This window comes from Felis catus, chromosome E3 (genome assembly GCF_018350175.1).
Source record: "Felis catus isolate Fca126 chromosome E3, F.catus_Fca126_mat1.0, whole genome shotgun sequence".
Taxonomy (NCBI): domain Eukaryota; kingdom Metazoa; phylum Chordata; class Mammalia; order Carnivora; family Felidae; genus Felis; species Felis catus.
This window is the reverse complement of record NC_058383.1, coordinates 20,068,388-20,140,476: the sequence shown is the minus strand read 5'-3', so window position 1 is coordinate 20,140,476 and position 72,089 is coordinate 20,068,388.

The following is a 72,089-nucleotide window of genomic DNA, read 5'->3' as shown; positions in this document are numbered from 1 at the left end:
CCTCTGATTTTATTCAGCCTCCACACCTCCTGAAATGACACCACCATCTTTCTGGGCTTCTTAAACCCAAAACTTTAGAATCTCCTTCAACTCTCTGCTTCTCTTACTCTCCACATGCATCAACATTTCCCTCTTACAATCCCTCCAAAAATATACCCCAATATCGCCCGATGTTCTTGGTCTCTACTGCCCACACCCAGTCCAAACCACTCTCACACCTGGAACGCTGTGATAGCCTCCTGTCTTAGCCCTCCACTTTCCTCTGTGGTACAACCTGAAATCTATCCTCCATACAGCCACCACACACCCTCACCTCACCCATAAAGGTCCTCAATGGCTCCCTAGTGACCCAGAACACCTGCAGACTCCTTACCATGGTCCGAAAAGCCCTGTAGGACCAGGTCCCTGCCTATCTCCCAACCTAAATCCAAGCACATCCCCTCAGCTATGATCCTGACCCACAGGAGTTCTGAGTTCTGTTCCTTGGGGTCTCTGAACTCCTTCCAACCTTAAGAATTTACATATGCTGTTCTCTCAGCCACCCGCAGATCTCTGCTTAGCATTGTTTCTTCTTCTTATTTGGGTCTTAGCTCACCACCATCCCTCCAGAATGCTTTCTCCATTTGATCCAGTGTTAACCTTCCCCCTTCACGATGACCTGTCCTGTGTTTTCCTTTAGAGAACCGATCACTATCTCAAAATGAGCCAATTAAAAAAAAATGAGCCTACTTCAGTTTTAACCTGCTGGCGTGTTGTCAGTCCGCCCCACGTGAACGTGAGCCGTTTTGTTCGGTGTAGCCCTCTCAGTTCTTAATCAGTGTTTGGCCCGTGCGAGGCGTGGTATAAACGCCTGCCTAGTCAATCAGTGAATTTTCTTTACATTGTGGTGCATTGGGTACATATTCAAGATCTCTCCAAATCATGTGGTTGATGAAGAGGTTCTGCTGGGAAATGAACGTTCAAGTGATAGGAGCACGTTCCATACGGCACTCTTTGCGCCTCTTCAACTAAAGAGATCCTAGATTTTCATGAGGAATACCGCTAGAGGAGAGAATTGGCTCCTCAGAAACCTCTTACTTGCACTTTTTCTTTTGAGATAATCCGAGATACATGCAGTTGTCAGACGTAATACAGAGATCGTGCGCCCTTTCCGCTGATGTTAACTCATTGCAAAACTACAGCCCGGTGTCACCACTGTGGTCTTGGCATTGACACGGTCCAGGCCCCTAACTGAGTTAGAAATACAGAATGGTTCTCTATTCCTGCTTCCATTGCAATGTTCCTCTTGTAAGGCCTCACTCTGAGCTCACAAGCAATTGTGACCAAGGCATGGGGGCATTATACTTTTCGATAAAAATTGCATGTGCAGAGGGATTATTGGGGGCCAAAACACAATTCGCCATATGAAAAGGTGCACAAATGCACTGTTACACAGAGAAATGCATAGCAAAGCAACCGTGAGATTCCACTCCCATCAGTCAGATTAATAAAAGTAAGAAAAGACTGATGATACCCCGCGCCAGGCTGTGTCTCGGGAAGCAAGCATCCCAATATTCCTGTATCTGAGAGCCTTCATTGCTCTTTGGGAACTAATCTGGCAATAGCTATCATAATAAGAATGCATAACCCTTTTTTTTTTTTTTTGAGTGAGCGAAAGAGAGGGTGAACAGGGGAGAGGGGCAGAGAGAGAGAGAGAGAATTCATGCTAAGCGTGGAGCCTGACACACAGCTTGATCTCACAACCCTGGAATCATGACCTGAGCCAAAAGCAAGAGTTGGACCCTCGACTGACTGAGCCCCCCCACGGCCCCTCCCGTTTTTGTTTGTTTGTTCTTGTGTTTAGGATGCATAAACTTTCTGACGTAGAAACCTCCACTTAGGGTGATCTATTTTACAGAAATGAAAGTACGTACAGAAACACGAGCGTGTGTGTTGTGGGAAATGTCAAGCATGCACCCGCAAATACCCTGAACACAGTCTGGGTATCAGTCAGCAGGAGAATGGTGGAATTCATGATGTCAATCCCAACTGTGAAATATTATACAGCTATTTAAAAAGATGAGCCGATCTAACCATGTATCTGCAGGAATTTCTGGTGTGATAGGGGAAAAAAAAAAAAAAAAAAAAAAACAAGCTGTAAGGGTAGTGTGCTCAATGCGATCCAAGTCCAGAAAAAAAAAAAAAAATTCTGCAAACATGTCTGAGCATTTGTACATGGCTTTTGAGCTTTTAAAATCAGACATAAGACAGAGAGCCACTGCTGTTTTTCCCAGGGGTTGGAGGCAAAGTTAGAAGGAGGAAGGGCAGAGATTATTGACTTCTTTAAATGCCTTTGAATTGTTTGTCTAGCGAAAGCAGGCATGCACGCTTCTTTGAGATTTACAAGCCATCTAGCAAGCAGTAGAAAAGCAAAAGAAGATCAAAGATGGGCTTTAAGCCCAAAGGAATGGATGGCGACGGCGGAATTTTCGACGCTGACAAGAGTCTCCGTACGTGGGCAGGGGCTGGGGGGAGGGAAGGGGAGACGCCGTCCTTCGGCCTGTGGGTCTGGGAACTGGCCTTCGCCTCCCCAAATCCAGCTCCGTGGGCCCAGGGAGACCAACAAGACCAACCGCATGTCGATCAGAATTGGTATGAGACGCAAACAGCTCATTAAATGGGCCCTGGAGGCAAGCAGCTCATTAAACGGGCCCCGGTAATTGATTTCCAAGGAAGCAGATACCACGTTCTTGCAGGCAGGTGCGCGGGCTGCCTGGGAGCGTGGGCACTGCCTTTGCAAGGAGCTCTTTGATGCCCGGCTTTCTCTCGGACCAGGAGGGAGGCCGCGGGCAGAGGGCTTGGCTCCATTCCCCCCGCTGACTCTCCGTCCTGCCGAGCAGCAGGGATGTACTCCTCTGGGCTGGGCCACCCCCTCTGAGCCACATCATATCCTCAGGAGTATCAGGGCGGGACGTTCCAAGCAGTGCCTGGCGTAGGAATTGAGGCAGAAGGGCAGAAAATCTCACGTGACCCCTGAGGTGACAAGATCCTAAGGCAAATGCAGCCCGGAAGGTCACCAGCCGTATAAGCATGAGGGCACAGAATAATTGAATCTCTTCAAAAAAGCCACGCCCCAGGATTTGAGAAGCTGAGAGCCTAGGTGAAAATGCCTGCCTGTCCAAGAGGCAATTAAATTGGATTTATTTCACACCGCAGATCTGCTCCCAAGAGCTGTGTTTCCACCCAGTCTTGCTAAGTCAAATGACATTCTCTCTGGGGAGAGGTTCTTTCGCCACCCATATGGCTCCTACAGTCGGGTTGTCCCCAAAGAAAGGGGTTACGTAATCGCTACATGCCTCAGTTTGCTCATCTATATAATGGGAATGATAATGGCCCCTACCTCATGAGATTCTTGTAAGAATAAAACGGGTTAAGAGGCACCTGGGTGGCTCAGTTGGTTAAGCGTCCGACTCTTGGTTTCTGCTCAGGTCACCATCTTGCAGTGTCATGGGTTTGAGCCCCGCACCGGGCTCTGGGCTGACAGTGCAGAGCCTGCTGGGGATTCTCTCTCTCTCTCCCTCTCTCTGCTCCTTCCCCTCTCACTGTCTCTATCTCTCAATAATAATAATAATAAAATTTTTAAAAAACAAAAAAATAAATAAAATGGGTTAATATTTGGATAGCACTTAGAACTGGGTCTAGCATACAGTAAGCACTCTATAAATGCATGTTATTACTATATTATTATTATAAAGTTGTGACTGCTAATTTCCCTTACGGAGCGGTTTGTTTAAAGTGAGACACATGGGGCACCTGGGTGGTTCGATGGGTTGAGTGTCAGACTCTTGATTTCAGCTCAGGTCATGATCTCAGGGTCGTGGGATCAAGCCCCGCATCAGGCTCTGTGCTGAGCGTAGAGCCTGCGTAAGATTCTCTCTCTGTGTTTTACGTACATTACCTGTTCTCATCCTCGTGCTCCCCTGGAGGTAAGGACTGTGCTCATCTTCCTTTCTCTCCTGAGCCTCGAAGAATTTAAGTCTTACCCAAGGCTCCCCAGCCAGTGAGAAGCAAAGCCAACATTCTCACCCCAATCTTGCCAACTCCAGGTGCTCAGCCCCTACCCATCATGCACTGCTTGGAGCAGGAGTTCTGCAGCCCACAGACAGAGGTTCTCACACCTGGCCTCACCGAGGTACTTTTTTTTTAAGTCACCTTACTTTATTTAAAAATTTTTAAAATATTTTATTTTATTTTTGAGAGAGCGCAAGCAGGTGGGGGACAGTGGATCCTAACTGGTCTCTGCACCAACCGCAGTGAACCTGACATGGGGCTCGAACTCGTGAGCCATGAGATCATGACTCGAGCCAAAGTCTGACACTCAACCGACTGAGCCACCCAGGTGCCCCACCAGGGTACTTTTTCAAAAACAGATTCCTGCATCCAACCCCATATAAATGTTGAACCAAAATCTTAGAGCTGAGCCCAGAAATATGTATTTTTAAAAAAATTTTGTTTAACATTTATTTATTTTTGAGACAGAGAGAGACAGAGCATGAACGGGGGAGGGTCAGAGAGAGAGGGAGACACAGAATCCAAAACAGGCTCCAGGCTCTGAGCGGTCAGCACAGAGCCCTATGCGGGGCTCGAACTCACGGACCGCGAGATCGTGACCTGAGCTGAAGTCGGACGCTTAACCGACTGAGCCACCCAGGCGCCCCCAGAAATATGTATTTTTGACAAGCTCCTTGAGTAACTCCTATGTAGTGGTTACATAGGAGTTGGTTGAATTTAAGAGCTATTCCCGAACAGTGCTGGGGTTTCTCCTTAACCCACTGGTTGATCCCTATAATGAAAAGAATCCCCTTACTTAGACCAGACTGTTTCATCTGACTTTGGCTATTCCAAGCTGAGTTTAAAGCTCTATAACAAAAAACTTCCTTGAATTCTATGTCTTAACTTTTAATTAAACTTTGTGAGCCCGAACCTTCCAGATACCTGGAAAACACTTCACATCCTCTCTCTTCCCACACCAGCCTCAGCTATGAAATGACCTGAAGTTACAAACAATGGAAAGATAAATCTGTTTCATTCAATGGAAACATTTACCCAATGAGTCTGAGTCATCAAAGCCTCAGAAATTTTGACACATTCATTAATTTTGTTCAACTTTATTTGTTAACCATAAAAACCAGGGACGATACAAGCTCTGAAGGCTTTGCCTTTCACAGGAAGATGTATTTGTTGGAAAGGAGTTCTGAAATGAGCATTTCCTTCCACGCAGGGATTCTTAATATAATTACACCAAGTAGAGTAAAAGAAGAGCCTGGGTATATATCGCTCCATTAAAGCCGTATTTATTGAGCACCTGCCATTTGAAAGGCACTCCCCAGGGTCAAGCAGAAGACGCTGAAACAGATGTGGGTTCTGGCCTGGAGAAGCATTTACCCGGGAGGGGAGATAAGCAGAAATGACTATGATACAAGGTGCGATGTGAAATGCGTCACGAGATGGTGAAATGCGCACAGGTTGTTTTCGCCCTTCTAGAATCTATTTCCCCACCTTTGGGTAACAGCACCTGTTTTGCTTTGCAGAACCACACCTGACCCGCTATAACTTCATATGGGGTCATTGACCCCGCTGTCCAGCTTCAGGGCGACAGCCCATCATAGGTTGGCCAGTCAGAGTGTTCCATTCCTCTGGCCACAGTGATTGGTGGAGGAATGGGCACATGACTCGAATCGGTCCAGTGAGCTTCAATCCTGGGACCTCCTCCGAATAAGCTCTGAATAGCAGCTTTCTCCCAAAGTTGCTGAGCCTGGAGAGATATCAACTTGAAGCTGCCCACCCCACCCATAGAGGAGGGCTCTTCTGAAAGTGAAGGCAGCAGAATACAAAAGCCAGAGCCCAGTGGCATTGTTTGAGCTCCTGGATCCAACTGTGCCTGAAGGATGACAATGCGGTATGTGAAGAATTTTGTGCCTCGGTTGCTTGGAGTTGAGTTTCTGTCGCTTACAGCTGAGAACCAAATACAGTTCGAGTGTGGCCCGTGCTCGGTGGCTGCGTCCAGGTGAGGGAATCGGAGAAACCAGTGCCCCCTGAGGCGGTGGCTCCAGGGCAGGGACAGGATGGGATGGAGGAGGTTTTGTGGCGGTGACGGGCGGAGCATGACCACCACTCCGTATACCTTTCAGAGGAGATACTGAGCCCCTGGCCTTCTCCATGCACCGCATCCCAGAGTCATTTTTGCCCGGTGACCGCACACCTTCCAGAAACATCTTCGGCAACGGGAATCACATCTTCTAGATGTCCTCCCTTTTCATCGGGCAGCTATGCACACAGTGGGTGCCTAATGAGGGCTTCCTTGGTTATGTATCATGTTCTTGAGAAGCTTATCAGAAGATAAGCACCAGAATAAAAAACGACAGATTAAAAACTCGGACTCTCCAATTTGATCTAGGACGAATCAGCTATGTTTCTTATTCCTCTAAAAATGTGTGCTTCAAGGTCCCCAAACGGGGGTGCCCGTAACTCTCCCGGACTTTAGTTCTGGTGAGAAGTCTTTTTTCCCCACAACCTCCCATCACTATCATCCCTACCAGTGGGAGGCACGTTCAAAGGCTCCCCAGTTCCCTCTGTGCTGTGAAGCCATCCTGAATGGTGCAGTCTGGTAAGTCTACACATCTGCATGTGTTCCAAATTAATTTACCGTCACTCCCTCTGAGCGTAAACTGCCCGTCAACTTGCACAGAAGAGTCTAGCAGAAGCTGGAGCACCATAAATGGAAACCGGGCAGCGAGGCTGATAAAAGTCCAATCCTGGGACCACTGAACACTTAAAACAGGCACGTCAGTGTGGGGGACGGCCACCACCATCAGATCCTGGGCTCACCAAGCAATAAGATACACCTGCCACCCTGGTTGGCATGGGCTCCTGAGAGCCGCTTTACGGGCAAGGATTTGCAGACCCGGACAGGATGAGGAAACGGGAAGGGTAGGAGTTTGGGGTCTTAACCAAACTTGTTTTCTTCTGAGAGAAGCAACTCTTTTTTCACTGGGGAAGGTCCAATGGCTATGCCCCTGCTCGTTTGTAGCTAGTGTCCTTGAAATGGATTCCCGGGACACCTACCACCATCACCACCGCCAGCTTCCCACAGAGCTTGCTCTCATTTGCCTTAGTTTCGTATGCAGAATTATCTGGTTTAATTATTTGCGTCTTGGATGTTGCCAGGGTACAGGAAACTTGCCTGTCCTGTTCATCTCTACACCCGAAGCACCTAGGATTGAGGTATGAGATTTGGATGCAGGACAGAGTAGGTGCCCAATAAATGTGCGTCAAATGGTTGCATAAACGAATTACACTATGGGAAGAAAACCGCACTGGGAGTTGCAGTTAAGCTAGGTCCTGATGGTGACGTTAATCCCCAGGAGACTTTGGTGGAAGTAAATTCGTACCTCCAGGACAATTTCATTACCCATGAAATGAGATGGTTAGACCATATGTGGATATCAGAGCGTGTTTCATTTTATAGCAGTTTACCTTTCTTGATCAACTAAAATATCATGCAGAATTTGCATGTTTATGACAGACAAAAGGGGGCCGCTCTACTTGAAGTCCGGGAGTGAGAGGCAAACAGGACCCCCCCTTAGCTGTTAGCCACTCTGTAAAACTAGAAGGTACCCCAGAATGCCGCTTTTAAACTCCTGGGCAAGATGTGAGCATCGTGAAATAATAGGTCATTCTTCTTGCCTAATGCTTTGACAATGGTCACGGTGATGTCAATGAATGGGACAGAGATGGGAGTAGGAGCAAGTGAGAGACACAGTAGGACTCAGTCCAGGCTCTTCTGACTCAAAATCCCATGTGTTTTCCATCCATCAGCCCACCCAACCCATGCATCCACTCATCTTCCTCTCTATCCATTCATTCATCCATTCATCTTCTCACCAGTCGTCTATCTGTCCTCCCATGTATCCATCCTTCCATCCAACCATCCATCCATCCATCCATCCATCCACCTGTTCATCCATCCATTTCTCCATCCATAGATAGACAGATAGATAGATAATACAATAGATAGCTGATAGATAATGGATAGGTAAATAATTGATCAGTAGATAAAATGTCGGCTGTTATGCAGTACTGTGACGAAAAACAAATCAGGGTAAGGGGCAAGGAGTAACAGGGGTGCTATGTTAGAAAAAGAGTTCAGGGAGGGCTTCTCAGAGGTGACTTCTGAGTAGAAATCTGAACGAATTGAGAGTATATCCTGTCAATATCTGTAAGAAAAGCATTCTAGGTAGAAGGAACTGCAAAGGCCACGAGGCAGTGTGGGGGGACAGGGGTAGGTTCCCTGACACCTACCTGCCCCTTCAGAGAACAGAGCTTGATAATTTGAAGGACGCTGAGAGCTCGTCCGTGAAAAACTTTAAGAACTCTTATCTCACCAGGGTATCCTGAGACTAAAATGGTTTCGATGCGTGCGTGTGTGTGCGTGTGTGCGTGTGTGTCACATATGAAGCGCTCAAAGAACATTTGCTGAATGAGGGAAGGTGGGTTTGATTTGGGTTTTCCCGATTCTTTAATCAACAAGTAGCTGCTGGGCACCCGTTAGGCGGAGCCCCCTTGGTCGGTCTTCCACATCATTCTCTCTTTAACCGTCCCAATTACTCTGAGCCCTGTTGTCGTGAAGTCCATTTGGCCAATCGGGAAACTGAGGTAGGAAAAAGTCAAGTAATCTGATGCCAGAGCCCGTGAGCTCCACCACTGGACCATCCTGCCTCCCCCGTCCCTGAGCCCAGAATTCTTAGCTTGGAACCACTGCTCCCGAAGAACAAATTCTGCAAGACGAGGAAGTGGAGCAATGGAAGGGCAACTGGTCAACCGCCTTTCCCAGAAGGGGACGTCTCTCGTGACGCCATATGAAGGAACCGCTCTTTCTCTCGGCAGCCTCCGGGTGATTTCTTTTCAATATATGAGTCACAATGTTTGAAGCGTCAAGACCCTTCACATGAGAGATGTCAAGTGGGGAAGCCCAGAAAAAAAATGCCATGCCAGTCACCCCTGTAGGTGCCACACCACTGCTTCCCATCAGAGTCCCAGAAGTTCAGACCCCGGCTTACATGTCATTTCTTTTGGGACACTTACCCTGACCACCACCCTCACCACACACACACACACACACACACACACATACACACACCCCAACTGGAAAAGTACCCATCTTCTATGCTCCCACAGCACCGCCCCCCCCCATATGTCTTCTCTCTCAGTCTCTATCACATAATACTCGATTGTTCCTTTACTGGTCTGCCCCAGCAGCCTAAAGTCACTGGAGTTTTATTCAATGCTTTAGGTGGGGCAGAACTAGGTTCAAGTTCCACGTCTACCATTATTCGCTGGGTAACCTGAAGCAACTAATCTATCCCATGTTTCCCTAATCTGTAGAGTATGAATAATAGTTGATATTCTGTAGACGGATTACAAGAATAAAATATAAAAGGGCTAATGTTGGTAAAGCACTAAACATAGTCTTGGAATACAATTAGCATCCAAGAGTGACACTTGCATTGTCATCAATATTTCCAAAAGTTCAGAGATCCTGGCTCACTTGTTCCCTACTGCATTTCTAGCACTGAGCACAGTAAACTCCCAATTATTATTTATTTGAGTGACTGAATGAGTAAATGAAAGTCGAAAAGGAAAGGGTAGGGGTGCCCGGGTGGCTCAGTCGGTTAAGCGTATGACCCTCAGTTTCAGCTCAGGTCATGATCTCGTGGTTTTGTGGGTTCAACCCCCACATCGGGCTATGCACTGACAGTGCAGAGCCTGCTTGAGATTCTCTCTCCCTGGCTCACTGTCCTTCCCCTACTCATGCTGTCTCTGTCTCTCTCAAAATAAATAAACTTAAAAATTTTTTTAATCTTAAAATAAAAAAGAAGAAAAGGAAAGGGTGAAGAAGGAAAGGTGGGGACACTCACAGCACTCTGAGCAGGGTTGTTTAGCTAGTTCTCACAGCAGCCCCATGAGTTGGGCTCATTGTTTTCCATTTTACAAGAGATGTGAAGTGACGGGCTGAAATCACTCAGCTAAATGAGAATGGGGCAATCACAGAATGACAGTCACAGAAGGCTGGCCAAAGTTCTTGGTAGGAAGTCTATCCCAGCAAAGTATTGTCATTGTGGGAGGCAGGCCAGCCAGCGTAGAAGATGGAATCTGGGAGCCTGTTGAAATTTGGCCAATGGATGAGATCACTTGGCTTTCTCAGCATTTCAAAACAAAATGTTAGGCTGACCTTTACAAAGGCAGAGATTTCTCATAAAATCGAGAGTACTGGCTTCTACTGGAAACCCAGAAGCTCTCGGAACTCTGGGCCTATATTCCTGCGTGGAAGCAATGATCTGGAGTGGATACAGGGCTGGTCACATTCTCCCGTGTGCCACAGCCCCCTTCTCCAGCAGCTCGTGCAACATTTGCCCACACAACCAGCCTGCTTCGTTGCTCTACGTTATCTTTCTGCCCCCCATTGGCATCTAAATTGGCTATCGTGATGCAATTCAACAACTTCAATCTAGAGATGGGACACGGAAGGCCGGAGAGAAGTGGCTTTGCCGGAGGCCACATCCTCAGTAGACTCTAGAATTGTAAGGCCCCTTCTCCCACGTCCTTTTCATTAACTCCGTGATGAGCTTGTGCAGGCAGCGCACCTAGTTCAATATTGCATGCTTGCAATTGCCCACAAATTTTATTGCTACAGGATCTGTTTCCAAAAGGAATAGTTGATATCTCCTCTTAAGGGTGCAAGGTAAAAGACGGAAGAGTCGGGGAAACCACAGGTTGTAGCAGCTGAGAAATGATACCCACAGAATCAGTGTGTGCCTCATAATCACTCCCAATTGGCTCTAGATCACTCAGGCTGCCAGTAGGGTGCCTGGCTTGGTGTTGGACCATCAGTGACCCTTCTGCTGTTCTAGATTTGGGACACCGTTGGCCAACAGTATTTAATTTCCCTCTAAAAGCCTCAAAGTACAACAGCTTCTGTGAGATTGGGACCGCCGGGACGTTGGGGGCTGCCTCTTGGTGACAGTGAGTCAAGAGGCCGAAGACTTTGCCCTCCGTGGCTCTGTCCCATGTCTGATATGTTGTGCTGGTAGACTCTTCAAAACCCAGCATCCTGGAGTTTAGGAACTCTGAGAATTCTAGAATCGCCATTTTGGAAACTCAGAATTCCAACCACCAGGGACTATGTGGCATTTCAGAGTCTTTCTGGGTTATTCTTCCAACAGGTGCAGGCATCCAGTACCATCCAGTACCAGAAAATCCCAGCTTATGAGTGAGCTTTGTAGACAAAAACAGCTGACCTCATAAAGGAAACGAGAGAGATTCATTAAAAGAGAAGGAAGGCTTTGAGAAGTGTGGAAGCCCTAGTTTTTTACATGGTCTCTGATGTCGCCCTCCTGGGTACACTCTCTACAAGGGCCGCAATAGAAGGGTGAACTGGCAAGAAGCATCATGTATTGGCAACCCTTGCAGGAGGTGTGTGTGTGTGTGTGTGTGTGTGTGTGTGTGTGTGTGTGTAAGAGAGAGAGAGAGAGAGACAGAGACAGAGAGAGAATTCCAAAGCACAGTGTGACCTCTTGGGTACAATTGATCCTCATACAGCTACCCAATAATGCTCCTCTCTGTGAAGGGCCAATCTAATGGGGAAGTGATTTGCTTATTCTGCTTAGAGTGAGTGGAAAACACTATATATTGTTGTCTTAGAGAAAAGGGAACAACAAATAGGATTTGTGAATTGAAAATCAGTGATTACATTGGCAATGCCCATAGCACAATAAGACCAAACCTGATTATCTCCAGGGACTCATTTTCCTGGTGGTGTGTTTATACTGAAGCTGATATTGTGAGTGGAGAGAGGGAGCCCCCGCTCCATATTATTTCTGCTTCCAGGGCTATTTGCTCAGGCTGTATGTGGGTCTGTGGATGAGGTCCAAGCTCTCCACCCTGGTCTGGCTCATGCTTTCTTCTCTGGCCGCATCCAAAAGCCACTGCTCCTTCCTGAACCTCCCAGTAACCCCTACCATGTCCTCACAGAGCCCTGGCTGCTCCGTGCTCTCTGGACTTCAGCCTATGCTGCTTCCTCTGGCCGAAATGACCCCACTTAACCATTCGTGCTTACACAGGATTTACGCTTAAGTCCAGGTCAGTGGACCCATAATCCCATCCCCAAACTACTAGACAGAACTAACCAGTATTCTTCTTCCTTCCTAATGTATTTGGGGTACCTCCTTCCTAAAACTTACCCCGGCTTATTGAAATACTCTGTTTAGGTGTCTATCACCTACTCTCAGCTCTAAGCATCTCTAGGCTGGGAATAACTTTTGCATTTCTATATTCCTACCATCAAGGACAGAGTCCAGGTACACCCATAAGTGTTCAATACATGCCTGCGAAATCAATGAATTAATAAAGAAGTTAATAACATCTCAGACCCTATTCTGTTGAGGAAAGGTTCTAATGACAATGTCAAAATGGCTTAAAGTGCCCCTTCTAAGAATCACAAGCCCCTTCTTTTATAAAGCAGGAACCACTCAGAGAAGCAGTCCACAGATAGAGGTGGAGTGGTAAAGGGCTAACATTTTAGAAGGTGATTGTAGAGGGTGCCATCTGGATCATCCCAGAATCAGAAGAACTAGAGGGACACCTGAGTGGTTCAGTCAGTTAAGTGTCTGACACTTGACCTCAGCTCAGATCTTAATCTCAAGATCATGAGTTCAAGCCCCATGTTGGGCTCCACACTGGGTGTGAAGCCTACTTGAAAATAAATAAAATAAAGTAAAATAAAATAAAATAATAAAATAAAGTAAATAAAATAAAATAATAAATAAAATAAAATAATAAAATAAAATAAATTAAATAAATTAAAAAAATAAATAAAATAAAGTAAATAAAATAAAACAATAAAATAAAATAATAAAATAAAGTAAAATAAAATAAAATAATAAAATAAAATAAAATAAATAAAATACAATAATAAATAAAATAAAATAAAACAATAAAATAAATAAAATAATAAAATAAAGTAAAATAAATAAAATAATAAAATTAAATTAAAATAGGGGCGTCTGGGTGGCGCAGTCAGTTAAGCGTCCGACTTCAGCCAGGTCACAATCTCATGGTCCGTGAGTTCGAGCCCGCGTTGGGCTCTGGGCTGATGGCTCAGAGCCTGGAGCCTGTTTCTGATTCTGTGTCTCCCTCTCTCTCTGCCCCTCCCCCATTCATGCTCTGTCTCTCTCTGTCCCAAAAATAAATAAACGTTGAAAAAAAAATTAAAAAAATTAAATTAAAATAAATAAAATAAAGGGGCGCCTGGGTGGTGCAGTCGGTTAAGTGTCCGACTTCAACCAGGTCACGATCTCGCGGTCCGTGAGTTCGAGCCCCGAGTCAGGCTCTGGGTTGATGGCTCAGAGCCTGGAGCCTGTTTCCGATTCTGTGTCTCCCTCTCTCTCTGCCCCTCCCCTGTTCATGCTCTGTCTCTCTCTGTCCCAAAAATAAATAAACGTCGAAAAAAAAATGAAAAAAAAAATAAAATAAATAAAATAAAATTAATTAATTAATAAAATAAAATAAATAAAATTAAATAGTAAAATTAAATTAAAATAAATAAAATAAAATAAATTAAATTAATTAAAAAATAAATAAAATAAAATAAAGTAAAATAAAGTAAATAAAATAAAACAATAAAATAAATAAAATAAAATAATAAAATAAAGTAAAATAAAATAAAATAAAATAATAAAATAAAATAAAATAAAGTAAAATAAATAAAATAAAATAATAAAATAAAGTAAAATAAAATAAAATAAAATAATAAAATAAAATAAAGTAAAATAAATAAAATAAAATAATAAAATAAAATTAAAATAAATAAAATTAAATAAAATTAATTAATTAAAAAATAAATAAAATAAGATAAAATAAAATAAAATAAAAAAGAACCAGAGCCTACACTCCCACAGGCCATGTAAACAGCAAGACGGTGGTGGGCACTGCTGTGCGCTGTTACCAAATCTGCCCAGTGCCCCATCAGGGCTCCGTCTCCTAAGACCAAGCAGTAATGTAGTTATTTCTTCCCGAATTCTGCTGGGAATCTGAACAGGAGGTGATGAACGAGAAGGAACAATCAGGAAAAAAGCACAGAGGTGATTACAGAAACAAAACTTCTGAGACCGCCCAGGAGGAACAAGGCAGGGGGATGGGGTTATCGGCGCAAGACTAGCGAACACGAACATCAGTTAGGAATGTGTTCAGCTCCAAGCAAAGGAAGACCTAACACACAGTGGCTTGAACAAGTTAGGGCTTGAGTTGCCTTAAAAGGCAAGAAGCCCAGTGAGCACTCAAGAGCTGGTGCTCGATGACACCGAGGACCCAGCCCTTCTGTCTTGGCTGCTCTGCTGTCCTTGGCACTGGGCTCCTATCATGTACCCGCAGGCTGGCTGTTGTACCTCTCAGCAGCACATCTGCAGCACAGTCAGGAAGAAGGACACAAAGTCAAGGATGCATGGTCAAGTCTGTTTCTTTTCTTCAAGAAAGCAAATGCTTCTTCAGAAGCCCTGCTCAGTCGAATTCCACTTAGGTACTATCGACCAACACCATTTATATGGCCATCCCTAAGTGGAGAGTGACCAGGCAGATCAAGAATTGGGCTTATCAACCTTTTTCATCGAGGAAGGCATGTGAGAAGGGGTTGGAAGTGGGTAGAGGAATGAGTCAATCTATAATGTGTGCACACCAATTATCTCTAAGTTTGGGGGGGCTGAGTCTCTCCATACCCATTATGTCCCCCTCAATACTGAACTTACAGCCAAGTCAAAATCCCTGGGCATGGGGTTTGGTAAGTTCCTACTATGCCCCAGTAATCATGCTAAGCGTTGAGGATGCAGTGATGGAAATCCTTGCCGCCACGGTCCGATGGTTCCAGTGCAGGAATCAGCAAACTAGAACCTATGTCAATAACTGTTTCCATAAATAAAGTTTTATTGGGACACAGCCAAGCCCAATCATTTACATATTGTCTATGGTTCTTCTTCTGCTCCGACAGCAGAGTAAATAATTACAATGACATGGTGTGATCCATAAAAAACAGAAATAATCACTTATCTGGCCCTTTCCAGAAAAAGAGTCCTGGCACCTAGTCTAGTGGAAGATACGGTCAATGGATGATGAAACGCATTAATTCATTCCTGAGTGTGAAGTTCTATAAAGGAGATATAACGCGCGGTAATGGAGGGCAGAAGCAGGAGCAGCTGCCTCAGGAGGGGCAGGAGAGTGTCTCTTAGAAAGTGATATTATGATTGGTGATATAAGGAGATGGACGGGGAAGGGTGCTCTGTGGAAAGGAAACAGCAAAAGGGTGCGGAGAAAAGGGAACCCTTGTGCATTGTTGGCGGGAATATAAATGGGCGCAGCTATTATGGAAAACAGTATGGGGGGGGGTCTTCAAAAAATTAAACATAGAGGGGCACCTGGATGGCTCAGTCTGTTAGCATCCGACTTCAGCCAGGTCACGATCTCGGGGTCCGTGAGTTCGAGCCCCGCGTCGGGCTCTGGGCTGATGGCTCAGAGCCTGGAGCCTGTTTCCGATTCTGTGTCTCCCTCTCTCTCTGCCCCTCCCCCGTTCATGCTCTGTCTCTCTCTGTCCCAAAAATAAATAAAAAACGTTGAAAAAAAAATTAAAAAAAAAAGTTTCCTCAGACAGGAAAGAGTCCTGCGTGGAGGAGGGAAGAAGAAAGCACGAGACGGGGTCGACCATGAAAGCAGACTTCTGGCCGCTCAGGGTTTTGGGGGGCGTGGGAGGGGGGCTGGTTTCTTTTTATTGCAGCGGGAAATCCTTACAGTTGAGAACTGCAGTGATGGCTATGGTTTCGCTACACAGGATGGATTGTCTGGGGCAAAAATGCAAATAATGTGATCAAGGGATTATGTTAAGCTCAGGTATGGCAGAGATCGGCTATTCATTTGCGAAAACGACTACCTCTTTTGGTGAGGATTGTGGGGAGGGGGAGAGAATACAAGGACACAATATTCCCAAGCCTTCTGACAGTTAGGGGTGGCTAGGTGGCTGAGTTTTGATCAATGAACGTGAGCCTAAGTAAGGCAGCCCCAACCGAGCCGGACACATAAACCCTCCCGCGCATTTTCCTCCAGGAAGATGTGAACTTCGGAGGCCCCGCTCCAAAGAAATGGTGAGGCCGCAGCTTGTTCAAGAAGAGTTGAACTGGAGGAGAGTTGCCCACCCCTCGGAAGCACCCATTTTGGACTTTACACGGGGAAGAAATGAATGAGCCATGATACTTGTTTGGGTTTGTGGGTTTGTGGGTTTGTTCTAGCATTATCTTGACCGGAGTAGCCATTTGTTTAGATGAGGGGGGACCTTTGGACACTCGATTGCCCAGCAGCTGTGGGTATGGTAGAGTCCTGGGTGACAGTGAGCATCTCTCTCATTCTTTGCAAATTTACTCAGGAGCTAACCACTGATCGGCCGCTCACTGGCTCTTTCTTGGCTCAGCCAATCCTCCCGGATACCTGCTGACCCCCAGCGCTTCTGGCATGGTGCTCCCCAGAACCACCCTGCTCCCCGGGGACTGCCTGCTTGATCCCCGTTGCCTGGGCAGCTCTAACTTTTGCATAATGATGTTCCGCACCCCATGTTTTATTTCTGGGGTTTTCAATCCTTTCATAAAAAATGCATGCTGGATGAAAGGTTTTACATACCAAACAGGCCAGAGATTTAGGGCGGCCAGCTTAGTGGTTCAAAAATGTTCCTTTGCTTTATTTTTTTTTATTTTTATTACAATTGCTCTGAAAGAAATCCCTAGCGCTTGATATTAACAAATGTAGCCACCGAAGCAGATGCACATACCCCAAAACACCAGGAGAATTAATTACCTGCAGTTAGATGCCTTTCATCCGTTTTTTTTTTTTCCCAAGCCAAGCCCGCAAAGATGAGAGCTTTTCTGCAGTCAGTTGCTGAGGCTCTAGCCTTCTATTTTTGCAAGAGGACCCAGCAGGTAATGGAGATGATAAGAAACCTTCGCCAGGGAGACCCCCGGGCATACTCCTCTGGACAGATATGTCCTGGAGTGATAGTTATCATCTCACTTAACTAGGATGTAAATCTGAAGGAAATCCCAGAGGCATGAGCTATAAGTAGTAAAAAGAATAAGCATGTGGGCAAAGATCTTCATTTACAAAAGAGCTCACCTCTCGGTTAGCTCCAATGGCTTCTGCGAGAGAGTGAAGAAGGCGTTACTGGAATTGTTGCCAGAGGAACGCTGGTGTTAGAGCATGGTGACAGAGGTGGGCTGGGAAGAGCGGGACATGGGACTGGTACCTCGGTTTCAGGATTAGCTGTCATTTTCGTGCACGTACCGTGTGCCAAGAACTGTTTTTACCACTGTGCACGTTAAGCCATTTAAGGCTCTTAACATCCCAGTGGTCTTGTGATCTTTATATTACAGAGGAAGGGGCTTCGAAGAATAGAGAGAGAAGTAATACTTATCCAAGGAAATCGATCTAGTCGTGGTGGAGCTGGGATATGAATCCAGGAAGTCTAGAGTCAGAGCCCAGGGTCTTAAACACTATACTTTCAGGAAAAAAAACAAAAACAAAAACAAAAACAAAACATTGCTGGATTTGGGGTTAGGATATGCAGATGCTATGCTAGCCGCAATTCTGCCATGAATAAATTGCCTTAACCTGGGGAATACAGTTCTGCCCCTCTTAAAAATAGCATCCTGCTGTTAATGAATAGCGTGTGGATTATATCCAAGCCCTTGGGCTGTCCTCTCTCACACTGGCGCTGAGTTTGGTCACGTGAGCTGCTCTGGCCAATAGGACCGGCGCAAGGGTGATGCCGTCACAAACTTGCACCCTGGGAATTGCAGTCTTCTTCTGTTCTTGGGAACCCCAAGACCCTTATATAAACGGGTCTAGACTAGACTGCGGGATGATGAGGCACGCCTGTGTCGCCCCAGCTCACATGGAGACAACCCCTAGACCCGTGAATGGTATCATGCTAAGTCATCCTAGGTGAGCCAGAGATCAGCCATGCCAATCCAGACCAGAAAAACCACCAAGGCAACAGACACGACTGCAAGAAAAAAAATACCCACATGTTTCTTGTTTCAAGCCACTAAGTGCGGAGGTGGGTTGTTAGGCAGCAAAAACACTGCCTGATATAATCAGTTAGGATTAGTTTCTGCTACGAATGACAGATAATCCAAAATGGCAACGATTAAAAAAAAAAAAACAACAACAACAGAAGTTTCACTCTCAAGCAAGTTAAGGTCAAGATCAGGTAAGAAAGAAGGAGGACCAACAGCAACCAGGCCCCTTTGCTTTTCTGCTTTATCATTCTCCACCCACACCTGTGTCTTCATCCAGTTTGGCTGCTGGGGCTCCAGCCGTCACTTCTACATTCCAATGCTCAGGGAGGAGGCGAGTAAAGGCACCCCTTCCCATCTTAAAATTTTTTTTTTCAACGTTTATTTATTTTTGGGACAGAGCGAGACAGAGCATGAACGGGGGAGGGGCAGAGAGAGAGGGAGACACAGAATCGGAAACAGGCTCCAGGCTCTGAGCCACCAGCCCAGAGCCCGACGCGGGGCTTGAACTCACGGACCGCGAGATCGTGACCTGGCTGAAGCCGGACGCTTAACCGACTGCGCCACCCAGGCGCCCCAGCCATCTTAAAGATGCATCATAGCAGTCATATTCTTTAGTAATAAGAATTCTTTGACTTGTTTGCTATTGCCCAAAACTTGGTCACAAGACAACACATAGTTGTAGAGGGAACTGGCAATTGTCTAGTAAGACAATTACTTCCTGTCTAGTAAGACAAATACTTCCTAGAAGTATCTAGGAAGCCATGTGTGCCGGGGGGGGGGGGGGGGGGGGGGGGGGGGGGGGAAAGGAGGGTCTATTAGTAAGGGTTTGTAATGACTGTTAGGAGACCACCCACAGTGCCAGCTATATTCCTGCACCTCTCCATGGTTGGGAGGAAATACTTTCCTCTAGTAATAGAAATGAACTCAGCCAAGTGGGAGGGGAGATGTCATCAGTGATGGCTGGAGACCAGAAAGATCCTGTGAATGTAGAATCTGCATAGGAAAGACACATAGACCAACATCTGGACAGGATGGACAGATAGACAGGATTCCGGTAAAAATGATCAGACAGTGGCATGATCTGGTTTGGGCAGCTGGCCAGACAAAAGCATTGCCTTCCAGCCTTACCTCTAGCCAAGAGCACCCTCACCTCTAGCCTTCTACAGCATTCACTGGGCCCAGACTTGCCAGACACAGTGGAGAACCACGATCCAGAATGTCAGAAACCCGCCATGTTCAGGATTCACGATATTTCTGCAGTGTAGATACTTTAGCTCTCAAATCGTTCTAGGGTTGAAAGAATATATTTTATCATAGAAAGCAAATACTTGCACACTTTGCGAGGCACTAAGAACGGTCAAAAACCCTGAACTCACCAGGGTGAGCACCACGACGGAAATTCATTGTGATCATTTATTCCGATGTGTGTGGCCCCCGGGCTCTGGGGTGAGGACCGGCTCCCCACAGCATCACCCAATGAGCGCGGATCGCTGTGGAGTTCACACCACCGCATACGCCGTATGGCAATGAACTTCTTGTGGGTTAAAACCACTGTGTATGCTCGTGCATATGCACACACGTGTTTAGTGGACGACCACCTTTTAGAATCCTTTGGGATTTCTTTTGTTCTTTAGATGCTTCGTATATTTAGATTCCAGGGTGGATGCCCTACTAATACAGATTTAAGCCTGAATGCCGTCTCTCTACCTGGGATGTTGTACTCCTTACTTGAATCTTAAACACCTACTTGTTCCTCAAGATTCCCTTGAAGCTCCCTCTGAAACCTTCCTCATCACCACACCTCACCCCCACTTCCGGATGCCTTCAGTCTTTCGTAAACCTCTCTTCAATCTCATTTCCCACATGGTATGGGAACATAGCATGTGTCAAGTCAATTAAAAATAGATGAGTCTGGGGAAAAGGTTACTTCCAGACACAGGGTAGTTTAGTGGTAAAGAGGAGGCGAAATTCTTGTTTCCACGGATTACTACCTGTGCAACCCAACCCTGAGCTTGTAACTGAACTCTGAGACTCAGTTTCCACATTTGCAAAATAGGAGTAATGAATACACCACATTTTAAACAAGCTGTACCTAAAAGCTCTTGTGTTTTTTTTTAATTTTTTTTTCAAAGTTTTTTATTTATTTTTGGGACAGAGAGAGACAGCGCATGAACGGGGGAGGGGCAGAGAGAGAGGGAGACACAGAATCGGAAACAGGCTCCAGGCTCCGAGCCATCAGCCCAGAGCCCGACGCGGGGCTCGAACTCACGGACCGCGAGATCGTGACCTGGCTGAAGTTGGACGCTTAACCGACTGCGCCACCCAGGCGCCCCGAAAAGCTCTTGTGTTTTAACAATAGTGTTGGGACTTTGTTAAATTCACACTTGTTAAGTAGAGCCCTGGAGGGTTGGACGGTGACCCGCCTTTCAACAAAACACCGCAAGGAATGGTGAAAAAAAGAAGCTTATTATTCATGGATCCTTGGAGGATGTGCACAGCATGCCTCAAAAGACTGTGCAGGGAAATTAAGGCAGGGTGCAGGCAAAGAGAGCATGGCAATACACTCAGGGCACATGCCTTCATTAGGTCCACAGATGGAGTGCTTTGGTGTTCCCAGACTAAGGGCAGAGTGGTCAATTTCAACCAAAACAAGTGACGTTTTGGTAAGCTTTGAAGGAGTCTCCACCTAAACAATACATACGGGAAAAGGGCCTTGGGAGGAGGAGAAGAGTGCTTATCACAAGGGCGGTTGGGAGAGTCATACCAAGACTTGTAAGTCTAAGGGCTACTATCTACGGCACTTGCTCAAGGGAAAGGCTAATGTTGGTCCCAGGTCCCTACAGGCCACTTGCCCTTACAAAATGGATGTCAAGGCAGCAACATTAAGGGGTACTTTAGCTGAACTCTCAACAAATAGCCTCAAGCTTAGTCATTAATGACCTTGAACAAGGTTAATATATTTTTTTTCCCTGCAGACAGCAGAGTAAGGTTCATTAGAAGAGGAGATAGGAGTGAGTATGATATGCTCAAACCTGTGTCTTAGAAAAATCATTCATGGACTTTACGAGCACTATGTAAGCATAGATGGATATGCAAATTGATGGATGGATGGGTGTGTGCGTGGGTGAAAGGATGGATGGGTGGATTAATCGATGGAATTAATATGGAGGAAAGATGGAAAAGAAGCTCAAGCAAAGATACCAATGTTAAGGCCGTTGCATTGGTTGCAGTGGTTGCCGTGGTGAGAATCACTTATGAGATATTAAGAGGCACTAATAACTAAACTTGGTAACCAATTGAGTTTGGAGGGAAAGAGGGAGTCAAGGAAATGACTCCTAAATTCTGGCTCAGGTGATGGAAATTTGTGGAGCCACTCAGAGAGAAAAGGAACCAGGGTAAGGAGCATGCTTTCTTCACACCTCCATTCACACAAACCATCTCTTTGAGCTCAGTGCCATGACTTGTACTTTGTGCAGGAATCTACCCAACTTTCAGGGTTCCTCCCTACTCCTATCCTTCCCGGATTTGCCTTAGCACCCACCCGACTGCTAGGAATCAAAGGAGTTCTAGAGAATTCCTACTAAATAATACCTCACGAGTAAGTGTGTGGGGACAAGGTGTCACAACAAAAGGGATAGAACCCTCTTTGCTAAGTCAGGACGGCCCCCAGAGGCAAAAATGACCAACTCATCCACTGCCCAGCTACAACCAGGCCCACATGGCCCAGGGCTCTTCTTCACAACTCAGAGCCCACTCTGAACAAAGAGATACCAAGTCCTCTAGGCCATGATCATCAATCTTACATCAGGCCCTTCAGAGAGAGGCAATCCATTCCATGATTCTGAGAGAGAAAAAATACATAGACCACTGTGAAAACATTTCTGCTAGTCCTTAATAAATGTTTTTAAAAATCAAGACCATGCAGGCACTATTTTTATAAAGTTAGATTTCTTAAAAACTCAAAGGAATGACCTTTACTCTGAGAAGATGCCCTTCCCTTCTTCCATGTCTTATGTGAAGGTGTCTTTTCCAAATGCATTGATGGTAATAAGTGATATTTCTTCTATCTTTTTAAGAACATATTCAGAAAAATCAAAACATGATAATTTAATTAACGTGACTAGTTTTATTTTTTGATTATGTGCAATCACAGTGGATAGTGATCACTAACCAGATACTGCCCTAAGCACTCAACATGGAATAACTAATTGAAACCTCAAAACAGCCTTATAAAGTGAGTACTATTATTATTCCTACCTTGAGTTTAGCAAACAGACCCAGCGGTGGTAGGTGATTTGTCCAGGGTCGTAAGGATCTGGGTTACAGACTTGAAGGTACCTGCTAAGATTTAGCAAGCCTGCTCTAGTTTATTCATCCATTTCCTCATGTATCCATTCAACTAGTGTTTACCAAACCTACAATGTGCCTGATACTGCGCTAGGCATAGCAGAGAAGACAGACAAGGTCCCTATTTTCCTTAGTGGTGTTTCCCAGGAAAGACACAAACTGACCACTTTGGCTTGGGGCTCCAGTGGGGGCCCAAGTCTACTGGGCCCTGGTAATATAAGATAGACCTTCTAGTGGAAGGATCCAGTAGGTTAAAAGTTCTTCCATTTAGAGGCTCACTTTACAAATACTTTCTTTTTCCTGTCCAGAAGTTCTCCCTTTGTCTTATTGGAATTGGCTTTCTGTGAATCTGGGATTTGTGGAGGACCACCCCACACCGGCTCAACAAAAAATTGGTCAGACCAGGGAAAGGGGCAGGGACGGGCTGCTAAGGCTTCCTCTAACCTAGGTAAAAAGAGTCCTCAAAGATCACACATGAATAAGGTGGAGGTGCTTTCATTTTTCTCTCTACCTACTGCCTCATACCAGTTGGATTGAGTCCAATCCCAGGGCATTGAATGGACTGTACAATAGGGAGCTAGATCACAGAGTTCTCAAACTTCAATTGTTCTCAGACGTCACTACGTATCAGAATCACTGGAGCAGGTGGATTAAAAAATACAGATTTTGACTGAGTAGTTCTAAACTGTCTCTCGGGCGTCTGTGTTTTCAACACTGTCCCAAGGCAATTCTCATGCACATCAAAGTTTGAAAGCTAGTGATGTATGTGTTCTCTCCTACTTTTGTGCCTTCATGCTGTGGGCTTTCTCTTTCTCTCCACCTTCACCCATGATCATGCTATGGTGCTTTCACTTCAAGCTTGGGGGCCAGCTGGTTTGGGGTTAGGAGGCAGTAGAAGGGCTTATAGTTCCTGAGAATGTGCTATATTCTTTATTATTCCAGCTCTTCCTAGATCTTTCCATTGGGTATTGGCCGTTGGGTACCATTGGGGCCCTGAAGATCAAAATGATGCCTTGTTTGGTATTGATATTGCTCTTGGTGTAATGACTTCTCCAGAGTCCTATGAGGGGACAATGGAGTTGTCAGAGCAAGTGCCAGACAGCTGCGCCCTAGCTGAATTCCATCAGAGCCTCCTATTACGTCTAACAGCCCTGTCCAGCCCAGTTTGCCAGATGGCCAACACTTGGGCTCTGTGAAATACAGACAATGGTCCTCAGGGAATTAGGAAGGGGGTTATCATCCTGCAAACTAGGACTGTCAATTTTGGATCTCTGTCAAGATCCCTATCATGCTAACACTTGGCATAGTTCAGCACCAGGGAGGGTTAGATTCGGTCTCACAGCTCTGTTCTGGGCAAAGTCCTTTGAAGAAAAAGCCTAGATCCCAATTAGTAGAAGATCTTGCCTGTTGCCTGTATTGTGATAATCTGCATTCCTTTCTAAGGGCAGGACAGGTTCATTTTAATCCAGCCAGGATTATGGATTGGAGCCAGAGATTTGGAGTACAACATGAAATTCCTTACCTCAAGTTCTGTTCCTTTTCCTTTTTTGCTTTTATTCACATATGAGGAGCTAACATACCTCTAAGCCCGTTTAGGTTGGTGGAGTTGGGTGACCCAGAGGGTAGGTTTGAGCACATAAGGTAAAAGATTTTATAAATAGACTGACAAATAGGAATGAGGGTATCATTGTAGAAAGAACATTTTGTTCCGTTCGTTTGCACCTCAGTGTTCACATCTGTAAAGCGGGGCCAGCACTACCTAGCACAAAGTGCTTAACTCAGCGTTTGGCTCATGACAAGCAACAGATGGCACCCTGATATCATGGTTGGGGGTTGTTGTTAAAGTTCCAGCAGATTTATCTCAAACCCAAGAGGTGAAACAAATATAACAAGGCAAGTTCTTGTACCACTGTGGCTCTGGGAGACAGGTTTTCCCGGGAACCTGTAGAAGCATAGCTAGCAGGGAGGAAGGCTTCTGTGTTGGTAGGCAAACAGAAAACTATGGTTCAGATTTTTAAAAGGAGAACATCTACTGAAAGGAATAGATTTAAAAAACACACACACAAGATTTTATCTTGTAGTCAGAACAGAAACAGTAGGAAAGGGAAACAGAAGAAAATAAAAGGGAAAGCAGATGAGGCAGATCCTATTAGGCTCCGGAAAACAGCCTTAGCCCTGCATGTGGGAGAAGAAGTACAGGGGGAATTTGAGAGGCAGACTTTAGTTCTGAAATCCTGGCAGGATCCACATGAAAGAAACAGAGGAATGCCAGAGGGATGTTGAAACGGGACGTCAGAGGAAAGTAAAGACCGTGCTGCAGCAGCGAAAGTGATGGCCAGGAGAGATGTTTACACTCACGTCTAAGTAAGGGAAGTTACCCAAGGCCTGAGAAATTCATAAGCTAAAAAAGGCAAAGTTGTAAGGATAAGCACGCAACAGAGAAAACAGGGTTTTAGGAAATCCAAGGAGATAGGTAGTTGAGAATTATCACCCACAGTACCCCATTCCTGAAATCTGAGGACTTGGAGGTCAGGACCCTGGACAGAGCTCATGTAGATGTTGGCGTTGGAATGCCGTGAATTCAGGGGACAGAGGGAAATAGGGCTTTTATTTGGGTTTTTTTTATGTTTTTTTTTTTTTCTTTTAGAGAGAGACGAAGAGTACAAATGGGGGAGAGGGGCGGGAGGGAGGGAGACTGAGACACACACACACACACACACACGCACACACACTCAAGCAGGCTCCATGCTCAGTGTGGAGCCTGATGTGGGGCTTGATCCCAAGACCCCAGGATCATGGTCTGAGCCAAAATCAAGAGTCGGACAATCAACTGACTGAGCCACCCAGGCGCTCCTGGCATTTTAAATATGTAAACATTCATTATGAGAAATAGTTACCAAAAGAAAGATGTCAAATTAGAGGCATCCCTATTGCACATTTCCAAACTTGGCTAGAAAAATAACTAACTATGATTAATGTTTACTGGGCACTAACTAGGTCCCAGGTGCTCTTGTAAATCCTTACATGGATTATTTAATTTCATATTTAGAGGTATGCATTTCACACATTTCAGTAGAAAAGGCAGAGGGGTGGTAAAATTTTTCTCCGGGATTTGAGAAGCATGATGTCACAATCAATTTTTTGATTGGAGATGTTTACTTGGGTTTTAAGTTCATAAGACTCCAATGACTCTGAACAATTGACCCAAATGTAGTGAAACTGAAATATCATTTTCTTTTATTTGCTCTGCTTTCCCTACCTGCTTGCTGCCCTTAAATAAAAATGAGATTTTTTTATAGTCTATGGCTGTTAACAGCAATCAGATGGAAATTGTAAGAAGCATTTGTAGCATGTCTGGAAATCTCTCTTATTTTTTTGGAGGAGGAGAAGGAGGAGGGGTAAGATGCTATTGCACAAGGAAATGTGTGTTCGCCATATGATCCTGGTAGTTCCAAAACTTTGTAAAGATGGGATATATGAGAGAAATGGGTTTTGAAGTATCTAACTTTAAGAGGCTAGAGGAATAATATTAGTTCAAAGGGGAAGTAGTAAGATTCCAATGGCCTAATATGGCAATCAGAATCTTACAAGATACCAGAGTGAGGCATCTAGCCCTGACGAAGCAGAATAAGTTTATGTGGTAGGAGAATTGACTTTGTATATTATTTGCATCTCTGGTGCTTCTCTGGAAATGCAACTGTTTGGAAAAAGGAAGACATATATGGTATAGTGTCAGCTTTAATGAAGGAATATTGAATGTATTTTACATTGCTAAGATCCTATTGTATTTGGTCCATCCTATTGTTTCAAAAACATTGTATAACCCTCTCTTGGAGAACTTGTGTGGATACGTTACTGAGCGTAATTTGTACAAACGTATGAGACCATTAGCATTACCTCGAGATGTGGAGTAGAACCATCTGGAAAACTTTTCCAGAACTCCAAAGAAGGAGTTAAAATCAGAATAAGTTCTAGGGCTCCTTATGGCTCCATCTTGACATGAGATCACATTTAGGTAATAATGTGTTTCCATTGTTTTGTATGCATACATTAGGCAAGGCAGTATTCAGCTTTTATTCCTACATTACCTCACTTAAGCCTTACAGCAACCCTCTGAGATAGGTTTTGTTGTTAAATCTGGTCCGAGCCACCTTTCATCTCCCCAATTTCACTCATGCCCTCCTAACTTTCTGACAATGCATCTCTCAGAGGGATCCATTTAGAATGCAAGTTATAGCATGTCCCGTCTGTGTTCAAACTCTTCCAAGAGCTCCTTGATTGTGATCAGCACAAAAGCCAAATTCTCTACTCTGGTCTACAAGTTCCCATATGATCAAATTCTTTAAAACCTTTCCAACCTCACCTTTTAATGTCCCCCTTCGGCCACACTGGCTTCTTCATTGTTTCCTGAATGTGCTCCCATCCTAGGGCTATCTGGCTTTCTGGATGACATCCCCATCCAGATAACTGCATGGCTAATTCACTTCCCCTTCCAATTTATTTGCTCAGGTGTCATCTTCTAAAGGAGGCCTATTCCAATCACTCTCGTTTTTTTTAAACGTATTTAATTAAATATTCTGATATTTAAAAATTCAATCCCCCCCACACACACCAATCTTCCTCATATCCTTTACTTTGCTCTACTTTGTCATAGCACTTAATTCACATATTTATTGTATTTGTTATTCATTATCTATTTCCCTATACCTGTATGTCATTTACAAGAGAATAGACATTTGGTTTTGCTTTATTCGGTGATGTATCCTAAGCACCTAAAACGGTGTCTGGCACATAAAGATATTCAATAATCATTTGTGGAAAGAATAAATAGGTTCCACATTTACAATGAACAAACCATAAAACTATGACATTGAGTGATTCAAGAACTTGTCCAAGGTCAAAACCCAGTATGACCCGTAGAACCAGTGTACTTATCCCCTCAAAGAAACACAACCCTTCACCAAAATGTGAGATAAAGATGATTTCTATCAAAAAAAATCCCTTTAATTCCAGGGGCTCCTGGGTGGCTCAGTCAGTTAACCATTTGACTTCAGCTTAGGTCATGATCTCCCAGTTCATGGATGGGAGCCCTCTATCAGGCTCTATGCTGAAAGCTAGAGCCTAGAGCCTACTTCAGATTCTGTGTCTCCCTCTCACTCTACCCCTCCTTCTCTCTTTCTCTCTCTGTCTCAAAAATATGTAAACATTACAAAAATTTTTAAATCCCCTTCACTCCATAAACTATCCCCATAGACTCCTGTCTTTTCTCCCTCTCGCATAGATGTGGGTCTATGTCTTACATATAAACAGATGATAGATGATAGATAGATAGATGATAGATAGATAGATAGATAGATAGATATAGACGATAGATAGATGGATAGATAGATAGATAGATAGATAGATAGATACGATAGATAGAGACGATAGATAGATAGATAGATAGATAGATGATAGAAAATTACATCAGAAATTCCTCACTCTTTCATAACTACCCTGACTTACACAAAAGGGCCCAGACCCACCTTCTGAGGGAACTGGAGGCTGAGAAAGCATGAGAAGTGATTAATGTCAGAACACATAGTGGGGCAGAGAGGAGGCTCTGAATACTAACAAATCTTAATAGTTTTTCCTTTTTTTTTTTTAAATTTTTTTTCAACGTTTATTTATTTTTGGGACAGAGAGACAGAGCATGAACGGGGGAGGGGCAGAGAGAGAGGGAGACACAGAATCGGAAATAGGCTCCAGGCTCTGAGCCATCAGCCCAGAGCCCGACGCGGGGCTTGAACTCACGGACCGTGAGATCGTGACCTGGCCGAAGTCGGACGCTTAACCGACTGCGCCACCCAGGCGCCCCTAGTTTTTCCTTTTAAACTTAAAACTTTCAAGTATTGTCTGTGTGTGCTCCTATGCTGATTCACTAGATCTGGGATGAGGTCTTATGCATGCCTCTGCCTAAGAAGCCCTAGGGCGAGAGCAGTCTCTGCGGTAACTGTGTTCTACTCTACCGTAACCCTGGAATGGCCTTAGTTGAACTAATGGGCTTTCTCAGTTCTGTGCAGACCAGAATAATTAAGTGTTAACCATGTAGAGTCCAACCCATCCAAATGACCTGGGTGTTCCCCAACCCCACTCAGCAGGAGGGCCTGGGGAACTATCACCCCTAGTTCCTGAGCCAATTGGGACCATTGGAGGGGCCACCGAGACAGCTTTACCAGTGAGGTAGGGACTATAATCAGTTTTGTGGTCATAGATCTGATGTCTTTGTGCCTGAGGTGTGTCCTCAGCACCAAGAACTTGGTGAACCATTGGCTCCCTCACCCACACAAATATATAAACCTGGGGATCCTGAGCCCATACCAACTGGCTGACCATCTCCTTCCTATGTGGGATGGCATTCCCATGTTGCCATGTACCAACAGATCTCCTGATTTGAATCAGACTGAAACTCCAGGCCAGGATGCTGTCAGCCAGCCTGACATTGAATATCTTAGACTGTGGTCCTCATTCCTAAGAACCAACACTCTGAATATTGATGTCTACACAGTCAAACCCAGAATCAGATTTCTCCCCACCCATTCACATACAACCCCTACTACTGGCTTCCTTCACCTCTTCCACCACCCAGCAGTTAAAGTGGGGACCACTCAGAGACACTCAGTTCTCCCAGATAGAAGAAAGTCCCCCAGAAAGCCACAGATCATTCATTTCTGACCCTTCCAACATTTACGCTTCCTTCTCTTCATCCCAGGAGCCAGAGCCATCAAGCTGCCCAGATGGAAGGTTTCTCCTAGACGCGTCCTATGGAGTGCAGCCTCGCATGGGGAAGCTGACACAATGTCTTCAAACATTTTTAATTGCCCTGTCAAACTGACAATTATAGGACTAATTATTGAGGAGACAATACCAGATACACTGACTGAATCAAGTGTCAACTGAGTTTTTATGTAATTATGCAATTTAATGAATTGAAGGCTGCAGTAATGGACGATTGCTGGTTAATTAGGAACTCCCTTTATGCTAATAATGCCATTTATTTTCGACTCGTGGTATTTATTTTCAGCGTCTAAAGCATTGGACACATCTTCCTCTGACACTGGCATGTTGAGTGTTTTTCAGAGGGTTTGGCTGCCACTTGTGCTATTTATAGGCAGCAGATTTCTTCCATTCAATGAGTGAAGAGCTCCTGTTATATTAGAAGCAGCTCATTTTAGACCTAAATTTTAATAATGCTGCTGCTGGGTGAGGTTCTGTGTCTTCCTTCTCCTGAGATCTAAGAGAGAGAAATGTCAGAGGCTATGGCAGACGGTCCTCAGGGTGCAGCTCCATCAAGGTCAACTTACGCAAAGGGGCAAGAGTTATCCTTTTGTGCTTTATTCTGATTCCCTGGCCCTCCGTATCGCCACTGCCTTCCTAGCACATTTCATGACTAGAAAACAAGGTATAAAGCAATCGTTTTCAACCGGGGGCTATTTGGGCCCCCAGGGGACACTTGGCAATGCCTGGAGACGTGTCTGGTAGTCAAAGCTGGGAGCTTGGTAATGGCATCTAGTGGGTAGAGACCAGGGCTGCTCCCTAACATCCTATAGTGCACAGGACAGCCCCACCACAAAGAATCGTCTTGCTCCAAATATCAACAGGGCTGAGGTTGAGAAACCCTAGCACAGAGTATCAGTAATCAAGAAGCAAGTGGATTTTCGCCACGCCAGCTTCACAGAGGAAAACAAATATTTCGCAGCATCTAAAACATGATAGAACTGTCGAGAGTATGTGAAGTCGGCTCCACAAATTGTGAAACATGAGCCACCGTTATGTTTGCTCTGCCACAGTAGGGGGACTCGGAGATTTTTTTCCTCTCCCTTTATGAAAATAGAAAAGTGACGAGCACGTTCTCTTGGAAGAAGCCAGGGTCCTCGCCTTACCCTTTGGTCTCCAAACCCCCACCAACACAGACTTTGTCCGTGACAAAGTTGTTTGTGGGCTGGAGCAAGAAGACAAAACAAAGGATGAATAGGGTCAGGTTTTCATAATGCTAAATCTAGCCAATTTTTCATTTTAAGACTTTCTCTTTCCTGCTCTTCCAGAAGACACCTTGGGTTTTTGCCTGGACAACATCTTTTTCCTCTCACTTTTTTTTTTTAATGAATGAATTATCCCTCATTCATTTTCAGTCTGTTGGCTTGGATGGTGTTGCACTCATTCCTACGGTCCACGGCGGGTATAAGGTCCAAGTTCTCAGCCAGCTGTGAGAGACCCAGGAGTCAGCATGGGACTGTTGATGGGGTAAATGGATCCTACTCTTGTCTGCTGGGATGGAGCTGGGAACCATGCAAACCTGGAGCTGACTAAAGCCATCTTCCTACCCCAAGGATAAAACTTGCCCAAGTGTGTAATCAGCACAAGGAAGGAAAAAAAGAAGGAGGAGGAGAAGAAGAGGAAAGAGAAAGAGAAAATTAATCATATCATCATAGCATCGTATCATATCATATCATATCATATCATATCATATCATATCATCATCTGAGATTTTGTTCCAGCCATTTCTATAGCCTGACAATTGCCCAACTCCTCAATATCATGGATCAATGAATTAACCTCTGGTTTGAGCATCACCTCCTCGTTCTCCTTTGGCCCCTCCTCCTTTGCTGAGCCCCTAAACGCATTGCTCCTTGGGGTTCTACCCCAGGTCCTCCTTTGTCCCCACTCTTCCCCTTCTTCAGTGAGCTTCTGTCCTCACCCCTTTCCTCAGCTATCATCCATGTGTTGAGAACTCTCTATCTCATCTCCTTAGGTTTCATCTCTGTCCAAACGTCACGCCTATGAGACATCTCCCCCGGAAGGCCCACCAACACACAAAGCCCACCCAACTGCTGACCCTCACCTTCCCCTCCACCCTTTCTTCCCCTGCAGTTGTTGTCATATGGATAGCAATAACATCCACCAGTGATCTGGACCCAGATCAAGAAATGGGTGCCCTCCTCCCTGAAATCTTCCCTTTTTCTCCCCTATGCTGTCCTGACTCCGCCATCACTTTGCCTTTTGCTCCCTCACCTCTATCCCTCCCTTACTCCTTTATAGATCATATTCTTCACCAAATACACATTCACACACACACACACACACACACACACACACACACACCACGCTGCCAGCTCTGTTGTAACGCCTTCTTATCCCCTCTTCCTGGAAGCCTTCCCAGGCTGCCTGGCATGAGTTGGGTGTCCCTCCATTATACTCCCAGCACACATCTCTTTTCATTGAAATTATTTACTTAGATATTAACTACAGTCCCTGAGCTTCCTATATGGCAAGCAGTTTACCCAAATCATCCTTAATACTCATGGCATTTCCTCAAAGGAAGGCGTTATTATGTCCATCCTAGATTAGAGAGCTTGAATCAGTTGCTCAAAGTCAGGAGCCAGGGAAGAAGTAGGACTAGGGTCTGAGTCGGGCAGATCTGGCCGCAAATCCAGGCAGGTATTGACCACAACCCCACCTGCTGTTCAGTCTCCCAACTTGAAAAATTGGGTCTCGGTGGAGTCTGTAACTGCCATCTCTGTGGAATCTGTCCCCGCCAGCCAGGAATGCTGGGTGTCAGTGGATGGGTGTCAGTGAATGCCGGGACTGGTTTAATTAATCAAAGAATGAATGAATGTTGTGCTTTGTTTTTTCTTCGGAAAAGGCAGGGTTGGGTCACAGTTAATTTTCAAATTCTGTGACACGGTAATTCTAACAAACCCTATCCAGTTAATAACCTGCAAAAATAAGTGACTCATCTGTTTCTGTCCTTGTATCAGTCATTTTCCATCTAAAAGCAGCTTGATCATGTGCAGTTTGCATTGTCCAAGGAGAGATGCAAAGTGAATCAAGCTCTTGGAAATCACTTTCTCTGCCTTCATTCCTTCCCACCTCAAAAGTGTTGGTCAATGAAACCATCTGTTGATGGCACTCAAAGTTCCAAATCACCTGGCGCTTCTCCTTCTAATACCACATCCTTCTTAAAAAAAAAAAAAAAAAAAAAAAAAGCACAGAGAACCAAAAACAAAACAAAACAAAACTATATCTATGACAAAAACTGTAGAAAAATTACGTCCACTTGCTAGGTTGGCACTGTCTTCTTTTCTAACAGCAGATTCGAAGCAGATCTAATGAGCTGGGTTCAGACCAGAAAAGAGAATTCGAATTGCATGGTTTGCACCTTCTCAGAGTGAGGGTGACAATTATGATATATTTCATGTTAATAACCTGAATGGATCCAAGTGCAAAGCATGCTGGGATTTCAGCAGCATGGGTTGGTGGGAAGTGGAGAAGCCCAAGGTGGATGGGTTGGGGAGTTGCAGAGATAAGTAAAACCCTAGTGCTTCTCCCAAGGACATTGACCGTGGTACAAACATACACAGACCAAAGTTCCCTACTGTCGGGGAATTTAGTCCAGCCAAGCATCAAATCCAAGAATGTCCATGGTCATTAGTGGATAAAGGCAGCAGGATCCCGGGTGGCAAGTGGCACCTAAAGTCTGGTGTGGGGGAGAAGATCGTAATTCCTGTTCATTCATGGCACAACTTTGGTAAATGGTAAACAGAACAGGAAACAGAGTCCTACATCCTGGGTGGAAGAGGCTGGTAAAACCCAGAGAGAATCCAAATAGCAGAACCAAAGTCAGAGGGATGAACGAACAGGGTAGCATTGCAGTCCGGCAGACAAGCAAAGAAACGGGCAGAAAAATAAGGTCAAGGTGGCAGAGCAGGGGTCGAGGAAGGCAGGGCAAGGGTGGTAAACACCAGTGCCCATGGAGGACAGGGAAGGATTGTCAGTGAGTCAGGGAGCCCAGCGGAAACTGGTGACCTGGGAAGTCCGTGTCCCCAATAAGGGACCAGCTGCTACTCAGCACCAGCCCACTGTTGGCACATGGGACTAGGACTCCAACCTTCCCAGGTCTTCCGGGTTTTCAAGAGAAGCCAGAAATCCAGAGTTTGTATGAATACCCCACACATTTGAAATGCTGACAACTGGTTTCATGTATTTTATTTATTTATTTACTTATTTACTTATTTATTTATTTTAATATATGAAATTTATTGTCAAATTGGTTTCCATACAACACCCAGTGCTCATCCCAAAAGGTGTCCTCTTCAATACCCATCACCTACCCTACCCTCCCTCCCACCCCCAATCAACCCTCAGTTTGTTCTCAGTTTTTAAGAGTCTCTTATGCTTTGTCTCTCTCCCACTCTAACCTCTTTTTTTTTCCCTTCCCCTCCCCCATGGGTTTCTGTTAAGTTTCTCAGGATCCACATAAGAGTGAAAACATATGGTATCTGTCTTTCTCCGTATGGCTTATTTCACTTAGCATCACATTCTCCAGTTCCATCCACGTTGCTACAAAGGGCCATATTTCATTCTTTCTCATTGCCATGTAGTACTCCATTGTGTATATAAACCACAATTTCTTTATCCATTCATCAGTTGATGGACATTTAGGCTCTTTCCACAACTTGGCTATTGTTGAGAATGCTGCTATAAACATTGGGGTACAAGTGCCCCTATGCATCAGTACTCTTGTATCCCTTGGGTCAATTCCTAGCAGTGCTATTTCGGGGTCATAGGGTAGATCTATTTTTAATTTTTTGAGGAACCTCCACACTGCTTTCCAGAGTGGCTGCACCAGTCTGCATTCCCACCAACAGTGCAAGAGGGTTCCCGTTTCTCCACATCCTCTCCAGCATCTATAGTCTCCTGATTTGTTCATTTTGGCCACTCTGACTGGCGTGAGGTGATATCTGAGTGTCGTTTTGATTTGTATTTCCCTGATGAGGAGCGACGCTGAGCATCTTTTCACGTGCCTGTTGGCCATCTGGATGTCTTCTTTAGAGAAGTGTCTATTCATGTCTTCTGCCCATTTCTTCACTGGATTATTTGTTTTTTGGGTGTGGAGTTTGGTGAGCTCTTTATAGATTTTGGATACTAGCCCTTTGTCTGATATGTCATTTGCAAATATCTTTTCCCATTCCGTTGGTTGCCTTTTAGTTTTGTTGGTTGTTTCCTTTGCAGTGCAGAAGCTTTTTATCTTCATGAGGTCCCAATAGTTCATTTTTGCTTTTAATTCCCTTGCCTTTGGGGATATGTCGAGTAATAAATTGCTACGGCTGAGGTCAGAGAGGTCTTTTCCTGCTTTCTCCTCTAGGGTTTTGATGGTTTCCTGTCTCACATTCAGGTCCTTTATCCATTTTGAGTTTATTTTTGTGAATGCTGTAAGAAAGCGGTCTAGTTTCATTCTTCTGCACGTTGCTGTCCAGTTCTCCCAGCACCATTTGTTAAAGAGACTGTCTTTTTCCCATTGGATATTCTTTCCTGCTTTGTCAAAGATGAGTTGGCCATACTTTTGTGGGTCTAGTTCTGGGGTATCTATTCTATTCCATTGGTCTATGTGTCTGTTTTTGTGCCAATACCATGCTATCTTGATGATTACAGCTTTGTAGTAGAGGCTAAAGTCTGGGATTGTGATGCCTCCTGCTTTGGTCTTCCTCTTCAGAATTACTTTGGCTATTCGGGGCCTTTTGTGGTTCCATATGAATTTCAGGATTGCTTGTTCTAGCTTTGAGAAGAATGCTGGTGCAATTTTGATTGGGATTGCATTGAATGTGTAGATAGCTTTGGGCAGTATTGACATTTTAACAATATTTATTCTTCCAACCCATGAGCCCGGAATGTTTTTCCATTTCTTTATATCTTCTTCAATTTCCTTCATAAGCTTTCCATACTTTTCAGCATACAGATCTTTTACACCTTTGGTTAGATTTATTGCTAGGTATTTTATGCTTCTTGGTGCAATTGTGAAGGGGATCAGTTTCATTATTTGTCTTTCTGTTGCTTCATTATTAGTGTATAGGAATGCAACTGATTTCTGTACATTGATTTTGTATCCTGCGACTTTGCAGGATTCATGTGTCAGTTCTAGCAGACTTTTGGTGGAGTCTATCGGGTTTTCCATGTATGATATCATGTCATCTGCAGAAAGTGGTTTCACGTATTTTAAGACACTTTGTAGACCAAACAAAACTGTCTGTAGGCTAAATATGAAGCCACAGGCTCCCTGTTAGAGACTTTGGCACCAAGGGCTGGTAGGAGCCCAGGGCTGCCCCCAGAACAGGGGATATCAGCCCCACAGCGACAGCACCCATATCAGAAGTGACCCCTGCTAATAACTAAGGATTCGATGGCTAGGCTCTACTTCGGGTACGAGGGCCGCGAGCATCCTCAGATGAATCTTTAACGACTTCAGACATGTAAGACAGGAGGGTAAGGCTCTCACTGAGTCCCAACCCACAGGGTTAAGGGAAGGGATACTGGGGAAACTGGTACCGTGTGTGAACGCCAGCACAGGAGGACTTGCTCTTGACTGCCTCTTAAAAATTACTAAATAACTGTAGAAGGTTCTGAAGGCTTCCACCTCCATCCCCTCACCACCCGCTCCAGTCGCCACCTTTGAGCAGGCCCACGGGACCCCACTCGACACTGCCACGCAGGCATGTGCATCACTGCTCGCCCTTCTTGTGCAGGCACGTGGGGCCTGCCTCCTAGAGTCTGCTCCCCGGCACACCTATGTGCAATCACATCCGGGTCTCGGAGCTGCTCCTGAGCCAGCCTCACGCAGTAGTCGTCAAGCGTGAGGACCCTATCTTAGCGGCAGGGGGTTGACTAGACCGCTGACGCCAACAATCCTACGGATTGCGGAAGTTCTTGAAACAAGGGACTAGGTGTCATGTGTTTTTCCGGGGATCCTAGGAGCAAATCCTATGTTGCAATGTTGACTCTGTCAACCCTAAAGAATCTTCTGGATTTAACGATCTGGTTGGGCTGTTTCTCTCCCTCTCCGAGCAGTGTCTGAGCCAGGGGCATACAGCGTACTATTTTTAGGTATTTCTGCCTCCGGTTTCTGCATGAGTGAGTCCTCAAGTACCTGAGGGAAGATCCCACTTGAAAGAGGCTGAACTGATCCTTTCTGTAAAGGGTCAGAGACACTGGTGAGGCAACTACTGCTCTTCCCGGGACCGAACTTTACACAATCTGTTATAGGATAAGGTTCGTCTGCAAAGACGGGTCACTGTCACCCATCACCTACCTGGGCTCAGCTGACCTACAGACAGGGAAGAAGGGCCCTCCGGCAGCCAGATGCTGTCACGAGCCCATCTGTTCCCTCTAAGACTGCTTAGTCATGGGCTCCACAGAATTCGAACAAACTTCGTTTTCTGATCTCCTTCGGAGCTCATAGAAGAGACTTTGGAGGTGGGGATCTAGGAGCGGCAGGTGACATTGACAGCGGGGGCCCACAGCGGAGAGGAAGAGCAAACAGCCATGTGGGACAGGTGGGAGACACACACACACACACACACACACACACACACACACAGTTTCTCTGGTTCCCAACCACACGGCAAGAGGACGACAGAGCAGGAGAAGTGCCCTCCAGCCTGAGACACAAGCTATGGCCCCAGTGACAAGGGCACAAGCAAGCAACTTACAGCAAGTGGGGAAACCACGCCCACACCTCTACCACACACACGCTGGGGCCTGTCATCAGAGGCCAAATCTTGAGCTCCTGTCAGGCCCAGGACATGCCAAGTAGCAATAGTAAGAGTCTCCTGCCTCCGTTTACACCACCCTCGTCCGAGCCCCATCCCCCAGGGGGGAGAGGAAGTGACACTATCTGCTGCTCCTGATGCACCAAGTAGAACGTCTCACACTCCCGTCCACACAGTCCTGCTGTCTTCTCGACGCCCAAGTCCTAAGGGGATGCGGTCCCACGCGCACCCCCCCTTCCTCGCCAGAGAGCTGAAAAGCTCCCAAGTGAAATCCTTCACAAGAATCGAACACAGGTGGTACAAACAGCACCTGACGGGAGAAATTCTTGGGACAGGACCCAGGAAACGTGTTGATCATAACCTTTCCAGAAGCAGCGTCAGAAGGAGAACTTTCTGTTTCCAATTATACAAAGTGACAGGAGGCAAATTCTGGCAAGCATTGTCTAACTGCTTCTCTGTTCAGCTCCCTACCTCTGAGGGCACGCCAGACCTTCGAGAATACACCCCATGTTCTCATCTGCCTTAGCTGCTGCTACCTGAGTCAGAAAGTTTGAGGTCACGAGTTGCATGCCACTGGAATTGTGTGAGCAGAGTCAGGACAACTCCTTGCCAAGGCAGGGTGATCGTGTGGGCTTGGGGTGTGGCACTGTTCCCAGTCAGAGGTTCTCAAACAGGGCCGTGCCCCAGAGCCTTCTGGAAGATGTGATATTTCCAAGTTACACGTCAGAATCTCTGGGAGTGCGTGTGATATTTTATGCTTCTCAAGCAGTTCTATTGGAGCTGGTCCTTGGACCAGAATTCGAGACTCCTTCCCTTGGGTGATTCCTAAATTTTTCTTTCAACCTGGCTATGCCGTGCGTTGAGTCACTGTGTGACTTGTACTCAGTCGAACCATGGGAGATTGATTTTCGAAGGCAACACCCTGTGATTCAATATGTTCCTAGGCTGAAACACGGAGATCTCCTCCTTTGCAAAACGAAGGATGTTGGACTAGATCACTGGGTCTCACACACTGTGTTAGGCATGGAACCCCTTCTTCAAACAAAACCAGAGGTCAACCATTTCCAGAAAAATTTAAGAGATGATAACAACTTGAAAACCCCCTCTTGGAATCAAACACCTAGAAATCAGGGATAAATATGATAAACATCCTTTTAAATGCATGCCTCGCTCACAAAAAAAGTACAAGGGGTCCCTGGGAAGGGGGGGGAGCAGTGTAAGTGAGGAGGGGAGACAAGTGCTGAGATGATACTGCCTTTGTTCATGGAATGTATGGTCTGTGTGATGATCAGAGAGGATGTGTTCGTGCATGTGGAGGAACTGAAGATAAGGTTTGGGACACAGGAAGGCAGGGGACTGGGCCATAGATGTATGCTAAAATAGGAGAGGTCTCTACATCCCAGAGAAGACATGAACCAGAACGATAGTACCCACCAGCACAGGGAGGTGACAAGGAAGCTTCCGTTAGGTCTGAGTTTGCCCCGGACTCCCCTGATCAATGAACATTAAAACCAGCCCCGAGTTGTTGCTATCCCCTGGGCAACCTGAAAGGAGCAAAAATAATATTGCTCTGGGCAGACATGCCACCACACTAGACCACACAGGATTCCCACGGATGAAGCTCTACTGAAGATAAGTTCCCAACCCAACAATCACGGTATGAAGAGGAAACAACGCACCATAAGCGAGAGCCAGAAGGCACTAGAACCACCAAGATTCGATATGCAATAGTAGATTGGTGCAACCACCAGAGAAAAATGGTCTACGAAAATAGAGCTACCATATGACCCAGCAATTTCACTTCTGGGTGTATATCCGAAGGAAATAAAATCACTCTCTCAAGAAGACATCTGTCTGCACCCCCCCCCCATATTCACGGCAGCAGTATTTATAGTTAGCCAAGCCATGGAAACAACCTAAGTGTCTAACGAGGAATGAATAAAGAAAGTGTGATCACACACACACACACACACACACACACACACACTGAAATATCATTCACCCACAAAAAGACGAAATCCAGCCATTTGCGACAACATGGATGGAACTTTAGGGCATTATGCCAAGGAAAACAAGACAGAGAAAGACAAATCCTGTATGATCTCATTTATGTCTGTAATCTAGAAAATCCAAACTCCTAGATACAGAGGACGGATTGGTGCTTGCCAGAGGCAGGGGGTGGAGGAAATGGATGCAGGTGCTTCAAAGGCAAAAACTTCCAGTTATAAGATAAATAGGTTATGGGGAAGCAATGCACGGCACGGTGACTCCAGCTACAACCCTGCGTCATCGTGTACTTGAAAATTGCTAAGAGAGTGGACCTTAACAGTTTCCACTGCAAGAAAAAAACCCTGTACCTATGTGAGCGATGGATGTTAAGGAACCTTAACGTGGTGATTATTTTACAATCAAACCATTAGGTTGCCCACCTTGGACTAATACAATATTACGTGTCAATTACATCGCAATAAAACTGGAAACACTTTACAACAAAAGTAGTAGGAAAGCGTTAGGTGCCCAAGAACTTTAGATCACAGATCTTTGCAACGAAAACTATCAGAGGTCTGACACCTCATCCCAGTGTGTGTACCTCAGACACAGGAAGAGTTAGCTAAGTAAAAAGGGGAGGGGTCCCCCAAGGCACCTGAGCGCTCCCCAGGGCACAAGGAGCATGTCACCACGTGACAGGGAGCCTAAGAAGTGCCATCTCCCGCAAGGAGCATAGGCTGCAAACATGATCTCCCTCTGGCTCTCTCTCCTTCCCTTCTTTTCTTTCCCCCCGCCTCGCAAAGAGGTACCGATGATTGTTAGTCATCCTGAGACCTGTTTTACCTCCCTCCTCTGCCCTTTAGTCTCTATAACTCGGGGAAGGTCTCTTCAACGTCCTCAGTTTCCTCATCTGGAAAATGGGTATGTCTTACCCCGGGAAGGGTGGGGGGGGCGTACCAGTGGGAAACAATAAAGTTCAGCTGAGTCTGAAAGAGAGTGATTTTTTTTTTTAAGGCTGAAAGGATCGTGACCACAGTGTGGGTCATCTGCCCCCCCGCCCCACCCACCCATTGTGGTCCACACTCTACTCTTCTTTGCTCTGCCCTGTGGCCCAGGAGGCTGTCCCCTGGGACTGCCTCTTCCTGCTCCCTTTCCCCCCTGCCTTCCAGTTAGGAAGACAGCAAAGTCGGGGTTGGGGCACGCCCTCTCCTCTTCCTCCTGGACCCGTCCCACTACAACTATACTCTATGGCTCCTCCTCGACTCTAGACTTTTCTGGGCTCCCGTTTGTGTCTTCCTCCATGTGTGCCTTCAATGCTAGGAGTCCTCACCGCAGCGAGCGCTGGCTGCCTCCCCAGCCCAGCCCTGCTTGCACCTGCTTTGAAACTCCGTCCTCCCCACCATTGTGTGCCCCCCAATGAGCTATGTGTCCTGCTCTCCCCTGACTGAGCTGACCCTTCAGAATGAAGCTAGGTCCTTCTCCTCCAGAGAAGAGAAACCCGCTTGTCTGTAGACATGCATTTATTTAGACTATTGTACCTGCCCGGTTCAGTTGCTTAACCTTACTGGGTCTCAGTTTTTGCCTCTGCAAAATGGCCATAAATATCTCATCTCTTTCAGTCACAAAGGGAAAATCTGAATATCCCTGAAAACACCCCCAATTAAAAAGAAATGTTTCCTGGGGGCACCTGGGTGGCTCAGTCGGTTAAGCATCTGACTCTTGATTTCAGCTCAGGTCGTGATCTCACGGTTCGTGAGTTCGAGTCTCACGTAGGGCTTTGCACTGACAGCATGGAGCCTGCTTGAGATTCTTTCTCTCCCTTTCTCTCTGCCCCTCTCCTCCACTCATGTACTCTCTCTCTTTCTCTCTCTCTCTCTCTCTCTCTCTCTCTCTCTCTCAAAATAAATGAATAAACAAAAAGCAAAACCAAACAAACAAAAAAGAAATGTTTCCTGCTAGAAAGGGAATGTCAGTCCCACATCTTTGTGGGTTCCTGTCCTATCAAGTTCGGAGGACAGAGAGAGGAGAGGAAGAATTTGTAGCTTTTGAAAAAGAGAATATTTTGAAAGACTGAAGCTTCTTAATTCTTCATTGTGGAGAGAAAATTGGGCCCTAAATTATTTATCGCATTTTAAATTCACTGACAGAAGCAGTTTTGAAAACTTTGCTGTCCTTTTTTGAAAATAATTAACCTACTTAAGTGTTTTAAATCTTTTAAAATATTTCCTATTAAATGGTAACACGAGGGGGGAATCATGTTGACGGGAACAGGCTATTCAGAGGGGAGGGGAGGGGAATCTAGGATCCTGTTCATCCAGGATCCTCGGGTAGGGGCCAGAGGGATACAGGCTCGTTCTGGCCTTGACCTCTTTACGGGGTCATTCTTATTCAGAACTGGTGAACCGTGGGGGAGAGACTGAGTTCAGTGGAAAGAAGTCGGACTCCTTAAAACCTGGATTCCAGGCGAAGCAAGCCCATTGGTTGCAAATAGAAAACCCAGCAGAAACCAGTGTGAGCAGAAAGATGACAAGTTCCTTTACCCAGAAGGCCCTTGGTAGGGCTGGCTTTAAGAAGCCCGTCAGTGCACCTGTTCCCCTGGCCACAGTGACTGCTTCAGAAATGTGCGTATGCGACCTGATCCAAGAGAATGAGGTATAAGGCACCTTTGCCTCTGAATGCAGCCTCCTGGGCTTCTGGAAGGGAAAAGGGGTGCGCGTTTGCCCCGGGACGTATTTCCCTGCCTCTCATCTCTCTACCCTTCTTCCCCTGAGAGAATCACACAGTTTCTTCTCGCAGTAACAAAACATCAGCTTTGTAGACCTTTGCATTTCTGTTGACTCTGCTTTGCGTGGTCGCTGGGGAAGTAGCGTGTCTCCTGAGCATCGGGAGGGACCTCTGAACGTAGAACAGGAATGAGTTGCGCACCCCCACCGTACTCAGGCACAAGAAATACCGTCTCATTTCCCTTTGGCCCAATCATCCAATTCAGCGGGACTCTGACCGCTCGCCTGGAAGGAAGCTCGGCCTCAGTGATCAACGGGGCTCCTCGCCCAGCTCCCCGAAGGATCGGACCAGCGACCGAATTTGTGCCAAATGAAAACGTGGGGTCTGCCGTTCAAAGGTTATCGAGAATTTTAAGATGGCGACAGAAATGCATTCGACCAAGCGCCAGGGTCTCGGTGAGGGCTCTGCGTAAACACACAGGTCGCAGGCCCGCCAGGCTGGCCTTACCTAAATGTGGGTTCCTTTGGCAACTCCTCGTGGCCCCTCGAAGCTGTCCGTCCATATACCTCAGCGTCTCAGCCCAGTGCCCCTTGATCAACCACGTGGCCATTCTGCATCTCAGTCGGCCACTTCCCAAGGGAACTGCTAGGAGTCAGCGTTCAAGGTTCTGATGCAGCCGACCCCCAAACCCTGTCCCCAGCCCACATCTTTGGGAAACGCTCTCCCGACTGAGGTCGCTTCTGTCTCCACACCCCAGGCATCCCTGCGGCTCCCCGCTCTACCCTTGGGCAGAAGAAGCCCCAGGTTGCTCAGACTCAATTAAAAGTGTCCTTGCACCTCAATTTTGAGGAGAAGGGAGGCAGGTAATCCTCATTTTTTCTTTAACAGCAGCAAAAACATAAAGCACATAGTACTAACTCGATACATTATCCTGCAGGGGAGTGACATGGTCAGATTTATGGCCTATAAAGATCTCTCTGGCCACAGTGTAGAAAATAGATTATGTGTGTGGGGTAGGGGTGGGGGAACCAAGAGGGAATGTGGAAATACCAAATAAGAAGCTGTTTCAGAGTCCGAGAGAGAAACAGCAATGGCCTGAAGTGCCAGTGCAGATAAACGGAAGTGGACACATCTGGAAGGTATTTAGAAGATCGTGGCAGATATTAGCAGCTTCCTGCTCCAGGACCCACTCTCTCGATTACTAATAAAATCCCAAATAAGTCCTGGCCGGCAAGGTGCGTGTTGAAAAACGCTCACTTCCCAAACTTCCTTGCAGACGAGGGCTCTCACGCAATTTGGTCTTGGCTAATACACATGCGCCAGTGAAGTTTCTGGGTTTGAAAGGAAACAGGGGGCCCCTGGGTGGCTCGGTCAGTTCAGCGTCTGACTCTTGGTCTTGGCTCCGGTCACGAGCTCACGGTCCGTGAGTTCGAGCCCCGCATCGGGCACCGTGCTGCCAATGGGGAGTCCGCTTGGGATTCTCTCTCCCTCTCTCTCTGCCCCTCCCCTGCTCTTTTCGCATTTTCCCTTCACGCTTGACCCTTTGTCCTGCCTGGAATCTGGGTGCTATTTCAGGAGGCGTGGCAGCCACATCGGGGCCATGAGGTAATAGGCATAAGGCCAAATTCCATAGGCTGGGAATGGTAGAAAGACAAGGCAGAGAGAGCCTGAGATACGGTTGGTATCACAGAACTGCTGAATAAGCCACAGGATGACTCCCTCCAGATTTCTGGCTACTTGAGAAAAGGAAACCTCTCTTTTGTTTGGTCAGTGTAATTAAGCTTTCTATTACATGCTTTAAAATGCAACCTCTAATTAATCCAGATATGAACACAATAAGACTTAGGGTAAATTGTGGCAGGGGAATTCAGAAGTGGGCAGCAATGCCTCGGGAGGACCCCGGCCAAACCCACCGCACAGACTCCAAACCAACCGTAAAGCAACGTTAAGCCAAATGTGAAGCTCAGAGAAGCTGTAACATTTAACAGGGAGAGATATATTTAGGTCATAAACCTATTTCCTCCAAAATATTAAATCAACAGAAGGAGTGCCCTCCACCTCTCCAGGCCAGCGTGTTTATGAGCAGAGAGGGGATTCTGATCCAAAGCTCTGGCAAAGAAAGTGGATTTACGCAAAAGCCCGAGGGCGGCATCGCACCGGGCGTTTCACGGAGCACGGAGTTTCAGGGTTTGGAGTCATAAATATCTGGGTTCCAATCCCAGCTCTGTCATGCTAGTCGTGTGACCCTGAGAGTGAAGTGACCCTGCCAAATGACTTTACCACTCGAGACTCAGTTTCCTCACCTACAAAATGGGGCTTGTGATAGTGACATTCCACAGCATTGTCTTGAGAATTAAAACAGTTAATGCCTAACGAGTAACTAGCTGGATCTAGCACAGAGAAGCTCTCATAATAATTCAGATTCCCTAGGAGGTGCCTGGGTGGCTCAGTCGGTTAAGCCACCGACTTCAGCTTGGGTCATGATCTCACAGTTCATGGGTTCGAACCCCCGCGTCGGGCTCTGTGCTGACAGCTCGGAGTCTGGAGCCTGCTGGGGATTCTGTGTCTCCCTCTCTCTCTGCCCCTCCCCAGCTCGTGCTCTCTGTCTCTCTGTTTCTCTCTCTCTCTCGAAAATAAATAATAAAACATTAAAAAAAATTTTTAATTAAGATTCCTTCCTTCATTCCTTCTTTCCATTAGCTTCCTCCCCCTTCCCTAGATTTCTCCCCGTCCTCACCTACCGCTAAAGACTGAACTACCAAGGCAGAGCTCAAACCCTTCCGGGAATAAAAATGGCATTACCCCATTTTACAAAGAAACAAGACTCAGATAATTACAATGCAGACAAGGACCCAGGTCTTCTGCCTTCCAGCCTCATTATGCTCTGTCAGCCTCCGGAGGCTGCTTCTATTTAAAGCCTCCCCACTGACAGTTCAGAAGTCTGGGCTCAGATGGCAGATGCTGGGACAGAGCCCGAGGAGTGCAGAGGGGACCTGAAACCATGCACCGGGCTGCATTCCTGCGGGAAGGCTGCAAACCTTTGATTCCGTGTCTGTTTTTGAAGGCTGGTGAGATACACCATGGCTGTTAGAGACGACCGGCTCTCCACCAAATCCATTGTTCCTCCCTCCCACGCACCAGGAATACTACAATTCCCAGACTCCCTTGCAGTGGGTGTGGTCATATAAGAGTCCGTCCAATGAGAGCAGACACGATGGGAGCCGCTTCCAAGTGTGGTCCATAAAGCCTCCCAGGCTTGCCTCTCCATTCCCTTTTTTCCCTTCTGCCGGATGCTTAGGCGTGTTATAAGACCCTAAGGGCAGGGGGGGCCAGAAGATGGAAACAGTCCGCGTCTCTGGATGGTTCTGGGCAGAGAAGCTGCCCGCGTGATCTGGACGCTTAAGCAGGACTGTCACATAAATGAAAACTACACGTCTGAGGTGTCGATTCGTGACATGTTTGGGGCTGTCCGTTACGGCAACGCATCCTAGTCTACCCTAACTGTAGACTGGCACACCTATGCCAAACACTGAAATATGCTGCCAACGTGCATATGTCCAGGGAGATTCTAATCTTCAGTCATTTTTTAACTTTTATGATTTTGATATTTTTGGTACCTTAAAAAATTGGCAATACTCGCACAAACTAAAACGATCAGAATTACAAGTCTATGTGCGGTAAAAAACTGAGTTTCCTTTCTCTCCCTAAGACCAGTGGTCTGGCTTCTCTTCCCCAGAAGCAACCACAGTAACTAAGTTCTTGGATATTCTTTTAGAAATGTTATCTATCTATCTATCTATCTATCTTTCCATCCATCTATCTATCCAGATCTAAATATATAACAGAGATCACCAATCTTCTTGGTGTCTAATATATATGTTGGATCGTATATATAAAATTAAAAACATTTTTTTAAATTTATTTATTTATTTTGAGGAAGAGAAAGAGAGCACAAGCAGGGGAGGGGCAGAGGGAGAGAGAGAATCCCAAGCAGGCTCTGCACTGTCTATGTGGAGCCCGACACAGGGCTCAAACCCATGACACTGTGAGATCGTGACCTGAGCCGAAATCGAGAAATGGATACTTAACCAACTGAGTCACCCCGCTGTCCCTGTGTGACTGTGGGTTTTGGACATCACCTTACTTCAGCACATGAAGAATGTTTAAATGGCTGGACCACAGTCCATTGTCTGGATATACTGTTTATTATTTTAACAACTTTCTTACTAAGAGATCTTTATGTTGTGACATTTGGCTAGTTTGCCAAGACGTTGACATTGCAAACAACGCCAGAGTGAACATCCCAGCACATATACATCTTCATAAAAGTCCTATCAAGACATTCCTGGGTCAGGTTCTCTGAGTATCATGTTTTCTGGTATTCTTTAGTATTTGTATTGGGATATAATTGGCACATAACGAATTTCACATATTTAGGGTATAGAGGTTGATAAGTCTGACATAGGCACACCTGTGAAACAAAGACAAGATAATGAATAGACCCTACGCTTCCAAAAGTCCCCTCATCCCCTTCGTAACCCCTCTGACACCCATTCCCAAAGCACCACTGGTTTGCTTGCTGGCAAAATAGACTAATTTGCACTTTCCATAACTTTATGGAAATAGGATCACGAAGTATGAACTCTTTTCTGCCTGCCTGCCTTCACTTAATGCAATTATTGTTATTTTTAAAAAAATGCTTATTTACTTTGAGAGAGAGAGCACACACACAGGCACCCACATGAGTGAGGGAGGGGCAGAGAGAGAGAGGGAGGGAGAATCCCAAGCAGGCTCCGCGCTGTCAGCACAGAGCCCAACTCGGGGCTCAATCTCATGAACCGGGAGATCACGGCCTGAGCCGAAATCAAGAGGCAGGTGCTTAACCGACTCAGTCACCCAGGCACCGCTATGCAATTATTTTTAAATTAATCTGCATGGTTGCATGTGGCAATAGCTCATTTCCTTTTTATTGTCAAATAGTATTCCGTTATATGGGTATACCACAATTTGTTTATCCTTTCCCCTGACGGTGGACGTGTGGTTTATTTCCAGCTATGGCTATAACGAATATGTAATGAATGCTTGCAGAAAAGCCTGTATATGGGCGTGTACTTGTTAGGACATACATAGGAATGTAACGAGCCATGATTACTGGCTCATCTCTTTTCTTCTCTGAATTGTGTCTGTGTGTGTATTCCACATCGAGTCCCTTTTCATCGCGTGATTTGCAACTACTTCCTTCTGACATGTGGCTTGTCTTCTCACCATCTTAACAATGTCTTTCAAAAGGCAGACGCTCAAATTTATGGAGTCCCCTCATGGATTACTTACTTTTAGGGACAGTGCTTTTGGTATCATGTCTAAGAAATATTGCCTAACCCAAGATCACCAATTTCCTCAGACATTTTCCTTAGGAGGTTTTATAGTTTCAGGTTTTCCGTTTAAGAGTGCGACCCACTTTGAGTTAACGTCTGTGCAAGGCATACGTTATGTATGGAAATTCACTTTTTACTATGAATATCCAACTGTTCCACCGCCATTTGTTGAGTAGATACATATCCTTCCCCTGAAACTGCTGTTCCATATTCAACTAACTACGTACGTGGTCGGGTGTTTCTGGAGTCTCTATTCTCTTTCATTGGTCTATTTGTCAATCTTCATGTCAGTGTCACAGTATCATGATTACTGTAACTTTATGATAAGTCTTAGAATCAAATAGTGTAAGTTCGCTAACTTTGTTCTTCTTTTTCAAAGTCATTTTGGCTACTATGGGTCATTTGTATTTCCATATAAATTTTAGAATCAACTTGAGTATTTTTCTCTCTCTCAAAACAAAACAAAACAAAACCTCAGCTTGCTGGGATTTGACTAATCTATATATAAATCAATTTGGGGGGCAATTGACATTTTGGAAATATTGAGTCTTGGGATCCTCAAACAGGGTAAGCTCTTCGTGTTTTTAGATCTTCACTTTCTTTCAGTTACGTTTTGTACCTTTAAGTGTACAGGTCTTTCAAATATTTTGTCAGATTTATCCCAAAGCACTTCATATTTATACACTATCATATATGGTATTTTTTTAAATTTCTATTTCCAACTGTTTCATTGTGCATATACAGGAACACAGCTGGGTTTTGTGCATTTATCTTGTACCCTGCCGTGTATTAATTCTCACAGCCTTCCAGTCGTTTCTATAGGATTTTCATCATATATTTGCATGTCACCTGCAAGATGGTTTTACATCTTTCTGTTCACCATCAATGCCTTTTATTTCCTTTTCTTGCCTATTGTACCAAATAGAACTCCCAACACAACGTTGACTAGAAAAGGTAGGAGTGTATATCCTTACACATTTCCTTATCTTAGGGGAAAAACACTCGACGTTTCCACTAGTAAGTATGATGTTAGCGATAGGTTTTGCATTAACACTTTTTATCAAAATGAGAGTTTCCTACCATTCCTGAGAGATTATTTTTTTTAAGGAATGGCTGTTGGGATTTATCAAAGCTTTCACTACATCTATTTAGATGAATGTATGATTTCTTTGTATAGACTATTAATATACTAAATTCAATTGGGAGAATTTTGAATGTTAAGCCTGTCTTGCATTTCTGGGATAAACCCCATTAGGTCAAAATGTATTAGTCTTTTATACATGTTTAAATTCCGTTTTCTTTCTCTTTATTAAGAGTTTTGCATGAGAGCTCACGAGAGGCATTGTTCTGCACTTTTTTTTCCATGTGACGCCTTTGCCTGGTTTTTGCATCAGGGTCATTTTGACCTTACAGAACAAGTTGGAATGTATTTCTTCCTCCTCTGTTTTCTAGAAGATCCTGAATAGAATTGATATCATTTCTTCATTAGATGTTTTATACAATTCACCAACTAAACCATCTGGGCCTGAAAGTTTCTTTGTTTGTATTCCAAATTCAATTTCTTTGAGAGATTTAAGATTATTCCCATGATGTTTTTTTTTTCTAAAGTGAGAGATTTGCTAGTTTGTGTCTTTCGAAGAATTTTCCATTGCACCCGAGCTGTCAAATCTGTCAACATTTGTTTAGCTGTGTCTTTACTGTCCTCTCAGTAACTGTAAACTCTATAGCGATTCTGTACGTCCACCTTCTTCATTCTTTTTTTATTATTTTTTAAAAAATTTTTAATGTTTATTTTTGAGACACAGAGTGTCAATGGGGGAGGGGCAGAGAGAGGGGGAAACAATCTGAAACAGGTTCCAGGTTCTGCACTCTCAGCACAGAGCTGGACGTGGGGCTCGAACTCACAAGGGTTGAGATCATGACCTGAGCTGAAGTCGGGAGCTTTGAGCCCCCAGGTGCCTTTGCACCTTCTTCATTCTTGATACTGGTGGTCGTACCTTCTCACATTCTGTCTGGGGCTTCATAATTTTCATCAGATATGGACATTTTCTGCTCATTATTTTTGTACCTATTTCTCCATCCCCCTTCTTCTGCCCTTTGGGCACCCACTCCAACTAAATGTGTATTAGGTTGCTGTGCCCCATCTATTTTTTTTTTCTAGCCCCTTTTCTCTCTTTGATTTTGGATAGTTTTCACTGCTAGGTCTTCAAGTTCATTTAGCTTTTATTCTACAAAATCTAATCTGCTCTTAATTCCAGCCAGGGGGTATATACATCTACACACAAATATATATATATATATATATATATATATATATATTTATATATATATTATATTATATATATTATTATATATTATACATATATTATTCTATATAATAATATATAATATATTATATATTATATATTATAATATATTATATATTATTATATTATATATAATTATATTATATAATTATATTATTATATATAATATTATTATTATATATTATATATTATATATTATATATTATATATATATTATATATAATTATATTATATTATATAATATATAATATATATATTATATATAATAATATAATTATATATTATATATTATTATATTATATATAATATATAATTAATATATATATTATATATATTATATATATATTATATATATTATATATTATATATATTATATTATTATTATATTATTATTATATTATTATTATATAATTATATAATATATAATTATATTATATATAGTATATATAGTATATATACTATATGTACTATATATAATATATATAATATATATATATATAATTAATAATGTTATATATTATTATATTATTATTATATTATTATTATATAATATATAATATATTAATATAATATATATTTTAATTTAAATAAATTTAATTTTAATTAATATATAATTAATATATTAATATTATATATTATTATATATTATATTATATATATATATATATATGTAATATATATTATATACATAATATAAATATATATATATATATATATATTATGTAATATATATATATATATATATATATATATATATATATATTTCAGTCACATTCCCTGTGGATTTTATCTCCAGAAGTTCAATCTGGGTCTTTTTTCAGGTTGCCAGATTTAGCAAATAAAAATTCAAGATGCAAAGTCATATCTGAATTTCAGATAAACAGTGGGTAATTTGTAGCATGCGTATGTTATACGCAGTATGTGGGGCATAGTTAGACACCTAAAAAAATTCGCTGATTTTCTGAAATCCAGACTTAACTGGGCATCTTGAATTTTGTCTGGTTACCTGTCTTCTTCTATCTTACATATCTCCTGTTAATGTACCTAATTTTTCTTTTGGTCCTTGACGATATGGAATGCAGCTACTATAACGCCTTTAATGTCCTTTTCTGTGATTTCTACCACGTGTTTCATTTCTTCGTAGGCTTTCATTGCCTGACATTCGCCCTCCTTATGGGTCGTGCTTTCCTACTACTTTGCATTCCTGGCAATCTTGTTGCTGAATGCCAGACCGTTGTGGACTCTGTTGTTGAGTGCTGGATAGTTTTGTGCTCTTATAAATATTCCTGAACTTTGTTCAGGGGTGCTATAAAGATTCTGTGGGACAATTTGAGTTTTGGGTGCTTTTAAACTCTGTGAGGCTGGACTGCTGAGTATTCTCTTTTTAGCCAATGCTTTGCGGTTTTGAGGAGGTTTTCCACTTTGGCTGGTGGGAACAGGAGCTATACCCAGCCCTCTGGAAACTCTAGTGACAGCTCCCCTGATCTTCTCCAGTGGTTTCTTCCTTGCTCTTAGGTGGTTTCCTGATACCCACATGCTGATCCTTAGACAACTGAAGACTTGGGGAAGGTCCTCTGCCCCCCCATCTCTCCTTCTCACTCCCTCTCTCTTTCTCTCACTCCATGAATCTCTCTCATTCAGTATTCTGCCCTGTGAACCCCACCAGGCAGTAACTTCTGTCCCCCTGCTCAGCCCTGTTTGCCCCAGTTACCCTATTTTGTTTCAAAGGACCCTCGCCTAAGGGTGCACACCCTGAGAGTCTCGGATCTCATCCGATAAGCTTTGGGCAAGGTCTGCCGTCCCCTGGATGGCACGGGAAGCATCTGGAATACAAGGGGATGGCTCCTGGGAAGTAGCAGAATGGCAGTCTTTCTCGGAGCTTCGCTAGAGAACCAAGGAATCAAGGGTCTGGAGAAGAGGTAGAAAGAATAAAGTGTCAGCACGCCCCAGTCAAGTGAGAGTCAAAAGAGAATAGGTGAGTGGTTGCCAAGAGGCAGAGAGAGAGGGACAGAGGTGGAGGTGTGAGGGCGGAGGCTGGGGTCCGGGAGGCTCGGACACGCCATATGACATGAATGCGAGGGTCAAGGGTCGGACAGGTGATCAGCACCCCTGCCGAGATGGAACAGCAGTGTCTCCTTGCCAAAGGCCACAGGGATGGATGGCCGGAGGATACAGGAAGGGGGGAGGAAGGAGGGTCAGATGATGGCTAGAAATCTGAGAATGCTTGCCCAATGTTTCAGTCCCCTGAGAACCCTATAGGTTTTGCCTGCCCAACACCTATCTCTCCACATGTCCTGGAAATGCCCTCTTGATTGGGGAGCCCCTCCCCCACTCCCACTGATGTAGTTCTAGAAACCCACTGCCAGTCTCTAAATGTGTGCATGCAATTCAACACATCCTCATCAGAGCCAAACTGGGGGCTTTTGCTGGAGCTATCAGAAAATATGCACCATTGGGCACCCGGGTGGCTCAGTCGGTTCAGCGTCCGACTTCGGCTCAGGTCATGATCTCGCAGTTGGTGAGTTCGAGCCCCGCGTCAGGCTCTGTGCTGACAGCACAGAGCCTGGAGCCTGCACCAGATTCTGTCTCCCCTTCTCTCTGCCCCTCCCTGCCTCATACTCTGTCTCTGTCTCTCCCAAAAATAAGTAAACATTTTTTAAAATTAAAAAAAAAAAGAAAATATGCACTATTTCTACAGAGGTTTCTAAGTTGGCAGATATAAATCAGCCATTGCAGACAAACCGCTTGGCACTCTGGGGTAGGGGCCTCCCTGATACCAAAATCAGAACAGAGGAAAGCATAGTCACAGGAGAGAGGAAGCTTCCTGAGGACATTTCTGAACACCTGGATCCAACCATACCTGAATCGAGAACCCCTTAAATGCTTTATTTTAATGAGCCAGCGAGTTCCCCCTTGCAGATTAAGTATGTTTAATTCTTACAAGTAGAGAGTGGTATAGACGTAGTTTGGACATGTACCCCCCCCCCCCCCAGTCTCCATCTTTGAGCAGGGAACTGGGATTTTTCAGCCGGACCCTCCCCCACCCTCCTTTCAGGTCTCTCCAGGATGAACTCACTCACCCTTGAAGGTGACTAGTCCCGCCAAGGAGTCTTATCTGATCAGGCAGGTTCCAGCCCAAGGACTGGACAGAGCACATGTCGCTGGGCCTCAGTCAGCTACTCAGGACTCCTGGGGAGGCTTTATCTCTTGCTCTGGGTCTCTGCGGATGTATTTGCTGGTGTCTCTCCCCAAATTTTGCCTACAGATATTTTAATATAGCCATCTGTGTTTGAAAACTCAATGTGTTTTGCATGACAACCCGGATGTCTGATTTTTCTTAAAAGCACTGGAAAATGTAGTTGCCGGCATCTACCTGGAGGTAAGGAGAAACTGCTCCTTCTGTAAGGTGAGGGTGCTCTCCAGTTCGCCACACTCCTCACTACTCCCTGTTGTCTTACACCCAGACCACTTCCTTGGCTTTTCTCACCGTCTCGGCACCTGCATGAATTGAAGCCCATGAGGCCTTTAGAGAGAGAGATCTGAGCCCAGGCCTCCGAGGGCCACGGGCAGCTCATGTAGAAACAAGAAGATGGGGAAGGACTATTCTGTAACGGGTATGCTCTGTATGCCCTCAAGGTGCCCAGCAGCGGCAACAATGACCTTAAAAGACAAAGCCCGGTGAGAGAGAGAGATGTATACACCCAGCCCAGGACCTCATCCTCTCCCACCCAGCCACCCAAAATGACAGCACAACTCTCTCAGGGCCCCCGAGACAAGGGCTCTGGAGAGAAGTTTGGAAGCAACTCCAAACACAAGCATGGTATTTCTTGCAAGCCTCCTTTATCCCATATGTCATTTGCAAATATCTTCTCCCATTCTGGAGGTTGCCTTCCAGTTTTGTTGACCTTGCAAGCCTCCCATTTTCACTTAAACATTCCTCTAAGTTTGCATCCTACTTCTTAATATTAAAAAAAAAATTTTTCATAAAATTGAAACCCCAGTGAAGCGAACCTTGGTCATCTTGAAATTTCCTGTGTTCTCCTGACGCGTGGAGGTGAGCCCCAGAGTAGATGCGCCCCGCTTTGGGAGTGTACATAAAGTAGAGATAAGGAGTGTAGTGGGCAAGGTGAAAATTGTGTCTGCCAGACAATGTCCTACCCCAGGACCCTTGCACCGACTTGTCCCTTTGCCTGGAAGAGTCTTAGCCCAAATATCTGACCTCCTACGAGGCTCACTGGAACCATCTCACTTCCATGGCAACTGTCTCTTCTCTGTCTGTATCTGTTCCCCTGACTGCTTTTCTGATTGCATTATAAAACATTCTTATGTTTAAGTTTATCTATTTGTTTTGAGAGAGAGACAGAGAGAGAGAGAGAGCATGAACCAGCACGAGCAGGGGAAGGGCAGAGAGAAAGAGGGACAGAGAGAGAATCCCAAGTAGGCTCCACACTGTCAGCACAGAGCCAGATGCCGGGCTCGAACCCAAGATCCATGAGATCACGACCTGAGCTGAAATCAAGAGTCGGGCGCATAACAGACTGAGCCACCCAGGCCCCCCAGAAATGCTCTAACTCTAACGTTTAATGTCTATTGTTTATTTCCCCCACTGGGATATAAGTTCCACGAGACCGAGCCTTTTGGTCTGCCTTACTCATTATTGGCTCCCCGGCTCCCCAAATAGAAGCTGGCATACAGTAGGTGCTCAGTAAGTGTTTCCTGGAGGAATGAACGAAGGGACGGACAAGTGGATGGCATGTCCTCTCCCGGGGGGCCTCTCCAGCAGATCTGATAACAGTGTCACACATTGGTTTTGTCAGGGGAAAAAAAGCCTGAAACGTAAAGCGCACTCGGGCTTTTGCAACCAGAGGACCGAAGGACCCGCGAAGAGCAGGGCAAAACTCATTTCGTGCTCCGTCCTCCGAATGTCGTGGAGACGAGGCGCCACCTACCCGCGGTCCCGGCCCTTCTCCCACTGGCCCTGCTCCAGTCCGGGCCTCGTTGCCCCGCGCCCGCACGGCTCCCTGGCACCGTCCACGACCTATGCTCGCTGCCTTCCTCCAATGCCTGCCCCATGCAAGGCTGGGGCCAGAACGGGCGCCAAATCCCCTAGGGGTTTGCATTCCCTGGGCGCAGGACTCGGCGGACAAGCTCTGGTGTCCCGTGAACCCTGCTTGCGGGCAGAGGCCGGCGCCCCCTGCAGGCCAGAGCGCGCAACGCTGTTGCTGGGCAGAGGCCGTACGTAGCAGGTCAGGATTTCTCTCCCGTACCCCAGGTCTGCAATCAACGTCACAGTACTTTATTTGCCTAAAATCAAATGAAATCTGACTTTAATCCCCTGATCCCTCCCACCCCCCCCCCAGGCGGGAGGGAAATTCGATCTCAGTGTTATTGAAGCTCTCTTCGAGCGGATTCCTGGAGGGGCTCACGAGCAAAAGGGAACAAGTCCTTGACAAGGCTTCGGTGTGCCTAGCTCTGTGTCGGGCGGAGCCGGGCGGAGGAGGCGCCACCACAAGTGGAAAGTTCCCAGAACAGTGGGGGGGGGGGGGGGAACCAGAGCGGCAGCCCATGCCACCATCTCGGGCTCCCCCAAAGGTCAGGGCTGCGCTGTGATGCTGGAAGGGACGCCCATGTCATTGTTCCAGGGCAATGAATAAGTTCATTCTCGAGTTCTCAGGGCCGGCTCAGGTGACCGGCTGGCTGACCACCCGTCCGTCTGTCCATCTGTTCAATCATCCGGCAGCCATGCACCGGGTCCCTACTCCGTGCCAGGCCCCACGCCACGCTAGACCCTGGGGCTCCATCCCCAAACAGACGCGGCCCTTGTCCAAGCAGAGGGCACAGGTGTGCAGGGAAACAGATCATAAGCAATCGGTCAAGTGGCCGGATTATTACCAACGGCAATAAATGCTTTCCGGGAAAAAACAGGATGCTGTGTCAGAGGATAAATGGAGAAGTCAGGGCAGGCTACCTGAAGTCACACATGAGCTGACCTCCGAGACGTGACCAGAAGCGAGCCGGGCCGAGGCCAGGCGGACTCCCAGGCAGCCGGGCGGACGGAGCGAGGTCCCGCGGCAGAGGGCAGTTTGGGTTCGTTGGCACTTTTCTTGGGATGGCGGCTAGAGCCTCTGTTAGGTTCAAACTGAAACGCGACTCTCACCCGTTTCATGTGACTCTCACCCCTACACATGCTTCCCGGGGAGGCCCGCATCACACAGCGGACCCCAGGACCGATCATCTCCAGGGCGCAGCGTTCTTTCTGTGACGCTCTCTCTTCTCAAGCTTCCCTTCACCCTTCCTGCTTGTTCCTCCTTCCCCACCGCCTGCCTTCACCCCTGCAGGTACAGACAGACACCCTGCCGGGCCCCGAGTAGGTGGGACAGGACTCAAAATGCCTGAGCGACCAGGCGGCAGGACCACAAGGCAGGGACACGGCATATACAGTGTCTCGCGGTCCAGACAGGCACCCGTGAAATGTCTGACAGCCCGGGAGATGGTTCAGCACTACGACTCAGGCCACACTTCCGGGGCAGAACTGAGGCCATCCTTCCTGCGAACGGCCTCGTAGATCAACCCGAACACGCTCGTCGGCCCAGCCACCCACCGCCTCACCAGCTCACCCTCCCACTCTGGGCCCTGCCAGGCTCTCTCGTGGGCTGAGGTGAGCCCGCGGGCCACCTGGGGAGCAACAGCAGACCCGGAGGAAGACCCTGGGGGGCAGGAAGCGGCCCTGTACAAATCCCAGCGAGAGAGGCGACTCAGCAAAGACCACACGCCTGGAGCTCTCCCTGCGCCGGAGATTGTGCTAAATAATGTACGTGCACGATGCCATTCAATGAGACAGGCCCAGCTTGGAGAGGAGCCGTCCACCTCCCTCACTGCAGAAACGGGCCAGAGAAGTTAAGTAACTAGCCCAGGGTCACACAGCAAACCAGTGGTGCGGCTGTGTCCTTGCATAGAGGCGGCTCACACTCTAGATGGCCTGGGTTGTCTCTGTGTTTGTCCTGGAAAGAGGTCCCCACAGCTGAGTGAGCTGAGCGTCCCTCTGATCCTGGCCCCATCTTCACGCGCTCCCAGAGACACTGTCCTGAGGAGCAAGTGAATGTCAGGAATAAGCGGGGTCTCCCCAACGTCCCCTCTCGGCCAGCCGGTGTAGATGCACTGTCGGGGCGACTGAGACGCACGGGCCAGTGGAGGCGGACAGACCAGGGTAGGGGGGTCGGGCAGGACCTCCTAGAGGAGGAAATGCTCATTCCAGAAGAATGAACAGGTGTTTGAGAGGCAGACGGTGTGGAGGGAAGACGAGCAACGTGGAAGACAATGTGATCAGAGGCATGGCAGGGAGAAAGAGCGGTCCACACTTTGAGGATGAATGGTCCTTGCGACAAGGGGGTCATGTTCACACGTGAGCAACCGGAGAAGACACTGGACAGGTAGGCAGGATCAGATGATACAAGTCTTCAAAACAAGGGCAATGGGGAGCTAGTGAAGGTCTTAGGGGGAGGAAGGACGTGTTCAGATTTGCATTTTGAAAGGCCTCCTCTGGCAGCAGTAAGGCAAGTGCATTGGAAGGACATAATGCGAGCAGCAGGGACACCAAGGAGAAGGCTGGTGTGACAGCTGAGCAAAAATGGGGGATTCCAACTCAAGGCCCAATGACCCATTGAGAGAGGGAAAAATCTGTGATGACACTCTGTTACTTCCCGGGTGAGTGGCGGAGGCTGCCATCATTAAGAGGGACACGGGTTAAGCATCTGACTTCAGCTCAGGTCACGATCTCACAGCTCGTGAGATCAAGTCCCGTGTCGGGCTCCGAGCTGATAATGCAGAGCCCGCTTGGGATTCCTCCCCCCCCCCCGCCCCTCCCCCACTCATACTCTCTGTCTCTCAAAAAAAAAAAGAGTGACACCGGAGAGAGACCACATTGTAGGGGTGGGGAGACAGTGGATTTAACTGTGCATGAGTTGAAGGTAACAACATCTGTGTAACTTCAGATGGCAAGACACGCCCAAGAAGCAGGTGTTTATGAGACTTCACCCTGGCTGAAGAAAGATACGGGTGCCGGTGAACATCCGAGTCTGGACGCTGCAAAGTGAAGGCACGTAGGTCCAGGAGAGAAAAGCAAGGACCAGCACCATGGGGCAGACCGACGGTTGGCGACCGGCGGGGTAGACGCAGCAGAGCCCTGGGAGGGGGGGCGATCAGATGGATGGCCCAACCCAATCGTTGTGCCAGTGAGGAAACCGGGGAGCGGTGAGGCGGGTCGTCGGTCGCACAGAGATCCGGGACGGAACCTGGAAGCTTGTCCAGTTCTGACCTTGCACTCCCCCAGCAGGAGGCCATAGCAGCACTCATCGGCTTTAGCGTCGGATGGGGGCGAGGGCACGCAGGACCTTGGCAGATGCAGTTTCCGTAGAAGGTGGGACTAGAGGTCTTGGGTGGTGAGTGGGAAACAGGCGAGGCCACGGAGGGAAGAAGAGGGGCCATTCTTTCCAGGTCCCCGCAACAGGGGAGGGGAGCTGGAGGAGGGGGTGGGTGCTTCCTTTCAAAGCCCCCGTACTTAACTTTCCTCTTGCACTATTCTGTTTTACATTCTGTCACGGAATATTGAGACACGCCCACACCAGTCAGCCAGTAGCTGCGGCCTCGGGCCTCCTCCACGACCCCGCGCTCAACCCCAGCCACCTCCCCGGGCCCCCAAGTGGCTCCCTGCCATTGGGATGATCGCTGGTGTTTCTGTGTTAGGGCTGCGTCCCCGCCCAGGCACGCGGGTGTGGGGGGGGGGGCACTGTTGGGTCTTCTTTCTAAACGTGGGCTCGTATTACATGTATTTTTTTCCGCCTGTTGACACCCCACCGAGCTGTGTCTCCCCAGTGGGCCCGTTCGCTCAGGCCCCCCCATCAACACACTCTCCCTCCCGTGGCCCGGGTGAGCCGCGTAAAATGACACGATCTGCTCAGGTTCTACTCCACAGCCCCAAGGAGACGGCCCATCTTCTACTTCCCTCTGGTGCTTCCAGCCTGCCCCTCACCTTCGCTCCCCAGAGTTCCAACCACTCTGGCTTCCTTTGGGTGCCGTCCGCGTGCCGTGATTCTTCCCGCCCCAGGGCTTTTGCATGTGCTGTGCTTACCACCCAGAATGCTTTGCGTGCCCTTCATCTAGTCCCCCGAGAGGGTCTTAGAAAAATCATCAAACTATCGCCTGAGATTCTCTCTCAAGACCACATTAGGAGGACGTCCGTGAGTTACGTGAGGTTAATGACCTCTGACTGTGCGCTAAATAAAGTAAGCCAAAAACTCGCCTTGCTCTGAAGAAAAAAGATCGCGTATCTGCGACGAGGAAGAAGAACGATGCAGTGGTTGACGGTCTTTTTGGTGACAGATCTTCTTAATCTCAACATTATACTCGCTTACTGTATCGACGTATGGATATAGAAATGTCTCTAAAAATAGATTAAAGGAAGATCTGTCCATCCACAATCCAAATAAGGGGAAAGAAGGCTGAAATGGGAGGTCGCCATGGGTCCCTCACTCTCTGCCTCAACCAAATGGGACCAAGCATCCCCTCCCCACACCCTCACTCTTAAATTAGCCCCTGGGGACAAATATCACGAATGGCCATCTGCATAACTTTTCCCCAAACTACTTAGATTACTGTGGATCCTATCCTAACACACAGGCATGTGCACACACACACACACACACACACACACACACACAGAGGCAGGGTGACAACATTACAACTAAAAGAAATTAAGGAAAGATACAGTACAAAATATCCTTTCTGTCTTGATGTCCAGTGGTTCCTTAGGTCACGAGGAGCTTACTGCTGAACACGGTCTTGTCTGGAGGTCCCAGCCACCAGGCAGAAGCCCCGGGGACAGCAGAACCAAAAGGCCCCTCGTCAGTACCGGCCCATCCTTCAGACCTCGGCTCAGCATCGTTTCCTCGGGGGGACCCATCCATCACCCCTGCTTTAGTCGGCTCTCCACTGCCCACCTTCGTGGCCCCCAGAACTTTTTGACTACCCCAGGCCTTAACTATGTGTCTACACTGAGATAATACGGTTCATGCCTATTTCCTCTCCCCTCCAAGCAATAAGCTCTAGGAGGTCAAAGCTCTGTCTTTCTTGTTCACAGCTGTATTCCCAGCACCCGCCACAGTTTTTGACCACAGCATGCTGGAAACGTCTGGAGAGGTTTCTTAAGATGTTAATAATGCCCAGCTCTCACCCCCGGAGACGCGGATCAAGCACGGTGGCCTGGAACACCATCAGGAAGTCTGAAGGCTCCCGGGGTGGTTCGGGCAGATGCGTGTACCATCTACACAGCGGGCAACCACCGCCCTGGAGGAGGAGTTCATTCTGCGCTCCGTGCGGGCGCCCGAAAGGGAGAGCCGAGGCCTTGGTGGTCTCCTCCTGCTCTCACGGGCCTGAACCTTGAAGCTTTGTGGGAAGAACCAGAGACAAGGACACCGGAGACTGAGACCTGGGCTGGGAGCCCGTTCGGTCTGAGCCTCGGCCTTCTTATCTGGGAAACAGCCGGCCTCCTCAATCCCAGTCCGCACCGTCGGGCTCTCGCCGGCTAGCTCGACCGGGAGCGCTTGCTTCTTCTAGGCAGCCCAAATGGCTCAAGGGCCTTGACTCTCTAACAACCCTCAACCCTCAACCCTTTGACTCTCTAACAGGGTTTCAGGGACTCTGGGGGAGTGCTGGTTATTGCCCTGGGCCACTGCTCCCTCCTGCGCCTCCTCCCCCATCTGGTCCTCCCCTTCCTCCTCCCCCACCTGGTCCTCCCCTCCTCCTCCCCCTTCTTCCACCTCCTCCCCCACCTGGTCCTCCCCTTCCTCCTCCCCCACCTGGTCCTCCCCCTCCTCCTCCCCCTTCTTCCGCCTCCTCCCCCACCTGGTCCTCCCCCCCCTCCCCCTTCTTCCCCCTCCTCCCCCTCCCCCTCCCCCTCTTCCTCTTTCCACAATCAGGGCAGGGGAGAAAGGATGAGAAGACGATTCCCCAAAAACGTATATGCCTCGCACTCCTTAGGCCCATTATCGCATTTTGTCCTCTTCCAGCCAAGAACCATGATTCACCCATCTTACGGGTTTAGGAAACTGAGGCTCGCCACGCCTGGCCTCACCCCGGGGAAGCCCAGAGCTGTGGCCTTTGCGTCGGACGGAGCTGGGTTCAAGCTCCGGTCCTGCCAGTTGCTGATGGGCTGGCTCTGGGCAAAGCCTCCCACATTTGTGACAACGCTGAGCACGTTTATCTGAGAGGAAGCAATACGATCTTTTTTTAACTACAAAAAGTGAAAACCTACAGGAAGGGTGCTAGGTTCGAAATACCAACCTCGTGATTATGTCATGGAAAGTAAAGGGAATTTTTAAAAGGAAATTAGGTCAGTGTTCCTAGGCTTGCCATTAGACTTAAAATAAGGTCCAGACGCCACAGCAGGGCCCACGTGGCCCTGCCCAGGGGCTCCTCCCCACCTCCTGATCCCACTTCTCACCAGGTTCCCTTGACTCCCTCCTTCTCCTCCCTATTTCCACTTGTCCTTTGCATTAGCTGATCCCCCCCCCCCCGCCGACACACACACCCAGGATGCTCCCCCTGCAGGGTTTTCTCCGTCTGGTTCATACTCATCATTCACAGCTCAGCTTAAATGTCACCTCCTCAGAGAAGCCCTCCCTGACCACCTTATTGAACACTCCCACCCGTGCACTTCATCACACTGGCTTATTTTCCCTGTGATCTGTGTGATAATCTGAAATGCTCCCTCTTGCATATTTTGGGGGGCACTTGGGTATTGTCTGCCTTTCTCCTTCAGCAGATAAAGCTGGGCCCTCCCTGGCTCGTTCAGCATTCCATCTTTAACACCTAGAACCACGCCTGCCTTGTAGTAGGTGCTCGACAAATATTTGTTGAAAGAACGCGTGAAATGGGACAAAGGATACAAAACGCTTGACATGGAGCAAGCACTCAGCCTAACACAAGCCCAGGTCCGCTACAGGATGTTCCAGTCCTTTCTTACTGACCCGCCACAGGGTCTGGGATTCCGCTGTTGAGTTCTGAACACAGCTATAGACAACACATCACATGATGGGCGTGGCTGTGTTCCGACACAGCTTTATTTACAAAACTGGGCAGCCAGCTGAACTTGGCCCACAGGTCCTGGTTTGTCACCTCTCGATGTAGGAGAGTCCCCTCCAGGACATCTCTTGGACAAAATGCAGGTTATGATCCGGGCACCAGCTTTTGCAAGGTGGTTGAGGCTTGGTCAAGGCACTTGAAACAGGCTGTGTCAGCAGGACCCTGGACACTAATTACAACAGAGGCACAGGCCATAAACTTTATTGCTCCGCAGGACTTTGGCCCCCAACTTGGCTTTCTGCTGATTTTCCGAGGAGCGGCGGAGGTGGGCTCAGCGCTGTGATCGCTGATGCGTCAGGGAAAGGGAGCCTGCGCGTTTAATTAAATGTTATTCAAGAAATAAAATTCAAGCCCTCAGCTGACAACGCAGAATATTAAAGCATCAATTTCCTGAAGGAAACCTGCCTTAATGAGATTCTCCAAATAAATGGAAGGAGGGAAGAAACATATTAATCCCAGCTGGTGATGTCAGCCCCATCAACCCAGAGCGATGTCTTGATGAACAAAAACTGATGATATTGGTTTACTAGGAAAAAAAGGAGCGTGAGGTTCTGTTGAGTCCTCTGGATTCCAGAGATACGCATGCCTCTGGAAAGAAGACCTTTCCCCTCTCGTGAGCCCCTAGAATGAGAGACGTCGTAAGAAGCTGTACCCCCCTGGCCAAAGGTGCTTATAATTGATTGGAGTCAAGCTGGGAGGTCTGGACGGGAGGGTCACAGGGCTCTGCCCTTGGTCCCGTCCCAGACAACCTTTCCATTAGTGACTTGGAGGGGCATAAGGGGGCATGTTGACCTCACTTGTTGATAAGCTGAAACTAGACCTCAATTCATTTATGTAGGGCACCTGAGGAACTTAGAAAACACATGCCTATCCCATGTTTCCCCGTTGAACCCTTCGATCCCTTCCCTGCCCCACAAACCAACATGAGTAAGATGTACTCGATGGAATGTCATCTTCACGGCTTCCTCCCTCCCCGTCCTGGGATTGCCTTAACATAGTGTCTTGAATTTGGCTCATTCATTTTCTCAAATACATATACTTTTTAGGTGACACTTGAGGTCACTACTGGAAATGAAACACCGGCATTGCCCCCAGCAAAAAGTAGCCCCGAAGACAAATTTGACAACAACCTAACATGATGGTGGCTCAGTATCATTCGCCAGATGAAAACTGAGAGCCTGAGTTTCGGTCTCTTTTTGTTAGAGAGAGAGGAGCAAAGGTTAGAGAGGGGCTCCCCGCTCTCTAGAACCCACTGAGTTTTCCATGAAACACTGACAGCTATTTGGTGACGTTTCGCATCGCGCTTCTGTACCGCGGCCTGTGCCTTAAATAAGCCCAAATCTCTTTCCGTTGCTTCCACTCCCAGACGCCCAACTGATGGATATACAGTCTCCTGATCATTCAGCTCTCCCCAGTCCCGGGACCTACTCTTCTGCGTCCACAGAGAAGCTTCATTCCGGGATGTGAAATAAAACAGGGCTCAGTTCAGGGGTGGCTTGATTTCTGCCCAGGTCCCGATCTCACAGCTCTTGGGAGGGAGCCCCATGTCAGGCTCTACACGGACAGCACGGAGCCTGCTTGGGATCGTCTCTCTCTCTCTCCCTCTCGCTCTCTGCCCCTTCCCTGCTCAAGCTCTGTCACTCTGAATAAATAAATAAACTTTAAAAACCAAGGCTCAGTTCCCAGAACAACCAGTTAACGGTGAGAGGCTGCTGAGGATCTTGGGACTGCCTGTGGCTGTGGCACTGGGATAGGACAGAGCCCTCTCTGACTCATTCGGTACTAATCTCCCCCGATGTGGTGCCTGGGGCGTCGAGCCCACGGTAGAGGATGCTGTTTGACTAACTACAGCTATGCCCCGCTCCAATGCAGTCAGAGATGTCTGCTGGTGTTCGGGGAGAAAGCCTGTGTACGCATTTTCCCATCTAAGGCTGTACCTAAAGCCTGGAGATGTTTCCCAGAACGACGGGGGAGGCTGTCAATCTTGATTATGGGCGGGATGAATCTGCTTGGGGAAGTTTGATTGAATGTCCGGCCATCACTATTAGTTTTCATTGAATCCTAAATATAAATATGAAGAATCAGAAAAGACAACCAGATTGTGAAAAATCTCCCAAATTTATTTTTGCAGTGCTGTTAAATCCATTTCTGATTAAAATAATTCATCACTTATCTATAGCAAGCAATACTGGGTGGTTATCCATATGCGAATCTGTCGTAGAAATATGCACCCGCGTAAAGTGATTTTTAATAAAAACACATTATTTTTTAGCCAGCAATTTGGTTCCAAGGGCTGGCTGCTGACAAAGGGAAGGGAGCTGTTCTCCGAGTCAGTGAATGTTCTCCAGAAAATAAATTAAGGGGAAAACAAGAGAGACAGTTAGCTCCCAATGCGATAGATTCATGGTGCTTAACTTTGCTTCAAATTTCATTGTTCTTAATTTTTGGTGGGGGACGGGGACAGCTTGTGGCCGTTGTTTGGTTTTTAATAAAATCCATCAGACAGCTCCTGATAACTCTGGCTGGGTTTGTAGTTTCCTTGAAAGTGTCATAACTTGGAGGAAAACCTGAAACATTGCCCGGAATGTGCCCAGACGAGAGGGTCTTTGGGGTGGCATTCAAGGCCCTTCACATGTCCCCCATATTCCCTGCTGCCCAGGTCTCCAAACCTATGCTTCGGCCGTAGAAAATTCTCATCTTTCTCGGGAGCGGTAGACACAGTATGTTCTCTCCGAAATAAAAGAGGAGGAAACAAGAAAACACGTATATATGCTCGCATTTGCATGAAGCAAGTCTGGAAAGTTGCTCAGGAGACAAAAGGAAGTGGTTGTGGGGGGGGGCAGGGAGGAGGGTGGGAAGGGCACGGGGCAGAGGAAGGGATGGGCAAGGGAGATAGTCACTATGTATCTTTTGTTGCCTTTAGATTTTCAAACTATGTGGATGTACTGCCTTCCGAAAGGGAAGGGAAGGGGAGGGGAGGGGAGGGGAGGGGAGGGGAGGGGAGGGGAGGGGAAGGGAAGGGAAGGGAAGGGAGGGGAGGGGAGAGGAAGGGAGGGAAGGGAAGAAATTCTCATTATTCCAGGAACACACTTCCAGACCTTTATGCTTGCTAGTCTCACTTCCTCCTTGACTAGCAGGACCTCACACCCCCATACATCCTTCCATATTTTGCTGGCAAACTCCTATGGATGTTTCAGAACCCAATTCACTGGCCACTGCCTTACCCTCCTGTCCCCCATGAGCGATGTACCCAAGAAGTGTTCTTCTGTGCTCCAAACCGCCTTCGTCAGAAGGTGAACTCCCCCCTGGGCAGGACTGTAGATGCCTTGTTCTCTGTAGTAGCACCAGATTTTAGTGCCCAACACATAGTAGCTGATCAATAAATACTTGTTGAATGAATACGTGAGGAGCCTTTAGACATGTGAACTAACCTGAGATCCAATTTCTGCCCCCAGGGGTTGTGGCAAAGACTCAGTGAGGTAAACTCCCTTGACGCGAGCATGCAGTGTTAGCTCTATTGTTATGGTTGTATTTGTGGTGGCTGTTGCCACACTGTGTGACAATCGCCTGCTATATTCCTGCCTCCACACCCAGACGGGACATCCTTGAGGACAGGGGCCCTGTTTGTCCACCTCCATCACACTTCTGCGGTGCCAGCCCTAGACTAGAAGCCAGCAAGGAAATGGTTCTCAGGTTTGTTGACTGACTTTCAAAGGGGGAGTAAATGAATGAGGAGCCTTCTGCCAGAGGGGAGGGAGGAAACAGAGCGGACGGGCAGGGGGGACCCAGTCTTGCTGATGCCTGCAACCCCAGCAACGTTCACAGCACGGCAGAGCTGGAAGAGACCGGAAGTCAGACCCCAGCCGAGTAGCAATCCTCTGCTGGGGATTCAACATGAGAGGAGAGAGCTGGAACCAGAAGCCTGGCCATCCTCCGGGGGGGGGGGGGGCCCCGCTCAGCCGGCCCTCACCCACTCACCCTCCTCCTGTAGGTTAATGCCCAGCCCCTGAGCCATCCACCCACTGGCCGTCTCCTGGTGTGGCTTTCCCGTGGGTGCCAGCCTGCCCCAGTCCTGGCCCGCTCCCCCAGCCCCCGGCACTGGTCCCGTGCACAGCACTGGGCTTCGATCTTTGACAAGCAACACAAGTAGCTCCCGTGTGGTGAACCGGACCCGGCGCTTTGCAGGTGTTGTTACATAAGTAACAATCTTTTACAGAGGGGAAACCGAGGACTGCGGAAGTTCAATGACTTTCTCACTTTTGCGCAGCTATTCGGAGGCCACAGCCAGGACTTCATCAGAGGTCTGTCTGATTCTAGGATAAGGGCTCTCAAATGACACCCCAGGTCGCCCTCCTGCGAGACCCGTGGCACAGGCTCGCTGATGGTCACACCCCTCGTCCAACCCTAACAGCTCTTCCAGTTTCCTGTTCCAGCTGGGGATGCAGCACCCCAGGAAAGCGTCTCCTGCAACCTCTTTGAATACCTGCCCAGATGAGGAGCTCACTCCCTCACTGCCTCTTCCTGTCTAGTTTCCTTTTTACCGCGCTGGTAGGCAGGCTGATGCTCCTTGGGGTTTCCCAGATCAGGCAGGGAGGGGCCCTGCCACCCCCACCCTGACTCTTGCCCCAGAACTCAGCCTGGCATCCACCTTTGGAGGGAAGCCCCCACCCTTCATGCTTTGGCACGGTGTTAGGCACATAGCTAACGTGCTCGACGCGGCAATCTGGGTTTTCTCCCGGGTAATCAGACCCCAGAGGAAGGATGCTCCCCTTGGCCCAGGCTGTATCTGATGTACCTGAATATTCTTCAAGCTCAACTGTGTTGCTAGATCTCAAACTGCCTTGGGTGGCTGGGAGAGCACATCGCTCTCGGGAAGAAGTAGTAATCGCCCTGGGTGGGTGAACCTAGGTCCCGTTCACTCCATTCACTCATTCTCTCATTCCCCATTCACTGTGAATATTCTCGGCTGGGCACAGAAATCCTCCACCTACAGCAGACAGGCCCTGACCTCAGAGGGTCATAGGAAGGGAAACAGACAACAAAAAGGAGAGCGGATCACACCGAAACTAATCGTCGCTTTGTATCATCTTGGTTGAATGCTGCAGACTATGTGCTCCAGGACAAACAGCATCTGTCTGTCCATCACCATTTCCCCTGGCCGGGAGCAGGTGCTTGTGGGGGCTCACCGCCGATGGGGTGAAGGAACCACCCAGTGAATGAACGTCCTAGAGGTTTGTTTATGCAGCTTGCTGTTGGAACACGGAGGGCAGACGCCAGCGCCTTGGGAAAGGGCGTGTGAAACAATGTATTCAACCTCATGGCTCCTGGGTCCCCGGCGTGTGGGTATTGGAGAGACCACAACTCAGCAGACCGAACCGCCCAGAAAAGGCGGAGAGGCGTGGCCAAGCATGACTTGTTTGCAAAGCTGCCAGGGTTTCAGGTGGCGGCGCACTGCAGTCTTGTGCACAGGCACTTTCCCTCGGAATTTTGCGCGCAGCGTGGAGGCTGAGATAGGACCCTTGGCGGTTGTGGCTCGCACAAGGGAAAAGGGAGGGGATGTGTCCACACCTGTGGGGAGCAAACTTCCCTCCTGTTTCCTGCCCTTCTGGCCGGCCTGGGTTCCCAGACCCGCAGATGTGACCTTGAGTGTCTGCCTCCCAGGGGATGAGGGCTGTCCGTGCCTCCAGAGCAGACAGGCATGTGCGAGAATTCAAGGCACTCTGCAGCGACTGGCCAGGTGACGCGCCCTTTCCTGGGTCTGACAGATCCCTGGGCTGCGCATCGACCAGTGTGCCCACCCCCACACACTGTGATTAGCCAGGGTGCCGTGACAGCCAGTGACATTAATTATCTGTGAGTTACAGGCGTCTGAGAGCACAAACAGGCGGCCGTCAGCACAGCAAAGCAGCGTCCTCACTGTCCCCGTGCTCTGCAGCCAGGACCATGAGCAGGGACGTGGCTCTGCAAGTTCAAGGAGGGGTGGGCGAGGCCAGCCGCCCTTCCCAGCAGTCTCGGGTGTTGTGCACAAGCAATGCCTGGGTCACTTCACGAGAAGGTCAGGCTCCCAGCGGGGAGCGGTGCCTTACCCACCGTCCTGCCCCGACGCCCAATCCAGTACGTCCCCACATTCTGGCGGTCCCGCCCCCTGAACAGTCCTCGCGTCCGTCTGTCCCGTGCTCTGCAGCCCCTCCCTGCCAGCCCGCTCGCGTCGCCTTGTTCCCCCCTCCTTCGTCGTTGCCTCTAGCCCAGGCCCGCCCTGCACCCGACAGCCAGCGTGCGCCTTTCAGCGTCGACGTCCGACCCCGCCGCACCTCTGCTCCGAGCCCGCGTCCCTGCATCCCTGCACACCCAGCCTGTGGTCCTGCCGGACCCTCCAGCTTCTTCTCCACCTCAGCTCTCCGCTGCCCCATCACAGACACTGTCAACGGCTTTCCCGCCGAGTCCCCTTGGCCTCTAGCCATGTGGTGTTTGCACCTGCTGTGCCCTGTGACTGGAAGGCTCTCCCTCCGTCTTGCTCTCCCTCCGTCCTACACACCCTAGGCTTCCTTAACCCTCACCTCACGCGTCCCTTCCAAGTCCCCAAGTTCCCTCAAGTCCCAAATCATGGTAAATTCCTTGTCTTGAAAGGAGGCAGTGAGGCATAGAGACCAAAGCCACGGAGACTGGTTCAAATCCTGGTCCGTCCTCTGGCTGTGTGACTCTGGGCGAAGTACTTAACCTCTCTGAGACTCCATTACCTCCTCTATGACCGGAGATGACAGTAATACCAATCCCACAGGGCTGCTTGAAGGACTAAAGGACTTACTAGAGATTCCGGCCCTTGGAGAAGAGCCTGGAACACGAGTGCCCGACAAGCTGTAACTGTCACTGTTTATACACTTCCTGTTTCTCTGTAACTACATCCTCAAGGGTAGGATAATTTGATCAGTTCTGTCTTCTAGGCTCTTCTCTGCTCTAGGCAGGGTTTCTGACCTGGAGCACTGTTGGCCTTTGGGGACGGATAAGTGTCTTGGGGGTGTCCCCTGTATTGCGGGGCATCCAGCAGCGTCCCTGGCCTCTGTTCACTAGATGCCAGGAGCACCCTCCGGGCTGTGACAACCAAAAATGCCTCCAGTCTTCGCCCAGTGTTCCCTGGGGGCCAGATCATCCTGGCGCAGGCCCCGCCCCTGTCCCCACGCGAGCGGCGGGCATAGGTGGTCTCCACCACTGTTTCTTCCCCGACACCTAGCACCGTGCCTGGCCCAAGACAGGTTCCCATCGAATACATGTTAAGTGAGCCAGTGAGTGAGTGAGTGAGGCGTTGCAGGAGACATCTGTAGTATAAAGATCTCAGGGGATGTGAAGTCAGAAGGTCCGGGGTCAAGTGCTGCTTCCACTTGTCCCAGAGGGGGTCACCCGGTGCCCATCGGTTCACCGCTGTCTTCCCATCTGAGAAACGAGGTGATAATGGCCGTGATCTGTCTCCCATCACAGGGCTGTTATGAGGCTCTCAGACAAGCAAATGGAAGATAAAGTGCTTTATAAACTGTGGAGCGCTGTACAGATGAGGAGGTTTGTAGGCGACCCCTTGGAGACCAGCAGACGTCCCTCCCCCATCACCACGCTGTGGCTGGCCTTGTCTGGCATCATCGGGGCTCTGACGGGCATGGGTGGATAACATATGTCGTACATAAGGAAGCAAACGTATCCCTTCGTCTCCCTTTTAATATCGCTGTCAATATGTCTCACGGGGGAGTGGGGGGGGGGGGGAGTCATCAAGATACCGAGCGCGCGATGGCGGTGATGGGGTCAGAGCAGCAGGCTCTCACCCCCGCTACGAGGCCAGTTTCCCCATCATTGCTTCACTACGGCTGATGTCTTGGGTAGATTGTGGCGGCAAGTGCATTTCGAATTATGGCAAGCCCAGGGCACTTAATTACATTGTGTTTCTGATAAGGAGAGGCACAGCGTGGTGGTGGGAGAGCTCTGTGCTTGAGTTCGCCAACCCAAGGGCAAATCCTGGCTGTGATGTGCTCCGGCCGTGTGAGCTTGGGCACGTCCCCTGCCCTCTCTGGGCCCCGTTAGCTTATCTATGAGATGGGAGCGGAGGAGGTGTTTAGAGAAGGGGCAAGACCGGGTGGGATTGCTGGCTGGCTCTGTTCTCAGGAAATTCTGTCACAGGTGCCAACAGCATTTATTTGCAGGAAACAGCCCCTCCCGGGGGACCAGGAAACACAACGATTTGACTTCTAAAATAAACCCAAGAATATTCTTCGGCTTTCTGCTGGCCCCTTAGGGTAGGTAGCATGGCCCAGTGGATAGGGTGTGGAGCCCAAGCAGTGAACTGGGAATTTGGCTCAAGCACCTTGGCCCTCCTTTTTCACATCCCCAAAATGTGCAGCGAGGGCGCTAAGCACTTCTGTCTCGGATGGTTGCTGTGATGGTCAAAGGAAAGAACTGAGACGATGTATAGCGGTTGCTTAACTCAGTGCCTGGTACACGGAAGGTTCTGGGTCAGGGAAAGGAGCTCCATGTCAAGTGGCAAGTCCCTTCCATCCTGCAACGGAATTTAGCTTCCCTGTCCTCCTGGAAGGTCCTCAGCCTCTTCCCCATAGAACAAAATACCAAGCTGGCGAACACCCAAATTAAAGGTGGGGGGACTTGTCTTGTCCGTGTCTAGGAGTATCTCCAGAATTCAATTGCAACACCTGTCGCTTAGAATTAAGCCAAGACACTACCTGGAGATCCCGGGGGCCAGTGCTGATCACTTGGCTCCCGGGGTCAGAGTCGCCTCACTGGAAACCACATCCCCAAGAGTATGGCACCCCATGGCCCCCTCCCTGGGCCTGCCTCTTCCCACCTGTGAATGCTGCAGCCCAGCCGGAAGGAGTTCTAACATGGTATCTGAGCTCTAGAACACTATGACCTCGGTCTTTATGCCACTCCTTCTATGTGGCTGGTCATTTACGGGAGTGCCACAGTATCACGCCTTCGTGGGATTCAAATCTGATCAGGAATAGTGAGGAAATGCGCAAAGGGAGGCATCACCAAGGGGCAGAGAGACTCCAGGCAGGCCTCAGGTATGCAAACTACTCACTTGAGGCGGTGGCTCCTAGGTGGACTTGTTTTGTTTTGTTTTTTTTTAACATCTATTTATTTTTGAGAGACAGACAGAGAACAAGCAGGGAAGGGGCAGAGAGGGAGGGAGACACAGAATCCAAGAAGCAGGCTCCAGGCTCTGAGCTGTCAGCACAGAGCCCGATGCTGGGGCTCGAACCCACCAACCGTGAGATCGTGTGACCTGAGCCGAAATTGGCTGCTGTCAACCGACTGAGCCACCCAGGAGCGCCTAGGTAGACTTTGTATGTTTCTGTGCTGAAACCGGAAGTTCAGTGTAGACTTTTAGGTAATAGCCTGGTTCCCGCAGTCAGAGACTTGGATTCCAGTGGTTACTTGGCCTGTTATTAATTGTGCAGCAATTACCTCTTGTCTTATTTGCCGTCACATCTCCGGTCCTGTGTGGGCACTCAGTTCCCTTAACAGAGGAGGCTAATAATGGCCACCTACCCCCTAGGGTGCTCTAAAGATCACATTCATTAACACATGTGAACGCTTTAGCTCCGTGCCCCGCCCAAGGCTAGTGCAAAAACCTGGCAACAGTAATTCTTTATAGAACCGGGCATCCTTGGATTTCAAATTCTGGTATACCAGCATAACAAGAGCGCTTGCTCAAAATGGATTGCTAGGTATGTTCTCACCACGGAAAAGAAATGGTAATTGTATGACGGGACGGAGGTGTTAGCTCAGCTAGGGTGGCAATCCTTTTAGGATATATGGATGTATCAAATCAACAGGATGTACATCTCAACCTACACAATGTTGTAGTCAATTGCACAATGTTCTATGTCAATTACATCCCAATAAAGCTGGGTTGCCGGCGAAGATTGCTGGGAAGGAGGTGGGTGTGGTTCTAAAGGCGTTAACAACAGGGATCCTTTGACACAGGAACTCTTCAGTGTCTGGACTCCGTGATGGATACGCCAACCGACACCTGCGATAAAATTGTACAGAACCGAATACATACACGACGCGCACACACAAGTGAGTGCACAACTGGAGGGTTGTATCAATGTCCATGTTCTTGCTATGATCCTATTCCACAGTTTGCCAAATGTTGCCACTGGGGGGAAAGGGGGAAAGCTTACAGAGGATTTCTCTGTATTATTTCTGGCAACCGGATGTGACTTTAGAATGACTGTCTTAAAATAAAAACTGTATTGCTGGACCCCAGCCCCAGACTAGGAGTCTCACGCAGTAGAAATTGCGTTTCTTTTCCTAGCGCGTTACTTTTTGTCCCCCCAGCTTTATTGAGAAACATTTGACATAGAACACTGTGTAAGTCCAAAATGGCCAACATGACGATTTGATGTCCATTTATATTGAGAGATGATTACCACAATGAGGTTAGTTAATGCGTCTATTTACCTCGTATTAGTATTTTGTGTG